Source organism: Hirundo rustica, chromosome 6, assembly GCF_015227805.2.
Source record: "Hirundo rustica isolate bHirRus1 chromosome 6, bHirRus1.pri.v3, whole genome shotgun sequence".
In the NCBI taxonomy this organism is placed as follows: domain Eukaryota; kingdom Metazoa; phylum Chordata; class Aves; order Passeriformes; family Hirundinidae; genus Hirundo; species Hirundo rustica.
This window is the reverse complement of record NC_053455.1, coordinates 32,507,059-32,568,006: the sequence shown is the minus strand read 5'-3', so window position 1 is coordinate 32,568,006 and position 60,948 is coordinate 32,507,059. Positions and strand designations below refer to the sequence as shown.

At 41.4% G+C, this 60,948-nt stretch overlaps 1 long non-coding RNA gene across 1 annotated transcript; it reads left to right on the top strand.

The window, feature by feature from the left end:
* The first annotated feature begins 19,309 nt into the window (after positions 1 to 19,309).
* On the top strand, positions 19,310 to 32,829 carry LOC120754806 (uncharacterized). Its single transcript, XR_005701574.2, has 2 exons — positions 19,310 to 19,483; positions 31,668 to 32,829. It is a non-coding gene; the product is annotated as an uncharacterized LOC120754806 (long non-coding RNA).
* The last annotated feature ends 28,119 nt before the right edge of the window (positions 32,830 to 60,948 follow it).

The following is a 60,948-nucleotide window of genomic DNA, read 5'->3' as shown; positions in this document are numbered from 1 at the left end:
AATTCCATGGAAAAAAACCAAGAAAATTTGCAATTGAACAAATAGCACAGTGGTTCAAGAGGACTGCTTTACTGAAAAATCCCAAATCCCAAATGGTCGGCTTTTCAAATGTCCATCTGTACCTTGGGTACAGAAGTCCCACCTGAGCATTGCCTCAGATTTTAAAATCTTGCCCAGAACTTTTGATTTGAAGCAAACTTACGGGGAAAATAAGTGAGGAACAAAAAAGGGAAGTTGAAAGGCAATCAGGCAACCATGCACAAGCTCGGGGCAATTAAAGCTCTCCTGAGCATTTCACATGGAGAGCAGGCTCACTGCTGGCTTCAGAGGAGCGGCAGGAGGAGAGGGTGAAGGGGCAGAAGGCAGGGTGGGCAGAGGCAGGCAGTCGCTTGGATCCCACCTTTCAGTGGCTGCAAGGCAAGGGGCAGGGGGAAGCTTGTGAGCAGATGGGCAGGCAGCGCCCTGCCTCTCTGTATTTGTGCCTCAGGGCTGGTTTGTTCACTCCCTGGGGAAGTACCCTGCCTTCCCCTCTGGTGCGGCACAGCCCCTCTTCTGACCTAAGTCTTCGCTCCCTTTCTAGGGGAACTAGCCAGAAGGACTATTTGCGGTTAAAACGGCTGGCATATTCTTTTTCCCCTTTCTTTTGTTAAAGTTTTCTGATACTTTTTCACCTCTCTGCTTAGTTACTAATGTTGCCTCCCCTCTTGTCTTTTCTTCCTCTCATCTGCTCTGCTGCTCTACCGATCTCTTTGCTTTCCACCACCACCTGGTCTCATTTCTCGGTTGTCTTTCTCTTGCTCTCTCCTGCCAAGGAAGGGGACCGGGGACCAGTGACCGGCCCCCAGCACCGCCACAGAGTGTTACTAGCTGTAGTTTCTAGCTGTGGTGCTTTTTGTTGTCAAAATGAGTTACAAATAGCATTGTTACGGTAACTGAGAGGCAGGCAAGCCAGTGCCTGACCTACTTTATTGACAGCAGAGCCGAGATAGCTGCCTCATCTGCCTGCCTAATGATTTGTGCTATCAGTCCGAGATGCCAGCTGGCTTTCCAAAATCATGGGGCAGGTTTGACGGTTGTGTTATTTCTCTGTGTGTTTTCACTGAATGCCTGTTCTTTCAGCATCTCCCACGGCTGATGTGTCTGTGCCCCCCCACAGCTGGGCGCGGCACTGACAGGAGCCTCCTTCAGCCAGGGCTGACGGCAAAGCCAGGTCCAAAAGCAGGCAGCGCTGGAATCTTCTTCCCTCATTCCGTCACAAGCGACAACACCTTTACACAGAGCCGGCTTGGTGGCCTGCGGGTCCGAGCTGCTGAGTCACGCTATTGTGTTCGGGGCTTTTTGTACAGCGCTGGCCTGTTTTGGAAGGGCAGTCACAATGGAGGGATATGGCAGCTCCAGCCCAGGGCCCCCCGGGACCGCCGGGTCCCCGCAGAGCCGCGCTCGCCTTTGTGTGGCGCGGGGCTCGAGGAAGCCCACACGGCCCCGCGCCTGAAGAATGCAGCCTGCTTCAATTATTTCCTTTCAATTCACTGCGGCCACTTCGGGAAGGGGTGGGTTACTATGTAGGAGAAAGGTTACATCTCCTGCCTTTTTGTGTATCGCCGTGCTGCGCTAGCAATTTTGTACGGGCTTTCTGCTATAGCTGTGTGCCAGGTGATTCTCTCAGAGCTCCCTTTCCCCATCTCCAAACTTCTACTGAAATCAGCAGATTTCTGTCGGCAAGCTTCAGTCCTTAGTAATTTATTGTGGTTTACAGCAGATAACACTTTGGAAGTTCTTCTGAAGAGCTAACTACAAGTTAATTCAATTCTTAAGTGAAAGCGAAGTTAGATCTGGTGCGAGCGGAAGGCAGAACAAAGGAATGAAAGATGGCCTAAAATGAATCTATAGGCAGTCTTAGACAAATCACGTTGCCTGGCTCAGGATTCAAACTTTCTATTGCTAAAATAAAGATTCAGTTTTACCTGAATAACCTTACCCTGAATAACGTTACCCTTATTACTCTTCAGGAACCAAAGAGAAAGCATGCTAAAGATATGAAAATGGTTATTGTGTGTTATAGGGACGGTAATTTTCTTAATTTAAAGTCAAGCTCCAGATTACATGTGTGTTTATCCAAATTTTATGCTCATGTAATGCTATTAAGTTTAGGAAATCTAATATTAAGCTATGTTTACTGAAGAACAGAGGAAATATATTTAGGTTTTGTCAGTAAATCCCACAGCATAATAATGTCTTTGGTGTAATTTTATCTATTTCACAAAATACTGACTCTCCTCAACCTGTAAAGTCTTAATACAACCAGAAGTGTTACCTAAATTCCAGCAGCATGTGAGTTCCTAAAGTTAAATAATCTAACAGTGTCTTGTTGCACACCACCTCTACAATCTAATTTTCTCTTCCAGTCTAGTGTATTTCCAGGGTGTTCCACAATAAGGAGTATCCTACAAATGTTTCTGCATGTATTTAATGCATTAAAATGCAAAAAAAAATTAGCACGATCCAGGCATTTTGATCCACTTGCATAGTGAATTTGTATTAGTATGAAAGCTTACAAGAGCTAAAATTAAAGCCCTGTATTTGCCTATTCATGAAAAGCACATAACTGGAAATTAGATAACTACGAGATAGGACAGATAACTGTTCTTTTTAGAGTACTTACTGAAGAAGTCTAAGTGGCCTACTAGAATTAAAATATGATTTTTGACATCAAGCACACCTACCTGTATCTCTAACAGAATTGTCTTCAGCATGGAAAAGAGGGAATTTGACCCAAAAGATTCCACTGAAAAAAATTAACTAAAATTCACTTGTAACTATTGTCAGATGACACTGTATACAAAGGGCAAAGGGCTAATTTTCTTTGCATCAATTTGTTATGAATGCATCTTTACTGTTTTGCTCTTGGAGGACTGAGGGAAGGCTGTCACCAGCCAAGCATGTCTGATGAGCAAGTGCCCTTCAGCAATTGAATCAGGGGGCTGGAAAGACCCCTGTGGGAAGCTAAAGAAGCAGACACCCCAGTTTGTGGGTTGAAGGTGGATTGGCATGTGCCTGGTAGAAGTCTCCTAACTATGAGGAAGTGCTTACACGAGGGATAAACAAGATTTGTAAAAACAAACACAACTACAGGCACTCACATGAAGCCAAATTCATTCCTCGTAAGCCTTGCCCAGCTTACACTGCAGGGGTGAGTTTGGCTCAGTGTGTGACCTTATCTAAGGCTGGAGCCGTGACATCTAATATGTACAGATATTAACACTGTATGCACTTGGAACCTTTCATTTCTGAATGGATTGACAGATCAATTCAGTCTGGCACGGAGAAGCCGGGGTACCCTGGATTTGTGCACGCGTGTACGTGCCATGTGGCACAACTTATGCTCTCCGTGAGTGCCTAAATATAGAAAGTCAATCTATGCGGCGGGGCCGTGGGGGCAGGGGAGGCTTTGGCCCTGATCCATTACACCTGGCCTTTCTCGCACACCATGAAAATTTCATGTTGTTTTCCTCCAGTGTCTCCCGCGGTCTTTGTTCCTCTCAGGCCAGCGCTGACCAGCGTCCTCACAGCCAGGCTGGCGGTGAGCTCCGGCTGCTGCAGGCTCCCTTTTGTTGCTCTTGCAACTTCTAATGAGCCGTCAATCAGCAACCTTGTTTCTTCGAAGCTTATCTCGTGACTGCTGAGAGGGGCCAGAAGTAGGGATCATGTGCGAGCTGGAAGAAAATACACCAAGAACATATTTAAAGTGCTTTTTTTAGGTTTACAACCAAGATTTTTCTCCAAATTATTGTCACATTCAAGCTCTCACTGTAAAAAGTTGCCCGGGATTAGAGCATATAAACAACTTGGTGCTTTAGGATGAAGGAAGAGCAGTAATCTCTATGCCTTATCGAAGGCATCAGATAAACAGGACAAATTACCTTGCGTCAGACTGGCTGGCAGGTCACCTTTTTTGGCGGAAAGAAAGGAGGCTCATTTCTAGAGATGAGTCAAATGTGGAACCGTGTTGTTAACCCACTAACGTTTTAGAGAGTTGATTACAAAACACGGTCTTGTTCTCCTTTAGGTTCATCTTTATTGTGTTTGTAACTCAGCTTGGTTACAGATCCACGGGGAGAAGTGAAAGACGCTGACAGGAGGTAAGGTGAGCTCCGAGGCAGCCAGACCCGGAGTGCTGGTGTGAGGCACAGGGTCCCTGGCTCTGTCCAGACAGAGCTGCTTCCTGAGCTGGGGCTTGTGAGGCAGAGTCTCCCTGGCAGAGCCTGGCCTCTCTTTTCTGCAACGAGACCAGACAGATTGTTTGAAGCCATCACTAACACATCTCACCTGAATTAAGGCAGCACTGCATACCTGTGGAGCTATTTCCCTTGAAGTGAAAAAGACCTGAAGGGAAGGCTGATGAAAAAGACAATTGAGATTTTATAAGGTGTTTTAGCAGTATAACGTTGTAGCGCTTTTTTTTTTTTTTTTTTTTTTTTTTTTTTTTTTTTTTTTTTTTTTTTTTTCCCTGTGGGGTGTGGGGAGAGAGGGAGGAAGGGAAGTATTTTATTTAGTACCTTGGTTTCTTGGAACAGTTTTAAACGTGATAAACAATTGCCATTTCTGAACAGAGGCTAACCAATACTTTGTAGGCTCTCTATTGCTTTGACGCTGTAGAATAAATCCTAGAAACCCAACTGCCTCATCACATCTCCCTCGTAACATGTATCTCCCCAGCACCTCTGTGCAGTGAGCAGATGCTCTACCTTTTGCAGTGATAAGGAACTGAAGCCCAAGGAAGCCATGTGACTTGCCCAACGGCACAGAGGAAGCCCACGGCAGGCAAGGGACCATGCAGGCAGCTGGCACCACTCATCCCTCACTGCACTTTACAGCTTCACAAAGTCAGCTACCATTCCAGTCTGACAGCATTTTCTACCCACTTCAGGTATTTTCATGCACTGGGATTGATTGCCAGATTATTTTACAAGCAGCTGAACAACACTGTCAATTCAAACAATCCATTGTGAACGTCTAGATACCTAGTGGTTTCTGGCACACCCAGAGCATGGACCAAAATATTATTTCTAACCATGGTGATAGAAGAGTCTGGAAGGAAGTCTCAATACTGAAATGCAAGAAGTCAGGTAGAATGAATCCTACTACACAGTTATTACTTCTTACAAATGTAGTTTTAAAGCAAACTCTTGCTTTTTTTGTGGCTGGGTTCTTGGCTGTCGGGTATTTGGCATTGCTAGTGCTGATGCTCCCTCACACAACCACTGTGAAAAGATACTGTTATCAAAGCTGGTGCTGTGATTCAACTAGAACAGCCAGAGATGGCCAGAGCGGAGGTGCAAGGAGGTTGTGTGGTTGTGTGGTCAGGGCAGGTGCGCAGTACAAAGAGTTACAAAGAGTACAGAGTGTTACGAATGAGTCTGTGCTATTCATGTATAACCTAAACAAGACTGACTCTACACACAGACTTTGAAGAGATGGAAATTTAGGAAAAGTTGTTCCAAGAGTTTCATTTTTCTTATGTGTTCCTTTGTTCACAGTGTGACTGACTTACAAGTGTCCTGGAAGGGACATGAATCACACAGCCTGCTAGGCATGATGGCTTTCACACACACTGATTCACTGCCAGGCCCTTGCTACACCATGCTTGATGGAACAGAATTTGCAGGAGCTGTGAAGATGTGCAGGACCAGGATTCAAGGATGCCTCTTTGTTTCTTGACATTTCCCTGGTGTGGTAGCTATCCACCAGCAATGACACACGAGGCATGTGGCTCTCTCATCTACCAGCCTTGCTTTTGACTGGAAGTGGTTACAGCTGCTCTATCTTGTGCTTTGCCCTAATGATTAGATTGGTTACAATGTCAAGTACGTGCCTGATGAGCCAGTTACTCGTGTCCAAAGGGATGACTACTCTTAGGAAATAACTCGGTGGCCATAAATACCCATTGTAAGCAGCAGGTACCTACCTCAAGGCCGCTCAAATACTGAAGTTCTAGGGAACAATGAGGCTCCACACTCACCCCAGCCTTCCTGCTTTCCTCTGGTATTCCCCTACTCAGCACCCTGGCTGCTGTAAATCTCATTCCAGCTACCAGCTGCTCTGGGGCGTTGGCCATCTCATTGGGGCTCAGGAACTCAAAAGGGGGTGCCTATAAAGCAGCTGTGAAGATGTTTGGCAAAACCAGGACTTACCGTATCTGAGCTTGGTGTATTAAAATGCACCTTTTTTCCCCCAGCTTATGTATAGTAGCTGCTCTTAGACAGTGCAAACAATCCCTTACTACACAGAAAAAAGCCACCCAGTGCTATCAGCACTGATACAGCTGATGCTTGTCTGCCCTTCTATCTCCTATGAAGCTCTGTAGGATTTGAACACAGTTAAAAGCTGTGTGATCTACTGTCTGGCTGACCCTGTCTGACCCAGCAGTCTAGTGTAAAACAAACCGTTTGCTCCCCCACACATGCTAGCCATGGGTGGGACAACAGAGCCTTTCCAGGTGATCCTGGCTAAATCCCTCTTCAGCCCTCTCCCCACAACCTGTCTTGCTGGTCATATGGTTACACGAGTGGCAGGCCCTGACTCTTCATAATTGATTATGTACAGGCACCATAGGGGTCATTCAGCTGCTGGGCCATAAGTGCAGTTCTAGCAGATGTTCCCCATTTCCACTAAAGCAAAGGAATTTTCTGTGGGCAAAGTGTGGCCCTTGAGCTGCCAGTCAGAACACCCCTTTTATAGGTGAAATCTGAGACTTTCTAAATGTCATCTCTAATTAGTCTATCACATAATTTTTAGTAGTCCAGGAAGACTCTCTGTCTGACCATTTGGACATTTAGTAACCCCAGCTGTGCTGCACAGAGCTGGCTGCTGCTTGCGCGATTCCTGTGCAGTGATGCCAATCATTGATCTTCTCTGAGATGTGTGAGCAAGAGAGCAAAGTGCTTCTGAGAGATCACAAGGAACCAGCAGTACTCCAAAGACCAGACTTGGAACAGTTTGGTTTGGATTCTCAGGGTCAAGGACAGAAAATCCGACAGCACAAGAGGACTGGGCCCTTGTGTTCTTAAAATAGAAAACACTGTATAGTAAACATACAAAACATAAATGCCTCAAAGCTCAAGTGCAAGCCCCGAGGTCCCCCAAGTCTGAGGGACAGAGACCTCTAGATTTGCTTTTGTTTAATTGACAAATCAATTCAAATGGTGAAAGTCTCTCCTAGTGTGCTCCACTAAAACTGTCTTTGGGGTTGCAGCTGATACAGATTTCCTTTCAAAAGGGTAGGATTGAGAACCCCACTTAGAGTAAATACATGTCAGCTCCTGAGACCTTTCTCTGTGGTTAGAGGACAGCATGTCTTATTTAAAAGAAAAGTGAGAGAGAGAGGCTGTCTCAGTAGCAAGTAGCACAGAGCAGTGCCGTGTGAATTATTGAAGTGGAATCTGGAATGCACACCGCCACATCAGGAACTTCTGGAGACCAGGTCTCATTGGAAGAACTGACTCTTACTGGAGAGGTAGTGGAGAAGTTTCTGGCCAAAACCTCCATAATCTCAGCCTGAGGTGGAACAGAGACTCCAGGGTAAAAAGGGACATATCCCTTGTAGCACAAAGTATATGGGATTTGAAAACCAGGCACTGGTCCGCGGGGCCTGGACACAAGTTCACAAAGGGATCATTCGGTAATGCTAAGGACAGCCAGAAGCTTCCTCCAGAGGAAAGGATCCTAGGATTTCTGAAGCAGTGACACCACAGAAGATGAGAGACTCTAGAAATCTCCTCTTGCTCAGTTCAGTGTTGAGCGTCCCTGAAAAGAGCTGGATGACACGATATTAGAGATATTTTTATTCTTTGGTGCTGCAGCTCTGAATGGTACAGACAGCAATACAGCCTCAGAAGTGTCACAGTCTAGAGACATACGGCTACCCTGACTGGCAATTTCTTCAAATAACTAATGGCATTGGTACTGCACTTGCTCAGAATGTTGCTGCTGGCATGGCCTCTGTTGTGTGCTAGCTGCAAATCAGAGAGACTTCAGTCAAGAAGGAACTCCAAGAGAAGTTTGTGGCGCACGAGGTGTCCTTCCTCAAGAAAGTAGCAGAAGCCTTTGTAATCAACCTCTTCTGCAAAGAGGGTCAACCAACACACCTAGGCAGCTTTCCAGGCACCCTTCCCCCAGCCTGTAGCACTGCCGGGGTCACTGTGACCCAAGTGCAGGACACAGCACTTGGCTTTGGTGAACCTCATACCACTGGTCTCAGCTCATTGATCCAGCCTCTCCAGACCCCTCTGCAGAGCCTTCCTACACTTCAGCAGATCCACACTCCTGCCCAACATGGTGTCACCTGCAAAATGACTGAGGGGACACTCAGTCTCCTCCTTCAGGTGGTTGATAAAGATATTAAACAGGACTGGTCCCTATACTGAGCCCTGGGCATCACCACTGTTTACCAGACACCACCTGGATGCGGCACCATTAACCATCACTCTGAGCCCGGCCATCCAGCCAGCTCCTAACCCAACGAGCAGTGCGCCTCTCCAAGCCAGGGACGGGCAGTGTATCCAGGAGGATGTCATGAGAGACCGCATCAAAGGATTACTGGGGGAAAAGGGGAATACAAGGGGAACAGGAAAGAGAAGGAGGATGACCTGGGATGTCTCTGAATGAAATTGTTCAAAATGCTTCTCTAATATTTTGTATTCTTGCAGGAAGACTAGATTCTCCATATTTTCCTCTCCTCTTTCCCAAAAATGCTTCCAAGCATTTCAGAAAAAAGAGTCATTCCAGTGACAGCATTCATGAAGGTCTTCCTGGAAGTAAGTAAAGGTTTTCTAACCGTTGATCAAATTTAGATGGCTAGTATTACTGCTGAAATAAAGATTTAAATCTCAACAGAGCAGTATTCTTCTGAACTTATTGTTAACAGGCTACTGACAACTTGTGTTCAGTGGAATCCATTCATTTGAACAAAATATGAATCCAAGACTTTCCAAGGTATAGGATTAGTTCACAAAACATTGTCAAGTTCAAACCATTAGCAGAAGCACTTTGCAAGTCTTTTAGCTCTCCAATCAAATATTTGGAATTAGAATAATCATCCTTGTTATTTTTTTAAAAGGGTAGCATTTTTGCTAGTGAATTTTTTAAAGTTTCATAACTACAAATTTGCTTTTTTTGCTACATACTTCTTTTTAAATCCAGTTTTCCAACAGTCACTGCAAGAAATAAATTATAAAAAAAAAGAGCCAGACATATTATACTTAGAGACCCAGACTGCTGCATCTCAGGAACAGGAAAGAGTTGAGCAGTTCTAGGAGGAGAAAATTGTTTATTTAGTTGATTCCCAATGACCTATCTTTCTCAGGTGTTCCAATGATGCCCATCATATTCACTCCATCTCAACTGTCTGGAAGGCAGTAACAGAAAACTGCTATTTGATCTCATTCCTTCATCTAATCTCATCTATCAAGAGTGTGCACAGCAACTCGGTATCTGAGCACCTCAGAGAAATTACATGAAGTCAACAACCTTCTTTGGCATCTCCTTTTTGTACTAGAAAAAAGCAGTGCTTATGAACAAGGAAATCCAGATCAGCACTCAGTGATTCAGCTACACATACCCACAGGGAAAGTGCAGAGGATGAATAGGGGGAGCAGAGTTGTGGATAAAAGAAGTTCCACTTTCTGTGGAAGTCTTCCAACATCATATCCACTCATTAATTATAACCCAGCTGATACAGAACCCAACGTGTTTGACATTCAGCACAATTGTCTTAAGATGTTTAACAGATGGTGAAAAGTGAACTACAGGTAAATTGTTGGTCCCAGACTACTCAAATAGCAGCAGAGCCAGAGCTGCACTCCTTGGGCCTGGATCCAGGACAATAAATTCTCTGTGCTGGACTTGAGGTAGCCTGGCAAGGGAGATTTTATGCCTCAGTGGTCTCCCCCACCACACAGATCTACCATGGAGGACAACTGCTTGTCACCTTCCCACATCCTATCATCCAGGTATAGGTTAGTGAAATATCTGTTGACTATGTTTTACACAGGCGCAGCATATCCTACAATATCCCACTGTACACACTCCCTGCTCACACACCAGAGGTTGGGAAGGTGGATCAAGTGTGCCTGGAAACACCCAGCTTGACACTTGAGCAACCTTTGAAGCTATTTCTAGGCAGAAAAGAAGCAAGGATCGTAGGGCTTCGGACCGCTGGAACCCGGTCTGACAAGGATGGCTTTCAGCAGCACTGCTGCTCAAGTCACTCCAAGACAAGCCCTCTCACCCTCTCTCCTTCCCACCATGTGCCACCCCCTCCTTCCTCATTGTAGCGGTTTGTGGGGTTGGATGGTGACCCAGACTGACCAAGGCACATCTGGAATAAGAACCATTGGTTTGGGCTGTTAAAGCCAGCACTCCTACCAGAAGGAACATCTGTCAACTTCTGCCATTGTTCAGTGCTTAAACATAAGCCTGCATACTGACGAGGCTGCTTGTCTCAGCTGCTGTTGCTGAAGGTTCTGCTACGTTGCCTGTTGACAGTAAGTCATTTGCTATGTAAATTCTCAATTTCTATGCTTCAAATTAATTTTAAAGTCTGCTGTGATAAATGTTGGCCTCTTGAGGAATAACAGAACCCTTGATTTATGCTCTTACAATTACCTCTGCTAAGTAGTCACAGCACTTAAAAAAGAGATCTTAGAGTGGCCAAAGGCTATTTTGTGCACCTCCAGGTCCGCAGTTCAAATGCCACATAAAGTTTAATTGCTTTCCTGGTCTGATCAGTCCCGCTCTCTGCAGCATGGTCCTTGCTGCCTTCCTTGCTTGCTGTCAAGTGCCAGCTGAGAGGGGCTGTGGCACTGTATCTACAGTCAGGGCGGGCAAGTGGTGCCTGCAATTTATAAGGGATCATGTGCTCGACTTCCATAAATAAATGAAAGGGACAGAGTCGTCCCTAGGAGCCTCGTCACCTTTTAGGCACTCATGCATACCGTAAGTGCACTGGGCCAGCACAACAGCTCAGGAACAAAATGAGCAATTAATTAAACAAATGTACGGTAACAGAGGTAATGGAGTAGCTATCTCACAGTGGGAAAGCTTCCCAGAGCCATCTCACCTGACCAAAGCCTGGATTAAGCCAGCAAGGTGGAAAGGAAATGAGCAAAGAAGAGCTAAGCAAGTTTTAAAAAGATCAGAGGTTGTGACTGAAAACCAGGAATACCTAGTCCTTTCCTCAGGGTACAGACACATTAAAACATCAAAGCCTGTGAAACTTCCAGTGCAGAGACATACTCCTGCCCACAGCCAGCATGGAGTAACCTGAGACAGTTTGGTCCTGGGAGGAGGAGGAGGAAAGGCAGCCACCTCACATTTGTGTTGGGCTCTGCTGGATGACTGCTCCACAGGTAAGCCCTGCAGCTGGTGCTGGCACCCTTCTGTTCGTAGCCCAGCAGTTTTTACTGTAAATTGATGTGTCCCTATCCTCCTTTACACCAACAAGCTGTTTGGAATATTACTGTGGGGTTTACACTGCAGTTGTGGTTAGTTTTTTTGCTGGAAGGAGGGTATTTACGTTGATAAGTTTTATGTTCATGTACCTCAGGTGCAGCATCTTCCATCAAACAAGGCCTACAGCAAACCACAGCTCTGAGCAAAGCTATGGTAGGTGATGGAAGTGCCCTAGAGAAGTATTAAGAGGTCCCACTGTAAATAATTTTTTTTCTGTCTTCAAAGGAAATGCATCCAGGTATCATTTGCTGAGATTCAATGCTAGAAGCTTCAGGAAAGCGCTACAGGTCTCAGGGAAATGCTAATCAGAGTAACTGGGAACAGATAAAACTGCCAGAATAAGGCTAAAAGTTTTAGTCTGCACTCATGCAAGTGTAATTCCACAGTGATGCTCTTGACTTAGTTGGAAGATCATGGTTCTTTGTGCTGTGGCCTGGTGGACTGTCAGACCCTAGATGTGATATTAATAAAGGAAGTTTTTCTTTGATGCCCATCTTTGTTCCAGAGCTACAGAAACTGAGGGAGAAACCAGGGAGAACTGTATCTCTCTCAGTGGGATGTAACTTGTGAGGCAAGTGATTCACAACTCCCTCTCCACTACAGGAGACAAACCAAATTAGAACACACAAACAGACACAGACACAGACACACACACACACACAACAAAGGTGCCATTTCAAAATAAAAATATCATATATTCAGATTTACATGACTATTACAGTTTACTTGAAAAAAATCACAATGTAATCCCCCTCTCCTATTTTTTCATTAACAAACTAAACTCTGATTTTGACTAGCTCTTTTTGTTATGGGGGTAACCAAGAATTTTAATTTATTTGTATGTTCTCCACACCTGCAGCTAGTGCCTTCACTAGGTACAACTTGTTTGGTTGGCTGAGTATGGCATATCTAATTGTGCCAGCTTGTTGGAGGCCAATGGGCCCACTGCCTAGGAAGTCCAGGACATGATGCACCACCCTCAGCTGCCTCTTACATCGATAGAAGAAACTGAGCTTGCCCCAAAAAAAAACATGCAAAACAGAGGAAGCATGCTGATACTGTGGTCTTCTCCACAGTTAACAGCATTCTGCCTAATCCCAGTGAATTCACAGCAAACAGTATTGCTGCTGTCCTTTATCTCGGGCTTATGGAGGGAACATGTGGCTCTGATTTACCTTTTCCTCACACAAATTGCTTTGGGGGAGAGTAGCAAGGGAAATAGGAGGCTAGACATAAAAATTACCAAGCAGTCTTTGCTATGTCTAAAGAATCCCTCTAAGGGAAAAATTATAAGAATGGCAGAAAAATTGAGAGAGAAGGTTGCAATGGTATGTTAGGTACATGCAAAAGCATGAAAATGTTAGGGCAGATCCCTGGCTGCTGTAAGCGGTTGTAGCTTCATTAAATAAATGGGACCAGGTTGATTTACACTATGGGGGATCTGTTAGGGTGCTCGGTGCCATTATAATTTCTAATGAGCAGTTTTCACTGCTATTAATTCATCTGGTATTAATAATTTAGCTTTCGGACTGGCCAAAATAAGCTATTTTAACCACCAAGAATAAGATTCCAAACTGCCATTTGAAGTTGTCTGTTGAGCCTCTGAAAGGTGCTTTTGAGGATTGCCCTGACAAAATGCCTGAAGGCAGATCTGAGTGTCTGCTTGAAAGGCCTGTCTAGACTAGGAAAATGAGCAGCCCTTACAACGTGCTAATGGGGACAGATCGGTTGGCACATTTTAAAACACCTGAGAAAAGGAAGAAGATGCTCACTCAGGTTATAGTGCCGTGTACACTCAGCTAGGCTCAAGTCTTGCCTCTGATGAGGAAAAATAATGCTCCATCCTCCCATCATCTTCATTATGCTGTGCCCAAGCAGCTGTGGTTTGTGCTTTAAAAATTGTACTCCGGAACCCTTGCTATGCACCTATTCAGTAAGCCAGCAGAAAAGCGATCACAAAAAAAGAAATGGATGCGTTTGTGATAGTTTAGTGAATGAGATCCATTGAGGAAAGGTGTGAACATGTGCCAGAGTCCAGGAAGTGTCCAGAAAGTGCAGCTGGGAGGGTAGGAAGGAACAGAAAATCTCCGCCTTTCTTCAGCAGTTCAATTGGATCGCTCTAGGCAGTAAAATTGCATTCTCTATCCCTGACATGTGTGTTGAGCCTAGCAAGGAGGAGTCTCAGTGGCTGTGTGGGTGGATGACCGCCTCTGTTTCACACCAGCCATGGAGACTATTTTACAGACATCAGTTGGCTGCCGTGGAAACGCTAAGTTTCTAAGTGGAGCTTCAGTATCAGTCTTAATCTCCTCTTGACGGAGCACTTTTCCGATACTTTGTTAAAAGACAGTCTTCACCCTTAAAACACAAGCCTCTTCACAGTTGTGTTCGGTCATTCCACAATTTGTTGACATCACTGTGTGTGTGGGATGCATTCACCTTTAGCCCCACTCAACCCTTGTCATCCCACTGCAGGTCACCTAATGCACCTCAGCCCACATCCAGCTGCCTGAAACCCCCTCCCTCCCACCCCTCTCCCTTCTACGGTCTGTTTTATTTCTTCCTTTTTTTTTTTTTTTTTTCTTTTTTTTTTTTTTTTTTTTTTTTTCTCCCCTTCCCACTAATTAAACTCTGTGTCTCCTGCTTTTGCACTCTGTACTGAGGTCAGTGTTTCTCTCTTCTGCCTCCTGGGTTCTGAGCTCTCCCTCCACGTCCGAAGGTGCTCTGTTTGGGCCTTATTCACCTATTTCAGAGCCCTGCTCCCCTTCAGGAGCTCAGATTCACTCAGCCCCTGGCTCACAGGCTGTTGACACAGCTGTCCGTACGAGTATCTTTCCTTCAGATGAATAAAAACTGATCAAGATTTGGCCCTTGGTGAATTTTTGTAAGGCATGTGGCCTATTTTTCATTATGGTAAGAGTGTTTGTCCTGCTCCTTCTGGGTACAACAGGAGCTTGCTTACTTGGACGGACAGTGCTGCGTATTGGGAGCGTGTCCCTGTTCCTTTTGGCCACCCTATCTGCGTCCAGCCCTTCTTCGCAACACGCACAACGGGAGGGGTAAAACACCCAGCCTGGGGCATGAGCTGTTAGTTCAATATAAAGAGATTTAAGTAGGAGCAATGGGAGAAGGAAACAGGCTGAATATCAGGAAAAGCTCCTGCCAGTGAGACGTGTTTGGCTGTGAAATCTTCTCCCGGGGGAAAGAGGTCAAAGCCTCATTGTTTGGAAGTAGAGCCGGTCAAAACAGTTTTCGGAGCAGCAGCAGCAGCAGCAGCAGCAGCAGCGGGAGTGGTGGAGGTGGGGAGAAGAGCAGCAGCTGTGCATGGCAGAGCTGCAGATAGACGAGGGGAAGTGGCTGGATGCGCGGCGAGAAGGAGCAGGAAGAGCAGAGGAGGCTGGCGGAGGAGCGGGGCTCGCACCGACGTGAGGGACGCGACAAAAGGATTAACAGGGGCACAGCGGGGAGCGGCGGACAAAAGCAGGAGAGAGGGCAGGGAAAGCAGAGGGGGAAAGAGGCAGGAGCAGCAGAGATGCGGGACTCGAAAGAATGGTGGGAAATTCCCAGAGAAGCGCTGCAAGGAGCAAATGTGAGGCTGAATGACAATAGCAAGGTCTCCTTTTGTTTTGTGAACGCTGTGGCCTTGGCTAAGCAAAGCTGGTAGATATTAAAGGACAGAGACAAAGACATCGGGTTTCTCGATGACGTGATCTGAACTAATCTCACAGCCTGGGACGCTTTATGCAGTTTTCTAATTCTGCATCAGGTGAAATCAAGGTATTCCAATGGCAAATCCAGGGAAAGGCAGATTTGGGGAGCCACCAGCCCATTGTTTGGGGGCACATCTTAGATCATGAAGGATGGGTACAGGCCACACCCTGACATTTCCCATCTCCTTGATGATACTTGCCTGTTGACGTGAGATGAAGGGAACAGTGTTGATATTGCACCATAGTGCATTGGTTACTATTTTTTTGTTTAGAAATCCCCCATGTTCAGTAACATTTCATTCCTCTCGCTGGAATGAGCTCCTCACCAAGCAAATCCTATTATGATATAAATTAGCTGAAGTTCTTTAGCCATCCCTATCGCAACTCACTGTTACATGGTGAAGCTCTGCACTATTGCAAAGAAGGAAATTCTCAGCTCAATTTCTTTCAGCCTAATATTATTATTGACGTTTCCTTCAGCTCGTTTAATTGTGAAGAGGTTTGCTATGTCGTTTCTACATGGATCTGCAAAACAGAAAGCAAAGTTTGGGCTGGTCTGCAAAAAAACTGCGTGTGCTCAATTTTTCCCTGAGAGATCAGGCAAACAGGGAAAAGATACAGGATCTCCCCAGGACTAAGTGATATATTACATGGCTAGAGCTGCACTGAAGTCCTGATGGAATATACCCAAGGTCACAATCCAAAACCATATTGCTGCTGCTTTGCTCTAACGACTTACTTTTAATTCTTATAAATCCTTTCTAATGCCAATCCTCAACGAATATTGCACACTGAATACAAGACTTGCCAACTTAATTTGAAGAAATTGCTGATAATGACAACAGCAATTGCCTTCTCATTCTGCTCTTTGTCTTCATTGTTAATCCTTTCTCAGAAATGAAACCCTTCTTGGATTACTAATGACAGTCTCTTTATTCCCCTTATTTTTTTTTGTTTTCCTTAATTGCCTTCAGAGAGCCATTTTAAACGAATATTCATGCCAGAAGTACAAACTGGCAAAAATGCCATTAAATGGAAAAGCCTTCTGTAATCTTGTTTCTGGTGCAGTGACCAGGACCTTCACAGTTTTGTGGTAGTTCAGCACAAATGGAACTAATCTAGCAAAAATCTGTTGAAGCTACTGATGTTTTTTCACTCTACAATCACAGCAACCAAGATCAGGATCTGATTCCTGAAATTGTCTGCAGCATTCATGGAAGGAGCTTGAAATTATATGGATAAATCAGGTGTTTTTTAAATTCGAGGTTTGGTGCCTCTGAAAAACAAATGCGTAAGAGCCTGGAAATGAGATATTGCTTTTTACCTCTACCTTTATTCAGATCTGTTGAATCATACCTGAACGCAAAATGGCTTGGTCTCTGTTCATCCCCAGTGGATAACTCTTGGAGGCAATTTCACAGCTGTTAGTAAGAGGTAATCTCAGCAAAAAGCCCAAGTACTAGGCTTTACTTCTCCAATTCTGACATATTCCTGGAAATCAGGGTAGTGCAGCCTTGATGGAGTGGAGCCGCCTGTTCGAGCAGGGCCAGGGATGGGGACGGAGATCCTTTACACACCGAGCCGTCATTTTCCAGGGCTGGTGCTTTAACCAAAAGCAACAGTGCCCCTCGGTGATGTGATCGTGGTGTAGCACAGGGCTGACACCGCACTCGGTTTCCTAGGTCTGGTGTGCCCCTGGTTCGGAGCGAGACCTCTAGATTAGGAAAAGAGAGCAGCCTTTGTGTCGGGAATGTGTCCTATAATTCATTTGTTGCTGAAGGACCCAAACAGGCCAGGCTACGGGTGTCAAGAAAAGCTAGAAGGGACTACCCAGGACCACTGAGGGCTTCTCTGGAGAAACAGATTCCACCCCATCTGTTCAGCATCGCAGAGGGACAAACACTCCTTTTCCTTCTAGCTCCCAAATCTGGGATGCATCCTGCAAAGGTACTGAGCCCTTGCAGTAACCAAAACCAGCTTGGGCTTTGAACACGGGCGCGTTCTCTAGCACTCTAGAGCACTGAAGTTTGTAGAACTGATTTCTTATACTGGATATGAGATTAAATAGTTGCACTGAGAGATGCTGGGTTTACCCTCTGTGGCTCAGCTTCTTATCCAGAAGATCAGAATACGATCATCTGGCCTTCTAGGTGCTGTCCAGAAAAGTGGAAAGTTTATTAACCACAGGCAGGAAATGAAGATACTGCGAACACAGAAGATGGTATGAAGAGATACACAAAATTCTATGTTAAAAGCAGAGCATGTATGGTTTATACAGTAAATAATGCAGAATATATGTGCTGAAGTGAAGAAAAATAAACAACATCTTATGTGCACCAACAGTGGTCTCCGTTCTTTAGAAAAAGTCTGATTATTAATTTAATGAATGTCATCATGTGTGCACATGTGGACCAAATCAAGATAACTACAGAACTCGATTCTGGAAATTCCTGATTTTTTTTTTTTTTTTTTTTTTTTTTTTTTTTTTTTTTTTTTTTTTTTTTTAAAGTTTTCCCCTGGTATTTTTCTAGCTTAAGGCCTTCTCTTTGTTTTGTTAATGTAAAAAAGCCCGCTCCTGCCTGGCGGCCGGGAGCATCCAGAGCTGTGGGGCTGTGTGAGCATCTAGTGGCCAGAAGGAAAACTTCACCGCCACGTCAACCTCGGCTGGGGTTTCTCTCGAAGGGAAATTAAAGTTCCTAACTGTGGAAGCAAATGAGCAAACTTAAGTCAGGCATTCGCTCTGAGAATAAAGGAATTATTACTTTATAAGAACGATGACTATGAAATGTTAAAATCAGATTGTATCTGTGCCTGTTCTCTGTCCCACCCCATATACTTTCCGTGCACGTGCTGAAACTCTCACTTTGGGTTTCTGCATTAGACAGAAAAGCTTAGAGGTTGCCAGGGGAATACTGCCTTATTGAAATGTTCCCCGTATGTCACTTCTCACATGATAAAACTTTATTTTCGTCTTTTCTGAGTCATTCATTAGTACTTTCTCAGAAGTTGCAGCGGCCAGTAGAAAACAGAAAGAACAGCCTACACTATGCTTTATCATACTGAGGCTATGCAATATTTTCTTAAGGGAGACTAATTTGTGGATGGTGATGCATTAATTTAGTTTACAAACATCACTTCCAGTCCAGATTTGTAGGAACTTGGCAATGTAACGGGAGTTGCATTTCCAGAGAAGAGAGTAATGCAGAAGCAGAGATACAGTATACATACAAATAATTTCTCACTCTGAACAGTCACACTGTCAGTGAGATTTTCAAACACACTCAGCACAAACTTCCCATGTTTCCCTGGAAGTCAAAGTTCTCATTCACATGAATAGAACCAACACTAACTACCATGGGTAATATTAAAAATAATTTGACACCGTCTCTTGCCCATAAAAATAGCTACTCCCTTCTCCTTGTTTGCCTTGCAAAGGCTGTGAGTCTAAACAGGGAGTTTAGTCAATTCACCTAGACATGTGAAGAACTTGAACGTCAGCATATTAGGCTCAGAATTCAGTAGAGACTAAAATTAGTGCTCCCATCAGAAATGGCCTTAGTTCTTCACTTTATATATCAGCTTGCTTTCTTTTTCACAAGCCACCCAGCCGGAGCATTCAGAGAGTTTTATTCATCACCTTTGATGCATTAGCTCCTTCACCTTACCATACTAACCTAAATAAGGAGCCATGCCTTTGTGAGGCAGCATCGAGGTGACAGGCAGCCAAGATGACAGCGTTTGTGCAAGGTGCCAGGAGCCCCACAGCACAGGAAACTTCTAACGTCAGCTGATTCTACCAGCGGCAGCAAGGCATCTTTTATACTTTTCTTATATTGCCTAACCTTGCGATTCAGCAAATTCGGGGGGGGGTGTGGAGGTGTGTGTGGGTGTGTGGGTTTTGTTTTCAAATATTTCACAAGTAGGTGTTGTGGGGAGACAGATTATGGGGAAACAGATAATGCTAAAGTCAATCCTGCCCATGATAGATTACAGCTGTGTTAATTATCCAAGAGTGGGAACAGCCTTGCCCTCACAGCTATGGGTGTGATAAAGAGTGAGTTAGCTGGGAGGGAGTCAGCTGGAGACTGCTGGAGCTGCTGTGAGGAGGAAGGGACAGGAGGTTGAGGAAGGGACAGAAAGGGTGAGATGTCGTACGAGGGACAGACAGGGTTAGGTGCAGGAAGGAGTGAGCTGGTAATGCAGAAGGAACAGAGAAGACTTCAGAGAAAGAGGCAGAGCTGTCCTTAGGCGACTAAAGTAAAAAGGTATGGGAGACTTTTAGATATCAAGGTGCTGATGCTTGAAGCCTTCTGAAATTTTACTAAAACACTCTGAGTGTTGTGGCTGTCTTGACAACCACAGTGGGTTTTTTTTACTTTCTTTATTTATCTATATATAAAATAGTAATTTATTTTCTTTTGAAAAAGCATTGGTCTATTTATGGATTAGCCATCAAGTTCACTGCAGCATGTGGTACAGCATGGCAATATCTTAGGCAGGGCCACTGTTCCTATTGAAGTTACGCATGGGCAACTTAGACAAATGTCAAATATTAATTTTTAGTAAGAGAATTTTAAAATTAAATCAAACAGATGTACTGTGATGTGAAACTAAATATAAATTTTAATTATTTCTTTGTCATAGGCAAGCTACGTCCCACAAATGTTGCATGTAATTTATAATTATGATGATATTTTATGAAATATGTAGCATATACCTTCATGTTTAAATTGCATTTTTGAGGGGGAAAGAAGTTTTAAAAATTTAGCCTTATTTTGTGTATGTTTCTGTTGCAAAGTCCTTACATAATCTACTTTTGCCAGACTCGTGCTAACGTGATAAACATCCTCAGCACATCTCATTAAATAACATCCTATGACTGGCAAAGCAGTAGAAGATGTCGTTGAACACACACCAGCTGTGTTTATATCAAGGCTCTGATCCACAAGTTGATAAAGCACCAAAATATTCATTAACTTCAATGAGTACTTCCCATCTTTAGAAGTGCATAATCAGAGATATATGAATTATGACCCAGATTTTCTGGAACAGTTTTACGCACTTATCTTCCAGTCTTAGTTTAAATCCATCTATTTAAATCTTTTTGGTTCGTTTGTAAGTCTAAAATGTTTTACTCTATGGGAAAAAGTATCCATAGTAATAAAACTATAGAAAGACATTTTTCTTTAGAAGTGTTCAGTAATTGCAGTCATCTAGCCACTGACAGCAAGCTGCTCTACTGATGCTTTTATGAAAAATGGAAGCTTGGTTTAGTAGACAATTTGTATTGTGATGATTTTTCTTACTTCAGACTTGAAGTAAGGAATTTTTGCTTTGCTCTCTTGTACTGTAAAGACATAAGAATCTTCACAGCTGCTGAAAGTAGCCATAGGGTTGCTTTGGGGGCAGTTTCCAGAGGCACTAACATGGAAAGAGATGCATTAGACCCTTCCTTCTCTCCTGCCCTTCAGGCTGCTGGCAGGGAAGGCAATTGGGCAGCAGTAGATACAGACAGGGCTCCCTAAGCTGCAGTGAGTGGCACCAGGATGCTGCTGCACACATGGGCAGCAGGTGTACAGCGGTGAGCTGGAAGGAGAACACTTCTTAAAGAGAGAAAAAAAAAAAAGGGCTCTACTGAGACTCTGACTCAAGGAGTCACCTACTTCACTGAGGCAGTGAGGTCATGGTCTCCAGCAACAGGGGCCTGGAGTTCCTCAGACTGCAATAATTTTGAAGAATTTAATACACATTTATGTGGAGACGGTACCTGGGTTGATGTAATGACCCAGCTTAGACCTTGATGGAAAAAACACCCTGGATGGCAGAATCAGAAATCAGAGTTATTTTGAAGATGAGCTTGGGGGGGTGGGTGGGGGAGGGGGGAAGGAGAGAAATCTGACAGACAAACATTAGCTAAAATATTCAAGCAAGAAGAATAAATGTTATAACTGGGGTAATAATAGGCAGAAAATGGCATTGTGCTGTTGTGGATTTTACACTGAGTGGAAGTCTTCCTGCTATATTGCCCTAATATTAAGAGGGAGACTGCAGTAGGGCTACTATTCTTGTGCCCCGACTGGGACACTGCTTACAAGAAATACTTGGTTCTCTTGGAAGAAATTCCCATGGGATGGACAAAAATGAAGTTACAGAGTTTCTGACTTTGTGCTTTGTGAATATCTATGTATTTGTCCTTTAATAACCTTTAGCACACTTTCTAGTGTAAAGGCCATTACGTTCCAACTGCTGCAACTTCCTTTGTGTGACTGCACAGGTGACAAAGGCCAAGTTCCTGAAAAATGGGCACAAAAGGTGCCCTGTGAAATTATGTACATCAGCGATTGCTTTTGGAGATACTGCATTGCAAATAAAACTGTCTTCTCTTGTGTGTGAGCACAGAGAATGAAAATGCTATTATGATATTTTTAGGGGATCAAAATACATTTTAATTATCAGCGTAATAGCAGATGTAGTGCTGCTTTCTGCATCATTCAGCACGCTTGTGGCAAGAGCAACCAGGGACTGCGATTCTGGCAGAAATTGCAGTGACTGAGGGTTGTGATGCCTAGCTCAAGCTAAATGGAGGTAGCTATTTCCTCTTGTAAGAATAATTTTGGATTCAGTCTCTAAAATTAATGCACGATCTAGTCAAATGCAAAGAGTAACATAATTGCATGTTCCTAATTAAATCAGAGTATTTTATCCAAGAATACCTTGTTAATTTCAATCAGAATCCATTGTGGAACTAATCAACAATATTTACTTGCAGACTAAATTTGTATTTCAGCTCTATATTCAATAGTTGATCAGAAATGACATACGACACTTAGAAAGAAATTGATCTTGTGGTTATGTCTTAGGCCTTCTGAGTCTGCTTGTTGTGCTTTATGGTTCAGTACATAACATCGGGCACCAAACAATCTGAAAAAAGGTCTTTGTATTTGTCAGTAGGAAAAGCTGATCTGTATTCCCAGAACACTGCCACAAGTGTACTCCAAAACTGTGCAGACAGTTCAACACTCAACTTCACTTTTCCCGAACTGTTTCTCTGCTTGTAGCATGGTGCTGTCCGGCCAGCTCACACTTCAGGGCTCTGACGTGTTTTAAAACCACTCTTAACAGGCTAAAATGCTGGAGCACTAGCTGAACAGCAGCCTGCTCGTTATTAAAACACGGCATCGCTCCTGTGGCAGTGTAGCCGCGAGAGGGCACGTCACCAGCTGAGATGATAACATCTCACAAGTGCTGCACGGCTCCAAACAGGACTTCTGTTTTCGCTTTCCCTGCCTTTTTCGATCACACGAGGAATTTAGTAACCTTATTTGTTAATTAAATGACATCATGCTCCAGGCAGGTACTTATTCATCTCATAAGTGCTATCTGAAAGCAGAAAAAAATAAAAGCAGAGGTGATCATCAAGCTAAGAAGTAGTGCATCTGTTTCCATTTAGAAAAGGAAGCAAGGGAAGAAAGGCAGATAAATAATATTTGTGGAAAAAATAAGATAGAAGCATGGGGGGGAAAAGCAGAACAATTATAATAAGTAAAAGCCAAATCTGAAAATGTATAAAGTGTGTTATTGCAAAAATAAAAATTTCTAAGGTTTTAAAAAGTACTCAAAAAACAGCCAGAGATTGAGAATGATAAATGAGAAAACTGAATTAATGGAGGGTTGTTTTTTCCTAAGTGTCATACTTAGTAGATTTTAGTTTACCAGTGGCTGTGACAACAGAGTTGAAGAAATGCGTTGAGGTGTCAGCTTGATCTGGCAATTCTTAAACTTTTCTCCAGCCTCCCCTCCCAGTTCCCTCAGAGCACAGGTTAGAAGCTGTGTTTTCTATGCAGACGTACAGACCTGACTGATTAAATTGTGGAATGTTTTACTTACTCCTGAAGTGTTTGTTCCCTAGACTTATTAGTTTCCTATTGTTTTAAATATTATCATAATATCCTGCAGAATTCTCTTGCAACAGTGGTAGCAAAAATGGCTTCTCTTGCTTTAGAAATAAACTAAATACTGCTATTGATGACACGAATAGGAGTGAAAATTTGGTAAGGAAAGAAGAGCACACAGTATTATATGCAGAAGAAAAATGAGGTTAGCTAGTCAGCATGTTTATAATCTCGTTTAAAATGAGATTTATGCTTTGCCAAAGGATTCTTCTCTTCCTGTCTTCTTTCCCATGAGATAGTAGGTCCTTATAATTTTTAGGATGTTACTGAAACTCATTAGAGGTACTTAGTTAATCAGTTCTTTTTAGGGAGCTCTTCTGAATTCTTTGCTCTCAGAGCAACAATTTAAACCAAAGAGTCCTTTGAACCTTAAAATGGTTCTTTTACCTGATGTTAGTTAGGGATGATGCATTTGTAGTAGCAAACTGCTATGTTCTCTTACTGCACTCAAAATCAAGGAGAAGCCAGATTAGTCCTACTTTATAGACACTGGTAACATTTTTAAACAGTATTACTACTTAAGCATGATGTTACTACATGGAGGTAGATGTGTATAGGTGGATACACCTAAAATTCAATTATCTAAATAGGGGATAAGAGATTCACAGCTTTCAGTCCCTATTTAATCTAGTTTGCAGCTTTAGGAAGGGGACTCTGTGCCACTTGGCAGTGAGTGTATATCCAAAAGATTATCTTTTGAGTAACTGAAAGGTTTCCTTTTAAATAAAATTCTGAGTATGCTTGAGTACACAATATCCAGCCTATGAGACAATCAAGCAGTTGACACCTTTAGTTCAGGCTACTACTTGGAGAGCACCTGCATGTCTAAAAGGAGAGTTTTACTTCTCTTGTCTGAGGTTCCTTTGAGCTACCACTATGAAAAAAAATTAATAACAAACAGGAACTTACTGTCTGTGCAAGCATGTCCTACATCCTTCCTTGTATCTTACTTTTTCTAGAAGTAAAAGGAATCCTTACTGGCCTACTAAATTGGCAAAAGAGCATTTGCTCTTTTTGTCAGGATTCTGACACCTGTATCTAACTCCCGTTCAAAGCTGGAGACAAGAAGCTGCCATTCCAGCTGACGTTTTCTCTGCTGACACAGAGACAGTGCAGTTTGCCAGACAGCACTGTGAGAGGGCAATTAGCAGCCTGCCCTCACCTCCCAAGCCATCACCTGCTCAGATGGAGAGGAGCTGTCAAAAGCCAATTCACTTAGCAATCAACAACACCTGAAATCAGGTCAGAGGCTTTGCAGCATAAGATATTTCTTGCTATGCCCAAGAAACTGAAGTTTGCCTTACCTGCCCATCTCTCTTGACAGTCTTAATAAGACTTAGTGCAACCCAATTTCTTGCAATCTAATTACCTCCTTTGCAAGCAAAATGCTGCAGGAGAGAGGCTCATATGCTCCTGCTTTCTCCAAAGATGGAGCCATAGCCATTTATGCTCTCAAACTTCAAAAGGTTTCTGATAGGCTAGAGATGATGTATCAGTCCTTACATGAAGCTTTCCAACATCCTTTATGATGTTTTGTAGTTAATGTTATGCCCTGGATTGATTGTTAGACAGAATGCCTTTCAAGCACAAGGTGGCTCAAGTCCTCAAATCTAGCATTTGGCTGGGTAAAATAAGCAAGCCAGTGAGAGCATGAAATTTCATATCGACTTTTACAGGATTTATAGATAGTTTCAAAAAGCCATTTTGATTGCCACTGCCCAAGGTAGAACTGCCAGGGTAGTGTAATGTGTCATTCCTCTTCGGAGACTTAGTAATACAGTGACTTTACCAGATTTAGTATAACTAAAGTGAATGAGCTGCTAGAATCTATAAAACTCACCAACCACCAGATTCCTGACTTTCTTACTCAGCACACAGGTCTTATAAAAGGATGATTTAGTAGATTGCCCAAATAACATGGAATGAGCTCTGTAGTGTAAAATTGTTTGGTCAGGATAAAATGAGCAATTTCTAATTCTTTTCCTAGGGACGGAAGGGATGATTTATATAGGTAAAAAGAGGTAGAAATTCTTGTATACAGAATGTTTCCTGTAGCATTCTCACTGCAAGGTGCCAACCACTACTCTGAATAAGATTCCAAATATAATTTTTGTACATAGAGATCTATATATCTCTTGGTATAGAGCTCTTCAGCTCTCTACCTAAATATAAAATGGATGTTGATAGAGATTATCAGAATTATATCTATACATTGTCATATGTCTTTGATCTATACAGTTATTATCCATATACATTATCAGATATATGAATAAGTATGGATTATACACGATTATATAGCTATATGGATTCCTATTTCATTATAATTTATCTATTGTCTGTCATTGTTAGCATAATTATTGGTTATTCAGTTTAGAGGCTGTACCTTTTTTGTTGCAGATATTATGTAATGCACTACAGCAAATTCTATGCAGCACTACTAACCAGGATCTGTCTCTAAGGCAGAAAATGAGGGTCAGCTCGTCTTCACAATGCTATCCAAAGAAGTGAGCAAAGATTAGCTTCAAGCTACAGCGAATCCCCTTGAGGTTGCTGAGGCAGATGGGCTATGTTTCAAGTCAACTTGTCAATGCAGCAGTATTTCAGCCCAGAAAAACACTCTCCATAAGGACTCAACCAGAAAAGTCAACACAGTGCCTTACACAGAACCGTAATTCCTTTTCCAAGTTAAGGCTAAACTGGTAAAACTGCTCATAGATAAATCTCTGATTTTTTTTCAACCCACATCAAGCATTTTATCATCAAACAGTCATGCACTGGACCCTGCACAAACATCAACACATGCTCCCATAGAGCTGGATGGCTTCTCAAAAGTCTGGAGAATCTTATCCAGGCAGCTGGAAAGTTGCCTTTGACAAAGCAAGGCCAGCTGCCTACCTTTGGATGACTGGGGTTTTTTTTGGTTTTTTTTTCCCCTGTGCTTAGCACTTTTTGAGTCTGTGGCAATTATAACCTTGACCAGGGAGACAGGTACATGATCACAATCAGTAGAAGAAAAGTGATATCTAAGTATATTCAGCTTTCAAATGTGGCATTAAATTCTTGTTTTTCCTTGCTTGTGAGGTTCAGCACATCAGTAACCTCCAAAAGCATATCTAGATAGGGACACCTCAGAGATGTTTTTTTTATACATAAGCTGCACCAAAGTGTAAACTTTAGTTAAATGCGTTTAACTCCCTTCAGGCCCAATTAGGATTTTTTTTTTTCTTCCCACGGGAACTGGAGGGGACTGTGACTTGGACAGGGTCCTGAGCAGGTCAGCAGGCACTGATTACTCTGGTTGGCCTCACATGGGCCCCCACCCATCCACCAGCCACCCTTTGGCCCCAGAGCTGTATCTAAACCTCAGGGGATAGGGGTTTAGACCTTGCTGCAGCTGGAGTGTCTGTGTGTGTGTCTGTGTGCTGTCCTGGGGTTTAAGTGACCCTCATACTGATGGCCATGGGTACGCTGGCCCTTCTTGCTCAGGTACAGCATGGCTATACCCTTTTTGGGGGCTTGGGGAAGAGTTTATTATTGCCCTATTGCCATCCCAGCCTGCTGCCCTTCCCTGACAAAGGATTTGAGCCCCCTATCAAAATAAACGTGGGTTGCTGCTATGGAAATGAAATACCTATTTTGTATTAAGTCTTCAATCCCTTGTTGAAAAAGGACCTGCTAATTCCTGTGGTAACTGTAAATGGAGAGAAACACTGGGTGCAGAGTGAAAATGCATAAGCCCAGATAGTAGCCAGAAAAGGGAAGGAAGCTGCAGTTGGAAAGAGCACAGTGACTCACTCTTTACTACCTACAGGCTACAATAAGTAAAATAACTTTTTTCTCTGTGGGTGCTTAAGCAAATGCATTGCAACATCAAAATTGTCTTGTGTGCATTGCCTCAGTGGCCTATGCTAGGCACTAAACTGCAGTGAAGACAGGTCTTGTTTTGTTTGTCTGTGTTGGGTAGTGTAAATGGTAGTTCAATTAATATACTTGCTTCTGTTTCAGAAACAAGTGCCTGGTTTATCTGATATGTGTGCATCACATAGAGCAAGTCCCCAGGGCTGTGACATTTGGAGGTATTCTGTGGCTCTGCAATTAAATCTTCACCTTGCTTAAAAAGACTTCAAATCAAAATCTACCCAATGAAACTCTTTAGATGGGTGACTTGTGATAATCTTGTCATACTCTATGTATGATACTCTGATAATTCTTATTAAACAATTCTTCTGGATAGCCTACAGCTTCTACCAGAACCTGGTATACTTCCACAAAGATCTTATCCTGATTTAAAGAATTCACATGGAGAGGAACCTGATGTGAGTTATTTTTTGTCTTTGTTGCAGCTTTATCTGGTAGATTGAAGAGACATCTTACCCTACTTGATAAGTGTCTTAATATTTTTATATTCTTCTGCCTGTTTTGTGGTAGTAGCAACACCGTAGTTGTGTTGGGTGGTACATGGTTACTTTTGGCCACCTTTAAGTCATGCCATATGATCCTGAGTTCATTCGGAGTCAGTCCTCCAAAACAGCTCTTCTCATTTTAGTAGTATGTCCTGCCAGTTTGGGTAGAAGAACTCCTGCCTTCTGTATGACTTTATTGAATTCTGAGAACAAGGGAATGACATTTAGTGGGAGATCCAGAAAAACTGTACAATTTCCTTGTCTCTATAATATGCAATGTCAGATCTGTCTTCTGTAACCTTTTATAACAGTGGTTTTATTTTGTCCTGTAACCTCCATAGCTAAGATGCAAGTAATCTATCAATTGTAAAGAAATAAAAGTAGATGTAATTTAATAGTTGTTATATTAAGTCTCACTCTTCCTCTGTGCAACACAGCTTAAACCTTGAACACTCACTCAGCAATTCTTTTTGTTTTTCTTGGCAGTTCAGCAGCTCTTCTTCTAAATAACATATTAGGTTTTAGATAAACAAGTACTGCACTTCTGTATCTATTTTTCCTATCCTTACTTTCCTTTGGTTTCCACCCATAATACTGCTTCCCCCACCAACTTCAGTCAAAATGACCTGGGCTAGCATAAAAGTGTTTAACATTGAATTGCCCCAGCTGGGTCAGGCTAGGAAGAAAATGTGTGGCTTTGCCATATCAGAAGGGATATTGGGCTCTTGCAACTCAGGAAGCAAAGCTGAAAGTGGTTAAAGGCAGGCAGAAGCAGCTTCAGCTGCAAAGAGGGTGAGCTATGACTGCAGTTTCAGTTCACTGAAGATAAGCCTCTCCAAATCATCATTCTGGCTTAATTTGACTTATTCCAGCCAATGTGTGCCAGATCAGGTGATGTAGTGCTCTAAAAATATCAAAACAATCAAGCAGTATAGAGCTGGCACAAGCATAGCTTGAGCTATATGCATCAAATTTGTATTGCCAGATAGGGTCAGCAGCTGAGAACAGGCCAAGCATTAACAAAAAACTCCAGCCTTTATAGTGCTAAAGAGATACAAATTCTACCCTTCTGTAGTCAAAGGGAAAAAGAGATGCCAAAACCCTTTGTCACAGGGCACTTTGAACTTGAGCAGCCTATACTCTACTTGCACTTCTATGTATTCCTTACCTGACTCCAGAAGAGCTCTCTGCTCAACCATGGAAGCTAAGCTTTACAGGTCTAGGATAATTCTGTAGGATTCGTCTGTGTTACTGACTGCAGACTTTACAGCAAAAGAGAAACACTCAAGATATATGGCATTTAATATCCTAATGGAGGAATATTGGGGGAGTTTTCTGCTTGTATGTAGGGTTTGTACACATATAAGTATGTGTGTCTGGGCTTGAATGTGCTTAAGCTGTGTTCAGAAATGTGAGAAATTCAAAGCAAATTCCGTGTTTACTAGGAGTTCTTGTTCTGGATTTTGTTCAACATTTCTGAATAGTGAAAGATTCTAAAAATACCAGTGTAACTTGGGTTTCATCTGTAATTAAGTGTCTTACTTTGTGAAAATTGAATACTCCCTTGGGGAAAGAGGATTTAAAATCACCCTTGGCTTGGCTAACACTCAGAGTAAGAAAGCAAGTTGTAGTGTCACAAGCTATGTCCAAATGCAGGGTGATAGTGTCCATCATAGGATTTGGATTTCTGAGGCCTCCAATCTGCCTCATGGACTTCAAAGTTCTTTGTTTCCTGCTCCGAGCTTTCAGGTATTACCTTTCATCCCTTTCTTTCCTGTAGAAGTACAACTTTCTCTTTTGTCTCTGATTCTCCAAAGTATGCCTCTACTGAAAGCTCAGCTGAAAGAAGGCACCTTTGTAATTTATTACTTTCAAACTCCACGTCTTCAAAACTGTTTTGTTGCAATAAACCTTCAAAAGTATACATTCACTGCAGCATTCAGCACAGGGCAGAGCAAGTAGTGGGAGAATTATTCAGGGAGAGCAGAACTGCAATTTGGTGTGAGGGTCAAAACAAAGTCTGGCATCAAAAGGCAAAGAGAACTTAAGTTGTAGGGCAAGCTCCTCTGCCCATAGGGAAGAAGGAGATTTTCAGTGCCTGTATTTCAAGAAAATAAATTCTAAAATGTCACGTGACAGCCTGGCCCATTAGCAGCTGCTGGCTGTTTGAGGGCCCCAGACAAGTGACTACCCCTTGAATTTAGAGCTCTGGGAGATGGGAAGGCTCAGCAGTAGGACTTCAGGGACTTTTTTTTTTTTTTTTTTTTTTTTTTTTTTTTTTTTTTTTTTTTTTTTTTTTTTGTCTTCTGCTTAGTAGCCCTTCCCTGCTAAGAAGGCATCTGGACTTAGAGACATCAGTCTAGAATGGGGGGAAAGGGATAGACTAGGAAGAAGCCATTAAAGATGCAATTCACATCAGGTAAACATTGTTTTGACAATGTATGTTGTTAAACTACACTTGGAAAATTATCCTTGCCCTTGAAATAAATAGTTGAGGTCACATAATTGAATGTAAGTAGTTACTAGTCTTTACAAACATCACTGCCGAATAACAGTGTTTCTCTAAAAGTGCTACTGTAATTTCCTTTAATGGTTTTTCTTTAGCTGTGTCTAATAACATTTAATTTTTTCTTCAACTAGAATTTTCCACTGTTGCTAACAGCAGTTTCACCTCAGAGCAGGGAGCATTACTGCAAACAGTGCTCCAGGCAGCAAGTAACATTTAAAGCAGTCCAACTTCCAAGCAGGGCTCTGTGACCTCCTCTACAAAACACCAGCAGCTGTCTGCACCCTGTTTACTCCAGCACACTCGCTGCTGCTTCTGGCTGAGCTACTGCTACAGTTCATCTGTACCTAAAATAATCAGGACAGCCATTAGGGAATAACTGCTTTGGTATAAGCCTAGAGCTATTACAAGCCTAGATTCACACCAAGAGCCATTTCAGAATGTCCAAGTGTAGTAAATTTCCACTCATAGACAAGCCCGTAGCATGGGGAAGAAACTTCAGCAAATGCTTCTTGATGTGGATGATCTCTGCAGCATTCTTGTTGCAGGGAGTCAACTACTCTGAAAGAGTTTGAGGGATGAACGCTGACAACCTCCCACTGAGGACAACAGAAGCTGAAATAGCTACAAGCTGCTAAATATTTATTGCCTGTGTACTCCTCTAACCTAACTGCAGTAATTTCAGACTAATTTCCAAGTAGGCAGGTCTTTAGCATGTGGCTCAGATCTCAGAGGAATGAACGAAGCAATAAAGGGATGAATCAATAGACTCACTCAGTATCTTAGATGGGTGGGACCCAGGAAGCTCTCATAAATTAGATACCCCAGAAACTGGTTATTAGAGGCAAGAAAGGTCTCAGCAAGCACCAAAGTCCAGAGCCCTGTGCCTGGGGATAGGTGGCAAGGAATTACTTTTATCAGCAGTTTTGTGCCTCTGTTAACTTTGTCTGTTAAAACCTGTAGTGCTCAAAGTAGAATAAAAACACCCTGAAGAACATATATAAGTCTATGGGACCCTGTGGATGAGATGCATTCTTCATGTGGTGCAGTGTCCTGAGGGAATACGCTAATGTCGCTGCTACACCACTGCCCATGACAGTGGAAAAGTCATGCCAGTGATGTGAAGTCCCAGGTGACAGGAAGTAGGGAACACTGCATCCATCTGAAAAAAGGGTAGAAAGGAGGACCCTGGGAACCAGTGACCTGTCAGCTTCACCTCTGTGCCCAGAAAGATCACATAAGAGATCCGCTTGGGAGCTGTGCTAAGGCAACAAAGCCATCCAGTAGTAAAAAGAAAAAGTAGGGGAGAAAAAAAAAAAAGTTGTTAGGTCTTTAAAATTCAGCCTTATTGAAAGTTTTCACTGACTGACTAAAATTGTCCTGTGTGTACCTAATTCTTCCTGAGACTGCCTGTGGTGATTGTCTTAAAAACTTCAATAAATGGAGAAAAATGTGTTGATTTCCTAGGACAGCTAATCCCTGAAATGGGAAAAGAAACATGAGTGGCATGTAAATAGGTGACCTGATCTTCTGGAACATGCAAGCAAATTAAAAATATCAATGGAGGTAATCGAATTTTTTTTTTTAGGATTCAACATAGCATTATTATAGCACCATAGAGTGACTATAACACTTAATTACCTGCTTCAAAATGCCAACACTTCTCAGCGCCAGGAAGGAATGTCTGTGCTTCCACACAATCAAATTCAAGTTCTGCTTTGTGTGAAAACCTTCACCTGATGCTTCAAGACTAGTATGTCAGCTAGAATTGGCACTCATTATTCCCATCACAATCCATGATCCTCCTCCAGAGAAAACTGCAGTTAGCAGCCTTGTCAGTCTCCAGGCATGCTTGGATTAGACCTGCCCATCTTTCCTGCTTTCTTGCAGCAAGCCTAGTGGACAAGGAAGGGGAGGTTGGGACGAAGTTTTCATCTCTGCTCCTTACCGAAGTTCTGGCACAGCCTAAGGCACCATGCCCTACTAAAGAATGTACTTTGAGACAAAAAAATCCTCCCATGTTTCTAATCTCTTTCTTGGGGTCTGGACAGAGTTTAGGTAGAGCCTCACCTTATATCCAGAATCTTCTGCATGTTTTAAAGCAATTACATTAAACTTGCAGAAAGGGTGATATGCCGTATTTTTCCCCCTGATTCCTATACTACCTGCTTAAGTTGTCCAAATCAATGTGAGGCTCTATAAAGTGGTTAATCAAACTTTAAAAAAGACCAAACTATTTGCATGTGTTACACTTGTAGATTGCATCAGATCCTTCCAGTAAAAATTTCTGTGAAACAGCACAGGTTGAGAGTCAGGGGCTACATTTACAAGGGAAATTTTGATATTCTTTTCCAATAAGTGATCAGGTATTGTGCTGTTTCTTCGGCCATGTGGCCCAATCTCCCTTGTTAGAAATGATGTCTTTGAGTAACTTGACCATAAATAGCCCTGCCCTGAGCAAGAGGTTAAATCTGATGACCTCTGGAAATCCATTCCAGCTGAATTTTTATATTGTATGACTCTATTCCCAAAAAGTTTAGATCAATGGCTGGCAGGTAGATAAGAGTGAAGAAAGGGCAGCCAAGGGGGAATCTCTAGACCAGGCAAGGATATAGAAAAAAGGGGAATATTACAGGAGAAACTAGGAAAGGAAAAGAGCAGAAGGAACCCACAGCTGTGATTAAATATTACTGTATCCTCCAAGGAGCCTTGGGACAGGACCAGGCTGAGGAATGGCTGAGCAGCTATGAGCTGTGGGCAGCAGAGCTCTTGGGGATCTTGGACTCCTACAGCTTCTGTCTTCTGTGCTGTCTGGCCAGAGCTTTTTCAGCACCACATTCCCCCCAGTCTTTTCTTCCCTCTGTGTCTCTGTCCCCTGCTACAGCCTCAGTGGATCTCTAGCAGCACTGCACCAGGCCACCTTCTCAATTTTTCTTCTTTATGGGCATGTTGATTACAGGAGACAAATTTGAAGTATTTAAAATGCATTTGTATATCCTTGCATGAGTTTTATTATATTTTGTTCAAGGCAGAAGTGAATTTATCCCCTGGTTGTGTAGTAATCATTTGTCTTCTAGAAATCCCCATCAGTTGTATATTTCTGGCAGAGAAATTGTAGCCATGACCACCACCAGATTTTTCTTAAATAACTTCCTAGTTATTTAAGCTAGATAAACATTAGCCATCACTTCGGCATGCTGAGTACTTTTACTCAGAAATAACGTCTGCTCAGTCACCCAAATTGTTTCCCAACCTGATCACTCTTTCTTACGTGCCCTCATTGCTTCTTTTCCAGAAATCCTAGGAATGCTGATGCAAGGAAATTATGGAAAATATGAGTACTTTGTAATGGATGAGCGTATCAATTTGACTACATGGTTCAGCCACACCCTGCTGTCTCAGATTTGACAGATAACACCTTCAAAAAGCACAAATTAGGTCTTCATCAGATTTCCAGCTTTGACCATAATCACGCCTAGAAAGCACATGGATTCAAATTCTAAGTTGTTTCCATCTCAGTGAGCATGTGTTCATTCTGCAGCCTTTAGCCCATGAACTTTGAGAAAATTCAGATGGGGATCAGGCCAACAGTCCAGCCATGGGATTTTTAACTCTGTATTTGGTGGGAAGCCATTTGCCCCTTCAAAAGGTTCAGCTGTCCCCCAGGTGCACAGTTTTCTGTAATAATGTTTACAATTCTTGTAGCATTCCAGATGGCCTGTATCAGGCTCATCTGTGTTTCTTGGCTTGGAAATGTACACTGTAAATAACTTAAGGGATTTTTCTTTCTTATTCCTGAAGCAGGTTTATCCTTTGGCTGTAAATTCAGTTCCTGGGCTAACTCATCAGCCAAAATACAATTTTTGCATACAGTCTTTGCACCAAGCAATATGAATTCTTAATAGTCATTTAAAAACAACCCCCAACCAGTCTACCAAAATAGCAATTTCCCTTCCATCAGCAGTTTTCAAAGTATCTGTGGCAAAACACTGTCATTCGCACAAAGAGGCAACTCTAATTTGAGCACAAGGAGGCACTTTTTTAAAATCTGAAAATGTCAGAAAGTTATTCTCTGAATAATATCCCAATTCTGCTTTATTTCTTGACTCTGAGTGCAGTGTGTTTTAGGGCTGCATCCAGATATCCTATGCTGAATAGCAGTCAGGATAATATACATATATAACTGTGAACCACCACATTTACACCAGTCTGCAAAATTTGACTGCTCAGGTTTTTGAAAAGCCTGTCTCAGATCTAGCTGTGTTTAATCACATTTGCCCATACTGGCAGGTGTTTTCACAGGAATATCTTCAGATCTTTCAGTGCTGCTGGGCAAACTTGCCAGCTTTTTTCATTCTCTCAGAGTTAAGAGAAACTCTTTGTTCAGAGGCAGTGGAGGGTATTTTGGTTTCCTCTTATGACTCTTTTTTGATGCATCTGGCATTTCTTATTACTCCTGGCACACAGGTCTTCTCATTTTCACAATATAATAACTGTTGCAGAATAACCACCCAATAATCTAAGTAAGCTCCCAGTCTGCTTTATCCATTCTTGTTGGATGAAAAGGGTTTTACCGGGACGACTTTTCACCTCAGGCAGCTGTTGCATTTCTTTATCACAGCACAGTTTTACTTTGTATGAGGTCCTGGGTTTTGTGGCTGTGGAAAGATGGCTGGGGGTAAAATTAGAGAAAACCTAGAAGCTCTATTCATATCCTACCAGAAGTGGTAATGGTATGGAAATTATAGGCTAAAATACAGTTGATGCTCCCTGTATGGAATGTGGTTGGCATGCTTGAAACCTAATCCATGATGATTCCTCATACACACAATCTGCAACCATAGCACCTGCCAAGGGGGATGGAATGGAGGGTGGGGCAGAGTGGAGACACTGGCCAGGCTCTATAGAAAGCCTTGCAGGGAGGGGAACTGGATGGTACTTTTTAGCTCATGGACTGCATAGCATCTGTCAGCCAGGGGAGAGAGGACAAGATGTCTTGCTGCTGAGCCAACAGCTGTGAAGAAATCACTCTCCTCAGATGAACTCAGTTCATTAGAACCCAATTGTAATACTAATGCACACCCCCATCCCAAAGTTACTCACGCTTCACTCAGCTCTGTATTTAGACTTTTTAGCAGTGAAGCAACAGAATTTTACACCAATCAGTAACAAATATATGGATGCCTAGAGTCACTCAAGCTCCACTTAAACATAAAGAAATGGTATAACACTAAGCTGAGAATGGGAAAAATTCAGGAAAGACTCCACTGTAACTACTGGGAGCAGCTGACAGACTGAACCTGTCTTCTTACCCATAGGGGTGCCTATTGGATAAAAACCAAGATCTATGCATGCTGAATATTTCTAGTATCAGAGCTTGTCTGTGTTGCTTTGAATATGTTTTTTAGGTCAGATAAACCACTGACTATCCTCAAGTCTTTACCTGGCACAATTTTCTATTAATAAAGATAGTTATTCTGTAAACTTTTATTGTGAATCCTTCACGGGTGCTGGCAGCTGGATTAGCCTACACCAGCCCTGAATGTCTAGAAGGAGTACTGTCATCAGTGTTGGCTGTAATACTACTTTTGCTGTGCATAGTTATCTGGAAACCTAAATTTTGAGGATAGAAAATCAATAGACTTATTATTCTATTCATAATATGATAATGCAATTCTTCTTGGTTCATAATCAAGGTACCAAATGGCCACGGTCCCAAGCTGATGTTAAATGTACTGCAAGAGTTGGGATTCCATACAACAGGCCAATCTGAACCTTGCTGTTATGGTTGTACATGAAGATTAATTATAACTCATGAGTGAGTGGGTTGGAAAAGAAACTCATGACAACCATGATATTTCTGAAATATCAGCTCTCTAAGAAATGCCTGGGAAAGAAATAAAAATAGTGTGCAGAGCAATCAATGGGACTACTCATGAAAAAACCACTGAAATGAAAATATACTGCACTAATTTTACTAAACCAAGTAACAATAATAAATCGCGTTACAATTTTGCTTTTACACGGCATATGCTTGCATTTTGTTTATGGGGAAAACAGGGTGTAGAACTGTCATTTAATTTCCTGATTGTAGAGCACAAACTGTGAAATTTATGTACAATGGGGTGGCCATGGACAGAAGAATCTGTGCTTGTAGACATATCAATGCATGACCTAATTCATTTGCAATGGCACTGCAATATAACATCCTCTTTTATAGGCTAGAGTAGATCACAGGTAAGAGTGAAAATCAATGCATCCCAGCTCTAAAGGGAAAGAAAGGCAACATCACCTTGATAGGGTGCCTAGTTCAAAGTAACACTAAATGCTTGACAACAGTTGTTGTCACGTTGTTGTAACTTACGTTGAGGAAATACGTGTTGTAAACTATGCCAAAGGGAAAAACAACATACACACCTGCTCTTTTAAGCATAAGTGCTGGCATACTTTGAAAATATCCCATCCAATGCCTGTGATGTGTCTTTGGACAGACCCCAACTCTTGATTGAGCTTGGACCTTCAATTTGAAATTCTTATTGAAGAGCCATGTTTAACAACTCAGCCTCCTATTGATCCATCTCCTCACGTCTATAACATTTGTCCCTACTCAATCAAAAATACAAGTCAACAGCAACTGTTATTCAACCCAACATGGTCCCTTCAAGTAAGTTGAGCTGTTAGTGCAGAATAATGTTTCCACAGTCCAACCAGCTTGCTCCTGAAAACCTCCAATGGAGGATGGACAGCGTGGTTGCATAAACAAGCCTTCCCATCTTCCAGACAAACCAGAAGGGATGTGATTGGCATTCTGGGAATGGGACTGGGAGTTCTAAATGACACAGACTCTGAGGCATTAATGAGCAAACTTGTCACAATATCTAGTGACCTAAATAAATTGAAACACCCTCTACAATCTTCCCTTTTGGTTTTGGAAACTAATCAGTGGTTTCTAATTGACATATTAACTGAGTGGGAGGGAATTAATGAAAAAGATCCTCAATTTCTCAGATTCACTTAGCATAGTTCGAACCAATGTTTCTTTAGCTCTTAGTTGTATCCAAGCTCAACTGTGGATGCAGACAATGAGAGGTCCAGTCACAAGGGAAGGTGAAGAAGGTGCCTTACCTGTTGAAATTCAAGAGGTAATTTGAGATAACATTATTCCGTTTGAAAATAAATCTCAATCCTGGTGGTATCTAGACAGTTCTACCTATGATCCCATCTGCAGCACAGCCACAGTTTTTGTGTTACCAATCCACAATATTTCAGTATATAAGATATACTCAGTTGTTGCATTAGGATTAAAGCACATTGGAACTATACTCTGTCCCCTGGAGCATAGGCCGAAAAAGATGGAACTAAATGGCAGCCTATTGATGTCAATGTTTGCATAGGATGAGAGCAAAAAGGATGTGAAAGTAGCACCATTAAAGCTCGAATGATTTGTCTTAATACTTAGCAAAATGTTTGTTATTTTTAGATGCATCCTAATAAAAACTTGTTTGTAGGCATGTTGGTAAAGGATGTACTTGTAGGAGAACCACTAGTGGTTTTGTGTTTGTAGATCATATAATCACTCTAATATTTGTGCTTATAGATTTGTAGATATTACAAGATGCAATATTCATTGAGCTGTAAAAATGGATAGTATATCTACTCTACTCTAATTATACTCTGGTTCAAGGTTTACAGCCTACTCTCCTTGGTATGAACCTCACACCGGTAAAGAAACTGTCATAACATGAGGACCTGAGATGTTTGCTGAAACAAGCCGAAGAAAATGGATAAAAGATTTTTTGATTACTGTCCATCACAACATGGGAGAAATACACTGTGTGATGGAGCAGGTGAAGAAAGATGGAGAACACCAATGGTGGGACACTCCATTTGGGTGGTCACCAACAGCTACTGGATTTTTCAACCTAGTGCTTCACCCTGGTGCCATTTTGTTGATATTAACCCTTCTTCTTTTTGTTCTAATAACTTTAGTGCATTATTAAGTTTGAATGATTATGAAACAACAAGCCTACCAGCTACCCTCACCAATAGTACACAATCCAAGTGTCCATGTATAGTAAATTTTCACTCATCAAAATAACCTATATCTCAACTGGCTCTATATTTGCAGACTGACTATATAGGTAGTACATGAGTTTGCCTGTATTCAACTGTTGCAAGTGTGTGTTGGTGAGGTCTTCCATTGGGTTGTACTACTAATCCCAGGAAGACTTCCAGTGTTACTGTTTCTTCTTTGCTTAGTTTATCTTATTTTTTTTCTGCCTGTCTTTTCAGCTGTGTAGGTGGCTACAGTGCAGTTCTTATTCTCTCTCACTGACTTCTAGAATGGAAATATACCAGAAACAGAGTTCAAAATCCAATTCTCAGAATACCTAGGCTTCAGGTTTTTTTATTAATATCCCCTCTGCTCACTAGTTCAGCAGCAGAATGGCACATTGGTTTTGACAGCTCTTCCCTTCTCCTCCCCTTTGTCCTGTTGTTTATACAGTGGAATAAAGGAAAAAACAGAAGTGACAATGCTAAAGGAGGCCTAAGCAACAAAGTACCTCCATGGGAGGGGAATAAAAGGGATTTTGCTGCAAGGGAAACAGACTTATGGTAGTCCATGTGCTTCAATGATGATGGCTGGAGTTATTTTCAGCAGAGTTGTTTCTCGCATTACTTCTCCTTAGCTATTTAGCCATCTGGGAGTAGCAGCCTGTCAGAGTCAGTGCTCTCCTGGGTTGTTAAGAAAACAGCAAATGCCATCATTAGTTTTTTCTCTTTAGGTGAAAGAAGTGTTCAATAAATAGTGTCCCCACCTAAGGCAATTTTTTTTTTTTTTTAATATTATGTTGAGAGGTAACCATCACTCTCTTGTTTTCTTTCAACAGATCATGATATATTAAACAGCCAAACCAGTAGAAACTTACATAGCACCTTTCATTTGATGAATCCCAAGGCTTTACAGGGATGGTTTCCCCTCCTGTTGAAGCACAGCCTTAAAAAGCACCCAGTAATGTTATAAATAGTATAGGGCAAGAGGTGGAACACAAAAGTGCTGAGTCTAAACTAGGCTAGCAATTACTTATTTGTTTATTAATTAGATCTTAGCAGTGCACAGAATTTATGGCCTCAGACACAAATCTAAAAAATCCAAGAAATCCATCCCATCCAATTTTTAAATTGTCCTACAGAAATCCACACAACAATCCAAAGTTCAGACTTCAGTCCATGTTTTACTTAAACTTCTATTAAATGATTTCCTGTTTGTTGCATTTGTGTTGCCTCTGATTTAAGCTGGGAAATGGCATAAACCCTCGTAATGATGTTGAAATAGGCAACTATCCACTAAGGATCAGTCACGCCATCATGTTTACCGTGCAAAGACTTCGTGCTTAAAATGAAAATACACTAGGTAACACAAAGCAATGTATTTGTGAAAACAGTAACTCATTGCTAGTGGTAGCAGAGGTAGATGAAAAACCAAAGCTTACAGCCCAAGTCTTGAATAGAAATAAAATAATAAATGTAATTAGTTCCTAATCCTTGCCTTAAAGTTAGAGGAACTCCTGTGAAAAAAAGCTTAAATAGCTTTACTTGTACGATGTTGATTGCTCATTATATTTCTAGACTGTTTGTAGCATAAAATTTAGTGTTAGAAACTGCAGAAATGGTGAAGAGGCAAATGTAGGAAATAAAACCCACAGATGAATTATTATTCATCTCTAATTATGAGAGATCTACTGTCATAATTACATAAAACTATTTATTTTATTGAATTATTTCTAGTAAGATGGAAGGACAAAAATGAGAGACACATCAGAGGAAAGAAGAGGCTATGCAATCATAAAAGCTGAAGATGTCAACAGAGCTGGAAAAAGGACAGGAAGGTACTTCATATTCTAAATAAGTAGGGATATTTTGTCAGAGATGCAGAGTTTAAACCCTCATTCCTTCTGTTTTGTACTGCTCTGCAGGGCCTTCATTATCTGCAACTGAATGAAAACTAATATTGTTGTAGTCCCATCCAACTGAAGCAGTCTTTTCTTCTCTAACAGCAACAGACAGCCATGAAAGCTGCCCGTGGCAACTTAGGAGGATGAAGTGGCTGTTGCCAAGATGTACCTCACAGGCTGCTGACACTTGGAAAGCTTGTATATATGGATAACTACCAGTAACTTCAGGTCATTTGAAATGTTTTTCACATCATGCCTTATAGGTAATTCACACAGGAGTTATTGTTTCTTCAGAACCACTGCAGAAATTTGTGTTATTTTTACTTGCTGGCACCTTTCATCTTATTGGCTGCCAGGGTGAGCACATGGACCAGGATGTTGGGTCTCTGCCTGACAGATTCCTGTGGCTGAGACTATGTTGTCCGGGTGAGGTCTCTGCAAATCACTGGAAAGTAGGAATGTTGGGAAAGACTTTTTCTCAGGCTTAAATGTTCAGCAGAACTTTCAGGCTTGGACTGGGAAACAGCAGCTATGGAGTTGAGGTAATAGTATTTTATAGAGATTGAGGGCTTTTGAGCAGCTGCTTGTCAGATTTGCAGGGAGAATACAGTTCCTTACTTGTCCTTCTTTCTCAACAACTCAGCAGACACGAGAGTAGTTGCCTGGTTTGAACCTTGCTAAAAAGGCTATCCCAGTATGAACTGCTGGTCTTCCCTTTGCTTGTGCTGGCAGTAGATAAGGATATGACTCTACTCAAACCCCCATCCGCTGGATGCTTTGACTGAAAACTTTATGCTAATGTCTTATTAACAAAAATTTTAATGCCAATGTTTTAATGTTAACAATCTAGGGGGGTGTGACGGGGAGTTATTTACATCTAAATTCAAACCCTTCAGGATCCATGCAGAGCACAGAAAGTTCCAGGTGGCTGAATTATAGCACTTCAAACCTTTTTTGTATGCTATGAACATAGAGGTATCTTGGTCTGTTTGATCATCCTGTCTCATCCTGCAGTTCTTAGGGCTATCTGCCACTGAAAGGATTGCTTTTAGCAACATCTTGCTATAGCTGAATTTATTATTGAAGTATTGCTGTTATTATTGTGCTATGCTTCTCCAAACCAACAAAGTCAAATGCTGTTGGTAACTTGAAGAATATAAATTGGTTTTAAAATAACATCTGAAGTCCTTGAGATAAAGCAGGGTGAGAGCTGATTATGTTTGGAACCAAGAGGAATTCCAAACATCATTCTGCTACTTGGCAAATATTAAAATTTTCCTCTTCCAACTGAAAAAGTCATCAGTAACCTCCTGAGGAGTAGCAACACATCACTTCTAGGAGCCTGACAGTACCTTCACTATGGGAATCTGACTCAGCGTCTATCACATCCAGTGCTGTGGCACTGAAATTTGAAGTACTGCTGCCATCTGCAGGGGTATGACTTGATATAATTTCCATGCTTTATTGCTGAGCTTGTCAGGAACAGAATATTCTACAGAAACTTGCCCATCAGACATGTCAGACTCCATAATGATTGCTTGTTGCTGTGTGCTGTGCTTTCATAGGCTCCAAAGGCCAAACACCTCCAAACCAAAGTTTCAAAGCATATTTCAAAGGAATTATTTCAGTCTGGACTCATAATGAAATTGCACATGTTATTCTATTTCCTCCTTTATAAGGTGAATCTCTCCTGTAAACTTATTTCTAGTACTACAAATAGACTGTTACCAGGTCAATATGAAACCTTGTAAATCTGATCAAACCTTGAATATCCCAACTGTTTTTTCACAATGGAAGGTGTGATTGCTCATTAACATGTGAACGTACTGCTCTGCAGCTAATTCTATTCTTGTACGTCCCCGTGGACTTGTACCATCTATACATGTATTTTAAAGAAAGCATATTGCATCATGAAGAAGAATATGGGTTGAAGGAGGGGGGAAAATTGACTTACAAATACTGTAAGACAGTATTTGTTGGATACTTGGTGGCTAGGTGAGCTAATTTAAGCCCAGTTTAATAGAAAGCTTGCTACTGGTAGTGCATATAAGCAAGATACAGCTCATACTACCTATGACAAAAGCAATTGGAAACACTGGCATGAGAACTGCAACTGTGATCATGTTAAGGCAGAGGGAACTTGATAACTGGAGGGGAAAAGGAGGTATTGAGTATTTGATGTTGAAACAGCACATAAATCAGTTATGGAGTTAAGTGTGAACCTGTAGGATACTAGAATGTGATGAACAACTGCATACTGGAAAGGCACAAACAAAGATCACTGGGCCTAAGGCAGACTCAGCAGCACAACTGAGGACTATAAGATGTAACAGAGAGTTAAAGATGCTATTCCTTCAAACCCTGAGATTAGAGAACTTGGCAAAACTTCCTTGTCAGAGTTTTTCTAGGCATTCATAGCAGAAATGAAAAGTAATGAGGTCAAACACTTGGATGAGTATGAGTTTCAAATATGACCCCATTATGTCTGAGTTGTGAAGATGTAATAAATGATGGAGAGCCCCCACTTGTGTGGAAATTAAGAACACTTCTAGCTTTGCATCTGTTTTTATACTGTGGAAGTGATGGTTGAAGAGATCCCATTTTTCATATCTTGAACAACAAGCACAGAAAACAAATGAACTACTGACTCCATGTAGACTTCTTGGCATCTAACAGATTGTTTTGCTTCTTATTTGAGGAGTTGTTTCAGGTCATTTTGTGTCTTCTGATATTTTCTGAAAGGATTCTCCATCTGTTGTACATTCGGCACAAACACACTTTGATATCGGAGATAATTGTTCAGGATAGGAGGAAAAAGATTTCTCTTTCCTTGAACTGAAGACAGAACTAGAAAGCAATTCTCACCTCCAAATTTTTCTTTCATTAACTGTGTTTTTCTCCTTGAAATGGCCTTATTTAATATTTATTTAAACTTATTTTTATGATTTTATGAACAACAGCAGCTTGTGACTGTGACAAACTTGAGCCATAAGAATATCTGAAATGAAAAAGGATTTAGAAGCTCATGTTAAGGAGTAATTTTCAGCTCTAAATCTGTATGATGTAATCACTAGGCACTGTGATCTTGAACTGCTGAACAAACTTCATAACAAACTTCATAATCCTTTCCTGTTTACTGGAAATTGTTTAACTTAATGGTGACTTGGATGAAAGGGGAGATGCCTCCTCAGCAAGTTCCCTGATGGCACAAAGCTGGGAGGAGTGGCTGATACCCCAGAGGGCTGTGCAGCCCTGCAGAAGGACCTCAGCAGGCTGGAGAGATGGGCAGAGAAGAACTGTGTGAAACCAACAACAGCAAGGGCAGGCTCCTGCACCTGGGCAGGAATCACCCCATGGAGCAGCACAGACTGAGGGCTGAGCTGCTGGGAAGCAGCTCTGTGGAGAGGGACCTGAGGGTGCTGGTGGACAGCAAACTGTCCTGAGCCAGCAGTGTGTGCTTGTGGCCAAGAAGGCCAGGGGGATCCTGAGCTGCACTAGGAGGAGCATTGGCAGCAGGTGGAGGGAGGGGATCCTGCCCCTCTCCTCACCCTGGTGATGCCTGACCTGGAGTGCTGAGTGCAGTTCTGGGCTCCTCAGGACAGGAGAGACAGGGAGCTACCGGAGCAGCTCCAGTGAAGGCAGCTGAGAGCATCTCTTACGAGGAAAAGCTGAGGGAGCTGGGCCTGGTCAGCCTCAAGAAGAGATGGCTGAGAGAGGACCTCATCAATGTCTGTCAGTATCTGAAGGGAGGTGTCAGAGGATGGATCCAGGCTCTTCTTGGTGGTGCCAAGCAATAGGACAAGAGGCAATGGGCAGAAACTGATGCGCAGGAAGTTCTACCTGAATATGAGGAAGAACTTCTTTCATGTATGTGTGACTGAGCACTGGAACAGGTTGTCCAGTGAGGTTGTGGAGTTTCCCTCCCTGGAGATATTCAAGAACCACCCGGATACAATCCTGTGCAATGTGCTTTAGGATGACCGGTGGCCAGATGACCCACTGTTGTCCCTTCAAACCTGACCACTCTGTGATTCTCTGAAATATTGTTAAAAGAATCCTGAAATTATTGAAATAAGCACAGCAATGTTACTGAGCCTTTGTCATAAAATGTTGCATGAGTCCAAAGCAAGGCTGGACCAGCTTGTCTCTAATAAAGGTAAGTAAAAAATTCCTGAAAAAAGTATATGCTTGACATTATGTGTGTTTAGATGCCTAGTTTGGTGAATTTGCAACCAAAGATGGATGTGTTGCAATTGCACTCAGAAGTGCTTGAGAAGAGATTGGATGTACAGAGTATTTATCTTGATCCTGCCATTATCCTGGGCTCTCACTGAAGTGCTGCATGAAGACAGATGGGGTTAATTCCACTTATAAAACCACTACTGAAGTGCAGCTGAAATACAGCTTCAATTTGTCAGCTGGAGTGCTGTTCTGGGTAACTGTACAAATTCAGTGCCAGCTTGGGACAAGTGACCATGAGCCATTCTCAATCAAATGAAATTCATGGCAAATGGAAAAACAAATCACAAACTACCTTCTCTCTTATGTAAAATTAAAGGGAATTATTACTCTGGAGGCCATATTAGTTTTGCCTGACACCCAGAAGATGAGTTGTGTCCCACTTCCCACTCTCTAGACCGACACTATACATTGATTTTTGTTATTATCTAAGAAGATAAATCATTCTTATCTGAACAACCAAAGCCATACTCTGGGGTTTCTTTAAAACCCAAGTACTTATCTATGCTAATGCTGCTACAGAGGGAGAGAAAATTCTTTCTTGCTCTTACAGGAAAAATGCGTTCTTTTTTCTTATCTCTGTTTCATATATGCAGAAAAAAATCTAACTAAAGCTCTGTATTGACCAGCTGAAAAAACAAAACAAGGGCTTTAGAGACTTCAGAACAGAAAGAGCTGTGGAAGTTGGAAACTAGCTCCCCTTGCTTGTTCTCTAACAACTACTTTAGCTTCTACAATTCCATAACACCACTGGGCACGTCTTTACATTCAGAATATAAGACAAAGATGTAACAAACAGGACAGAGAAGTCAGAGGAAAAATAGGTACCAAGAAGAAAAAATGGGGTTTGTAGTTGAGCTATGTATGTATTGTTTTGAGTAGCTGCTTTCACTCTCTAGGTGGTAGTATAATCTCCAAAGACCTTGTTACCCTTTTCAGAGCAACCATGCAATTTGGTTTTATTTGCCAGCCTACAATTCTTCACAAGATTTCTTGCTCTAAGCTAAATTAATGCCTTCTGCTGCACAAAGCAAGAACAAGGACTTTTTACACGGTGTTGGGACTTTGGGACTGAACATTCGAATTCCTAAAAATAACTGAGAGTACATAAAAACAGCAACTGGAGGAGAAGGCTTGGGATTTCCATGAATGTTGGAAAGTTATTAGAATTAGAGATGTTAATAGGGATTCATTAATTGAAGGGTTGCTCTTTGATTATAAGTAGTTGCATAGCATTCATAGCCTTTCCAGGTTGTTTCTCTGGAGCAGTACATCTCAATAAGAACACTAAAAAAGCTCCACTTTCCTGAGGCTAGCTGTAAGAAACATCAGCAAGGCATATTGCTCATAAATTCAGAAAGGCTTTTCTGTGTAGTAATAGCACAGTACTTCAGGGAAAAAAACCCACAAAAAACAAACCAAACCCACTAACAACAACAAAAACCCCAAAACAGGAAAAGAAACCGCTTGCAAAATTTTTGTCATTGTGCTGAAGTCCATTCAATGATCTCAGTCATCCTGGATGAGAGGTGATAACCATGCCAGCAGCATCATTAGACTGGCCAGTGGACTCCACAGACATCAGTATGCTTCTGCAAAGTCACACAGGTGAAGAGGTAGTGAAGCCTGGAATTCCTGGGGTTCAGAGAGCTCAGGGAAGCCACCCAGGGGGCTGATGACGTCCTGATGAGTCTGCTGGTGTTTTGAATGCTTTCCAACCTCCCACGGATGGGAAATTCAGAGCTGCTCCGTGTTTCTATCAGGTCACAACAGTCACAGGAATCTGTGAAGTGGGAGAGAACCGCTCCCTGTGTTCACTTCTGAGACAGCAGCACAACAGCCCGTCACTTTGTGCTTGCCACTGCGGGCACTGATGTATCAGTGCAAGAGACTTGTTTGAGCTAGATCCACCTGGATGTGTACACACACATGAAAATGTGTGTAAAAGATAATTGGTTTCTGTAACTCTCTTTCTCCTGACAGGATTCACAAATTGGAGCTACCATGAGCATGGCTCCAGCACTCGTATTCAGAGCAGGCACCATTCCTGCCAATCTGCTGCTTAAATTGATGCTGCTACTGCGGGCTGTCGCTGGCTTCCCCCGGGCTTGGCAAGCACTGTCACTTGGAAAGCAGCAGGCAAATGTCACCACTATCTCATGACAGGATTCCTTTAATCCTTGGCATCCCCTCACATGGTTGCTTGCTATTTAATGAGTTGCTCCTAAGCACACAGTTAAATGGAGTTGTAAGAAAGCGAAGGCTCTCATTGCTTCAGCTGTTGCTTTGGCAGGATTTTTTCAGCAGTTTGCTGCCTTTGACAGTGTCTGGGACACATGCTGTTCTCCAGATACGACTGAGGCCAGCCTTAAACTGCAAACGTCATAAATGCAGAACACGAATGCACGCTTCAGCCAGTCGCTTCAGCTTTTTCCAGGAGCTGGGCCACAGGCAATTGGATTAAATCCCTTATAAAGTTCACTTCATCTATACATAAAACATGCAAATATGCATCTACAAAATAAATGGCGTAAAATTAATTTATGCATAGTTTTCCTCCACAGGCACTTTTGCTCTGGAGATGATGCAGTGTATAGCAGAGTAAACACTGTCTGGGGGGCAGTGTGGCTGCCTTGTTAGAGAAAGAAAGTAAAGTGTAGTGGAAATAAGCTGGAAACATAAGAGCCCCATATTGTGCAGGAGAAATGGGTTCAATCCGTGCCACACAGTTACTAAGTGATGCTCATCAAACCAGAGCGTGGGCCACAGCTGCGCTGTGCTTACGTGGTGCTCGTGGGAGCTAACCCACCCTGGGGACCCAGGCCAGCTCTGCTTGCAAACATCTGTGGCACCTCTGCACCTCCAGTTCAAACAGCAGTTCAGGTAGACTGTCCATGGATAGCTGACAACTTGGACTTCCAGTCTGAGGACAAGGAACAGTGTGAGTATCTATTGTCACTATTCCCATAGCTGCGTCCGTTATCTCAGACCTCTCCTGGCTTACAATCTCAGCTGCAATCCCCTCCCACCTTTAACTGATCTTTTTTACTTACTCATGCAAAATAACAAATTAAGAGCTGTTTGCTCAACTCTCATCCACTTCCCATACCTTTTCCAAGCTCAGGCTTAGGTATCTCTTAGTTGCTCTGTAGAGTTTGCCAAAGGCTTTTGTTGTGTTCTTTAAAATCTCAAAGCCACATAAAGCATCACCCCTTTTACAAGTCAGCAGACAAAAACCTCAAAATATTAAGAATTTTGTTTAAATAATAATAATGCTATTAAAGCATTTACCAGAATTAAGAAAAAATATATAATTCAGATGTATATTTTATATATATATATATTCAGGTCAGAGAATTCAAACACTTGGAGAGCTTGGTTCTATTTTTTTCAAACCTACAGACTATTTAGTAATAATTTTCTTCTAAAAATAAAGAAGTATTTTTTTGCCATCTATGTTGTTAGCACCAGCTGTTCAAGAAAAAATAAATCTCTTTCCACTCTTCAGAGCTATAAAGAATAATCTATTTCAGACAGAAATGGTTTGCTGCTTCATGCTGGGCATGCTTCCCAAATTTTCAGTTAAAATAATGTCACACATTTGCTCATAAAGAACATTGGAAGAGTGTTATTTACAACGTTGTTTTTGAATGCAAATGACACTGTCTGCAGCTGAAAGGTGGTTTTGGCTTTGAATTAATTTACCGCTTTGGGCCAACTAAAGCTCTTGTTCTTCCAGTAAACCCAAATGTTTATGCAAGTCCTAGGTCTGGTTTAATGAGGTAGAGAAGGTCCTCAGTACATGGCTGCTAACACTAAAATACCTGCTAATGACACGACTCATAAGCAAGACGATTCCATCTGTCTGCAACCACTGCCACGGGAAGAGCAAAATTATTATCTTTCTGTTAACCTATGTTGACTGTTTATCCAGGAGCATCCAGGGCCATGGACCTCATGTATGCTGGCCCCTTCTACCATGTGCCAGAGTTTCCCAGAGAGTGTCCATTGCTTTTGGTATGTGGGCCAATTGCTGTGTATGTCCTCAACAAATCTCTCCTTCCCAGACCTAGGAAAAGAGGTGAGAGAGGAGGTTTTGTGATTCTCTGTCCTTTGTGGGCAAGTATTTGCCACTCTCTGATCTAGGAGGCAGAGGACAAGCTGTGCCCATGTATTACTCTGCTCGTGCACAGTGATTCCAGCGTGCTGAGGAAAGCAGCTGGGCATCCTGGCAAAATAAGAGCTGAGAACAGTTGGCCACTGCCAGCCACAATTGCCTGCTCTCTTGCTGCTTTCCTAGGAACAGCAAAGAGGGAAAAAAGGGATCAAGAGCCCAGGGAATACCTGCTGTTTACAGCCATGGGATCTAGACTGAGTTTCCTCAGGTTGGCACGACAGCTGTTGTGGTGTAAAACATTTAAGTACAACAGCACAGATCTTATTTTTCTTATTATTTTTGTGGATCACCATGAAAATTAATTATTTAAGTTTTTAATTTCTGAGTTTCTGTTAGAATCAAAGATTTGAAGACAAAATAGATCTGCTGGGGCAGCAGATGTTTGCAGAAGGAGTGGCTCTGCTTTTATGTCTTATGGCTGTCATTAAGGAGGTGAATGTTGCTTACCAGTATCACTTTCACCTCTCAGCAGCTGAGGTAGTGTAAGCTGGGAAGTTATTTCAGTGTTGCTAAATCAAAGAGAACAAAGGTCCTAAGTCATATTGCAAAGGAACTGCACACATACCATCAAATCAGAAGACTGAACAAGCACAGTCAAGAAGATGCGTAGTGCTCTTCTGATTTGTCTTGGGTAGGTTTTTATTCCATGCAGAGACCTGCATAGGATACTTCAGGGAGATGTGTGCATGAGAGAGAGTGAAACAGTGTTCCCTACTCCCACAGACATATTTAGGAACCCACTCATTCACATCAGTGTTTCCTTACCAGTTATGGTCATAATCCTGCTTCAGATCTGTCAGCTTCCCCAGCTTTCCCCTGGCTCCAGGAGACTGTGCTCCCCAGTGAGACGTGCACCTCCTGTTCCTCACACCCTGGCTGCAGAAGCTGCCATGTCCCACACACCTGGCCTTGCTTCCTCTTTGCCTCGCATGTGTCAAGGCAAGCTCCTCCTCTTCTGCACCTGCCAAACCCAGGCACAACTACATGGCGAGCACTACTGGCCCTCTGCATTGACCAGCTGACCATAAAGAAAAGCCAGCATCATGACCACCTGCCTTGGGGAAAAATCTTGCTTTCCCCAAAACCAACCTTCTCACATAAATCTGTTCTTAGCTGTTGGTTACTCTCATCTGCCCTGGATGTAAATACTTCCAGAAGACTCTAGTCGCTTCTCCTACATCTCTCTGACAACAGTTTCCAAATTTCAGAAGCCAAAGACGTCTAACCTTGCACATCTGACACTATTCAAATGCCTTCAGACATTCCTAATAGCTCTGCAACATTTCTCAGTCATTTCTTTTTTCTCGTGTTTTTGAAGAACTTGCCAGGTTAAATGTGAAATCACTCTGTGAAACAGCAGACTATGCACATTTCCTCACTTTCTGCAACACAAAAGGCACAACAAAAAGCTATTACTTAGGAAACCCAGTTAGCATCCCTTTTGCTGTGCCTGCTGCTCTCCTGGCAAAGCCTTTGCTGACTCACCAGCTGATTCACACAGGCAGCAGCAGCTTTATTTGGCTTCTGAGAAGCACCACTGTGCCTGTGTGTGGTCCCCTGCAGCCCCAGGCCACACCTATATATAGCTGCTGTCTCTATCTCCAGTGCGGTCAGCTGGGCACAGCCTCCAGAGGCTCAAGTGTGCCGCTTTTTCACTAACAACCTGAGAAAGATTCCTTGTTTCTTTCCTGATTCCTTTTCATTGCCAATAGCTGCCTATTGGTCTTCTCTCCCCTTCAGTGAACATGCACATCTCCCAAGAAACCAGCTCAGGCCAAGCATCAATAACTGCACAGGCTCTTACATAAATAAAATCACTGGCCATAAAAACATTCTAAAATAATTTACACATATTCTGGTAAAAGCAACCAGAGTTGAAGCTATGAGGGCACATGCTGTCTTAGTTCAACTTCGTAAAATATTGATGTTGGCTTAGAATTTTTTTCATACTACATCAGCCACAAAAAGAGAAAATACACCTCTCTGCCAGATAGACTGCAATTCTTCAAACAAAAATAAAGGAATAAGGGAAAGCTATTCAGTACAGAAGCAGAAAATGAGTGGTCTGTGTGTCTTGTTTCTATTTTATTTTCTTCTTAGTTTTTCTGTTCTGCTTTTCCCAGTTCGTAATGTTTCCACTACTTGCAGCTCTTAAACTGTTTAAATATTCGCCTCGACTACTTTTCTTAGCTTCATACACTACGCAGATGTTCAATTAGTGGAAACATTGAAAAACAATGCTTGGTCCAAAATAGACTGAACTAAAATTGAGGAATAGTAGGTTTAAGAGTTTAATTGTGCCCCTTACTTTTTACCTGTTTTATTTTTATAGACTTAGTTTACCAAGGGGCTTCCATTTGTGTGCACAAGCTGACACTAATAGGCTCCAATAGGGTAAGTTGATGAGACGCACCAACTTGGCTGCCAACTTTTTTTCTTCTGATCTGAATTTGTCTCTCACCCAGAGGCAGATGGGAATGTCTCATGTCTCCTCATCCACTCAAGAAATTTTAAGGTAGTCCTCTCAAATTACAACTCCAAAGTGCCCAGCAATATCAAGTGCTTGGATGAAATTGCCCCAGGACAAAATGTTCTGGGAGTCTGCTGCAGTTCTGAGTTTCTGTGTGTGGAGAAACAAAAAGGCTGGGAAGAACTGGTATTTGTAATAAGGGAATTAAACTGCATGGAGAAAAACAAAATGGAAAGAGAGGTGTGTATAAGGAAAAGTCATCAAACACTGACAACTATACATCTTTGCATTTGTTCTCAAAGGGAGTATATTGTCTGAGGCTGGCAACCATAACTGGATTTGAGGCAGCACTGAAAGTGGTGGAGTGGGAGTGATATTGAGTAAAGTATCCATAAGAAGAGGTATACAAATGCTATATAAGTGAGCTATAGATGTATTAATGTTCAATACCTGAAGAGTCAACTTCTGGATGTTAATTCCTCGCAGGAATGTCCTATGAAAATCCCCCAACATCGGACACATTCAGACTCAAGGGCATGAAGAAATATCTGGGGAGAATCTGAGAGTAAAAGACTGCAGGGTCACAGAAAGATGCCCAGTGAAAGTCTTAATATGCAAAAACCTCAGTAAAAATTTCCACCATATAATTCTTTATCTACTAAATAACATGTCACCTGAATAGCTTCTATAAGGGCCATGGATGTCCTCACATAGAAAAAAATCTGCCAAGAGAACATAAGTTGCTCTGGTACCTTCTTCAGTCCCTCTTCTGACTCTTAAAGACTATTAAAGCAAAGCAGCAGCAATATCCAGGAGGAGAATACCCAATGGTTATAGATAAAAAGTAAGTCAGAGGGAAAAATTGCTGCTGCAGTTGTGTAATAAATAGTAAAACAACCAAAACTAGTGAAATCACGTTTGGTTGTGTGTGAAAATAATCTTGTTGAGATGTTCTGATGTCCTGCAGATATATGAGATGCAGGTTTATTCATAAATTATCTTTTCATAAAAATAGCATAATCTTTCTATATGACAATAAAAGGCAGTGAATATATCAACTGAGAACATCAGAAGAAGAGACTTCATTCATAAATACAAAATATTTAGTGACTTTACAAGACAATTTATATATTTATTCTCTGATGCTCTTGCTGACAAAATTTCAGATGCAAAGTAATCAAGAACTCCAGATTTCATTTTGTATGCAGAAAATTTGTTCTCAGGGTGTCTGAGCACCCTTCGGTATCCTGAGATACTTCAGACTTCAAAAGCCAAGCTGCCTTTGTCTGTCTCAGTTATTTTTTTCTGGAAGTCTTCCAGTGAAAATGCAACATCAGAGTCTTCCCCTTCAGTACTCTGCTCCCTCCCCTTTCCTGACAAATTCCTTACGCTGCCCCCCCCTATTGGTTCCTCCAACATCTAGAAAGCAACTCCAAGGCATTGCTGATTTCACATCCCTGTCCCAAGAGAAAGGTTTCTTAACTGCACAGAGATAAACCAGCAGTGCTGTCTGGCAGTAAGGACTTTGGCCACCTTGGAAACAAGGAGGATCATCACTACAGAGTCTGTTATTCTACCATGTCTTGGGGAAATCCTTCACAGCTATCAGGATACCACCACTGGATATCCTGTCTACAGTCCCTAAATACAAACTTTTTTTCAGATACTAACAATTAAATTAAAATTCAAAGTAGATTCAATTAAAATTTATTTGAGATATTGTCCATGAAATATTATTATTATAGCATAGCCTCTGTCCTTGACCAATATTTAGAGAAATCACATTAAAAATGCCTTGCACTCCTGCAGTTGCCTTTCATTTGACTATATGAAAGTATTTTCTAAACAAGTACATAACCCTCACAACACCTTGTAATGAAAGAATTGTAGCGTTTACAGTTAGGAAAACAGAGAAGCGCTGACAAGATAGAGCCAAAATGATCAAGCATGAATGATTAAATACAAAAATTTGAAGCCCTATTTATTTTAGTAACCGTTAAGTATATGTCTGTCACTGACTTTACAGAAACCAGAAGATGGCACAAAGAAAGACAAGTAAAGCTCTTCTCTTTAACTGTATAAATCCATGTGTAAATTCCTGGTTTCAAGTAATAACTTCTTAGGCTTAATAGTGGTTGACTGTATTCTTTAGTTACAAAGCATGTGAAAGTAACCTTACACCTCAGGGCCCTAAATGGAAAGATCCCACAGGATTTAATAAATGTGTTTTGCTGCAAGGAAGCCATTTCTGGAGAGGACTGTGACAACTCCTTTACAGCCCATAGGGACTTTACCCAGCAGTGTAAAAGATCAAGTGAAGAAGGTTGTACTGACCTGAGTCTGCAGGGAGAATCTGGGTCAGAAGACTGCAATTACTTGAGCTGCCTGAGCAGTAAAAAAAGTGCCACTGATGTTTATCTGAGCTCTGAAATAATCAAGGTTTACTTTCATTTGCCATAGAGAATTTAAGCTTAAGTAGTGGCAAGATGTATGTTGAGTTTGATTTTTCACAATACTTTGAATGTGAAATGTCTTCGTAAGATGCAAAGTAACTCAGTAGAGAAACTGCCAAATGACTAACCAACACTGAATTAATGTAGATGTTAGATAATAAATATTCACAACAAACTGTTCACAAGATATTCATGTAGTGAAAATATTTTCCAAATAAGTTCACAAATACCTACGGTAAATTATTGTGAACATTTTGAGAGCAGGAGAAAGAATATGGTGATTAACTCGTCTATCAGAAATGGCTTTTTATGTTGTGATCTAATTCTTGCAGAAAATGTCATGGGATTAAGTACAAAAATCAGCATATCATGTAACTGAAACGTTAGGTGGTCTAAAACCCATTATAAAAGATAAGCTTTATTTAGCTGACTAGCATGCTTTAATACCCAAGGTTGTTAATGTCCTAAATACCATTCTAGTGAGAAAAGAGCTGCATAGCCAGCGAGGAAGAGGCTGTTTCCTTCTGTTTTGAAAAGAGCTTAATCCCTATTGTTACATCTGAAATAGCATTCACAAAATAGGTGAAACAAGATCCTTTACTTGGTGAAATCTAATAGCTGGCCAGTCTAAAAGAGACGAGTAGCAAACAAGGCAAGCACAGACTTCACACATAAGCAAACTACAGAAGTCTTTTGGTTTTGGGAAGTGACTTACTTGGTCATTGTCTTACTATATTCAGAGCATAAAATAGAAGATTGTTGAGCAGTACTGGTGAGTTTAAACAAACTCTATTTCTCCACATTGCTTATAACACACATTATGAATACATCCACAACAAAAACCCACAGAGTGATAAATAACCCAAGGGTGTGTAGAGTATCTTTTATTCACAGAAAACTGATACCAACAAACATGAGAAAATAATGTTATGAGTAGTTGTTCATCAGTTGACATCTATAAATTTCTTAGGGTGAAAAAACCTCCAGGTGTGTGATAAAAATTATATGTTTTAAGATAATAATGAAAAACCTTTTCCATATGTTTTCATCTAAATGACACCAAAGAGTATATGGTACTATTTCAAATGTAGCTAACGTCACATCTGTCAAAATATCTTGCATGTTGTTTTATTTTTAATACAGGTAAATTTAATGTCTACTTATTTTGTCTTTAAAATAAAAAATATGGATGATTTTACTTTGTGGATACTGGAGCAGATGTAAACTATGTATGAAGTATTCCCTCTGTAAGGGAAAGGAGCCATCCAAGCACTCCAACAGACAGATATTTTTGTCTAGAGAATATTGCACAGTTCTGCCATAGACCTTTGACCAAACTTTCCAAACAGGGACAGTGAAAGGTAAAGTTAGGATTTCTAGTTCTATTTTTAAGTAGCTTTATATAAAAAAATAAACTAAACTAACATTTAAAAAAAAAAAAAAAAAAAAAGTAAGATCATGCAAGGTTCGGTATGCCATTGTTGCTACTAGACAGGAGCTTCAACAACCAGTTTAGCAATTTTGAGACTGAAATCGCCTCCTCTTCCATCAAAAAGGATGAATTAAAAATCTTAAATTTAAAATTTTAAATGTAAGATATAGCAGCCGGTGCTTCTCATTTGCAGCCATTACAAAATTGTATTTTCTAATAATGTCTCTTAAACAAAACTCACAGCAATCCCTGGTCTTCTGGTCAGCGGTCCAGAGGCTCTTTCTCTACCCACATCTGCTGCAGTTCTTCAGTTCTCATCTGTTGTCTCCTGCTTATCAAGTTCTGGTATCTCCAGACTTGCTTACCAATGCTCTTCAGTTTCATCTATCCTTATTCCCTGTGGCATAGCTACTCCAGTCGTTGCCCATATTCCAATATAAAACCTAAATCCTAACTTGCAGTATTTGCTATTATCTAATACTTGCCATCTCATAAAGCTTTAGCTGCTAATTTAGGTTGCCTCTCTCCTTTTTCAACTGTTATGTATTTGCAATCCTGAATCTGTGGATCTGTGGTCAAAACGGTATTGAATTTGGCTTTCTAGAAGTGAAGTCCACAGGTGCACCCAACATAATGATTTTACTTTGTGAGACTTTATCTCTTTTTCCCTGGAGAAGTAATTTGCAACTAAATCAATGAGAGCATTTAGGTAGTAATACTCATGCATTTTAGAGCTGGCTCCAAAAACTATGTAGGATTTATGCAGGCCAATGGAGAACCAATTTTGTAAAACTAAGAAGTTGAGGCTGACCTGACAAGTCTTCAGATATTTTTGGCATAATATTCTACTCTAGAAAATTAGTTCTGAATTTCCATAGAAATATTTTAATGCATCTTCCTAAAATGTGCAACATTTAAAAGGCCTATTGGCTATACCCAGTGCATAAGTTTCTTCAGCCCTGCTGTATACAAAAAAGAAGAGTTAAGTAGGTTGCAAATGGGGGCTTCAAAGTCAACAGAAAAATCAACATGAGCTGCCCTGTGTGCATCTCCTGTCATGGATTCCAATTTAAATAAATTATGCATAAGACAATATGACTCCATGAACTCATAAAGCCCCTTAATCCAGCAGTATAATATTCAAGTTGCAATGGAATGCAGGTCATTTGGAATGGTTATACATTAAAGATGGCAGAAGAGGCAAAGCTCTAGAGATCAGCTATGTAATAGAAGCAGACAAGCTACATGCAAAAGAATATGAAGATAGGGACTAGAAAGAAAATAAAAGCTTTTGCCATCAACTACCTCTACACAGGAGAGTAAAAAGAAATATGGCTGATAGGACTATAAAAAGTTAACACAAGAAGAAGGCAGTAAAAGCATGGCAGTGGATTCCCCATTACCAGCCATCGCACGAATGGGAGATGGACTTGAAAATCACCGTACCTAAAGGAGCGACCCAGCACAGCAAGGACTTTGAGGAAGGGCACAAAAAGACAGACAGACAGCCCAGCTGATACAAAGTGTTGCGGTGCAAAGCATGGGTTGCAATTAAGAAAGGCTTTGGAGTGGGGGCTGCAAAGTCAGGTGCATTTTCATCATCCTTGCAAATAATTTCTAGCATTAAGAACCCATTCACTTGGCTTTATGACAAGTGAATTTTGCAGGAGTAACCCCTGAGTTACTCTGCCTCTCTAGGCCCATTAGGGCTTCAGCAAAGTCTGAAGGTGCGAGTTGTTATACTTAAGTCTTCCACGAGTAAAAAAATAATCTATTAATGTCTTTGCAATACAGGACTATATCTGCCAGTAAGCTGCAAAAGTTTTAAGAGACATCTTTCTAGTTAATTACTACAAAACTGAACAACAACTGCAGTGTAATATTTTTTTCTTTCCTGTCAGGCACTTCTACATTTGTTAGCACTCAGATACCAATTTCTTTGTACCCAAGACCATGTAGACTGACAACTCAGTATAGGCAAAATGCTGGATATTTAAGAGCACAAGCTGAATTTGTAGCTTGGAGGTCTTTGAGTTATATTTTCTTTCAGAAAAGTAATTGTTGAGCCTGTCTCTTACCACATATCTAAATAAAATATATGGGGAAAGAGGGAAAAATGCTATGCACTTGATCAGTAGACATCTCTGCTTCTATACAGAAGGCAAATTACCTACCAGGTTCCTTACATGCACTTATATTACACATGTATGCAATATATTTGTTGAACGGGACATTTCAAAACAGTTTCACAGGTTTAGTTCCAGAAAAAACTTTATGCTAGTGTATGTTTTGGTATGATCATTTTTGTCCCAGGTTTCCTTGAAGCAGGGTTTCAAAGACAAAATTGAGACTTCTCTCCAAAACAGACCACATGGCATGCTATCATTCAAAAAATGCCAACCTAACAGCCTTCATGCAAAAAAGGGTTGTCTTGCAGAAAACATGTATAATAATGGTTGGATGCTGTTATCATACTGGCACATTAGAAACTATGCAGCCTTTCATCATTAAGTGACAAAAAAACCACAAAAAAGTAGCACAATGAAACATTACTGTTTCAATGTATGCATAAGTAGTGCATGATGTCATGCACGAAAAACAAATTGAAGTACTGAAAGGAAATATGTCCCAAAAATGCCATGTAGAAGAATTCTGTGTCTTAGCTATACATTTTTACACATTTACTCATATTTTTATTGACTATATATATTTTTAATTAAATAAAAATTTCTGATTTTCAGCAGCACTGTAAATTTAATTTAAACAGTCCTTTTCCCTTCAAGTAACATTATAAATCTACTAAAAGGCAAAAAGCAGAAGTACAGTGGAGTTTTTCTTTTGATGTACCTGACAGAAGAGACATAAGTTTATCTGCAAACAAAACACACAGAAACAAAAGGAATGAAAAAAACAAACAGCAGAAAACAAAAAATATGCAAGACTCATTCAAAAGTGTCAGCTATATGTAAACATTTTCCAAATATATAAGCAGATTCAGGGATTCTGCCTGTGCTGAAAGAGTCAGATTCAAGGGCTGTTTTCAAACTGCCCTGTGTCTGTCGAATGCAGCTTGTCCTATCTTCTTAAATCCTTTTCTAACTCTTTCCTGTGTGAGGGATTCTGTTGTGTGCACGTGTGAGCTAGCCTGTGCAGTCTTCAGCAAAGGTTTCTGTTCAAACTTTAGTAAAATATAAAGAGAAACCTTTCAGCTCTTGACCAATTTCTGAAATATCAAGAAATATAAACCAGATGATCTCTCTGTGTTCTTATTCAGTGCACATTCCTTCCTCCTTCCCTGCTCAAGAGTCATTGGCATTTCAGCTATCCACATGGCTCAGCATTTAATCACTGATTCAGTACACAGCCCATGAGATACGCCACAACACTTCAACAAGCAACTTGTATCTGTCCATGGGGACAAAGGATCTGAGTTTGTGTCAGTCTGTTCTTGTCAGTTATAATTAACCATACACCCATCTACGTGCATAAATATTTATACTCAAAGAGAAAACTTCCTAGTGCTTTATTGGATCTCACTTTATCACTATGGATTCTGATGGCAGCAAAACACAATTTTGTTTTATTAAAAACTCTGAGAGAATTTTGAATCTCATAAATACAGAAATCAGATATTGAGATGTTAAGTACCTGAGGTTTCTGGGGACACCTGGAAATTGTAGATGTATGCTATCCTTTTAATTTTAAACATCTGGCCACTGCCTTTAATGGAGACACCGGAAAATGAGTGACACTGTACAGATTTTTTTATGAGACTTTCAAGTTTTTTCAGGCTTTTAAAAAAAATCCAAGAGGGATGAGCCTGTCAGGTAATGAGAATGTCAAGGAAAAAAAAAAAAATATAATGGATCTTCAGAATGTCCCAGAGTTATTGCCTGTGTTATACTGGGGTGGGACCAGCTCAAGACAAACCATCCATTGTATGCTTCATAATTTAGTGGCTAAGCCAGATAATACCTGCAGTGCAAAGAATTCAAATATTAGAACAACCTTATGCTAACGACTAGCTGGTGTATGAACTTGAAAAAAAGAAGTACAGAATATATACTGAGCCGTGTTTAGCAGAGGGAAAGTATTTTTTAAGAAAGTAACAAAATAATTTCTAACTGGTAAGTTTCGAAGTCTCAATGACTTGTTAACTGTGGTGGTCCCTAGAGCATTCCTACAGAGAGTGTGTAGCCTTTAGATTAGTTCAAGGTGTAGTGATTGCACCCTGGGAAGTCTCCCTGGGAGACTTGGCTCATGGTGATCCAAGTGTGTCAAAACCGTGAGCCTTTGCAATGTTATGTTAATTTGTTACTTCTTATTGGTCAGTCTCCCAGTTCCTAGTTTTTACCCCTCCTGATTGGTTCTTTTTGGATCTTCTCCCTGATTGGTCCTTTTGACAATTCCTTTCCCTATTGGCCGAGTTGTAAAACCCCACCCCCTGGCTACACTACATGGCCCCTGCCCCCTTGAACCATTTGGTTTTTCCCCTTTGGATGTCCCGGAATAAGGAAGACCTTTGAAGAAGAGAAGACCCTGTCTCACTGCTTTATTCCGGTGTCACCCGAGGTGGCAAGTGTGGATCTGCTGCTCAGGCAGCCTCACCAAAGAGCTAGTCACTCAGTGCCTGAGAGTGCCTGTGCCCCCATCACACAGGGTGTCTTTTTAAAGACGCTTCTGACGAGGAAGGTCATGGCACCTTTACCACCGGACCAGACCACAACAGTTAACATCTAGCTAGATACGGGAAAAATAGTGACCATGTAAAAAAAAAGACCAAAATAATACCAAAGTAATAGCATTTATGGTCTGCTTTTTATGGCAGTCTCAGTGGAAGCATTTAAGGACCAAACAGACTAATTTGTGACTTACACTCTCCTTGCACTGGACTCCACATGCATGACTGCACAGGCTTTATAACCTGACAGAAGTTGACATTTGCTAAAAAGAAACAATTTCTTCTGTCAGTTCCTCTCATCACCTGGATGCAGTGCTCATGCAGCTTCATGCTCAGCCAAATCAGAAAAGAGATCTAGACAAAACCCAGCAATTTTTGACAGCAAGTTGCCCACCTCCTCCTTCTACCAAACAATTTACACCAGGACAATCACTTTGCTTAAATATTTCTATTCACAAGAAAACCATTGAGGTGTTGGAGTGTGTCTGGAGAAAGGCAACAAAGCTGGTAGAGGCTCTGGAGTACAAGTTCTGTGAGGGGCAGCTGAAGAAGCTGGGGGTGTTTAGCCTGGAGAAAAGAAAGCTCAGGGGAGACCTCTCTTTTCAGAAGTTAGATTGTGATGATCACCACAAAATTATAACAAAAAAAAAAAAATTCAGTTTTGTTTTGCTATCCAAAAGCCATGTCTGATGATGAGTTCAGGCTGCCGATCTCACCTTGTGTCTCTCATGGTAGTGAATCCCAGTGAAGTGCTATGCACAGGGACCTTTGAGAGTCATACCACCACACCCTTGAGGGCACATTCTTAGAAGTGACAGAATAGGTGCCTCAGGTAATAAAATATTTACTGTAAGGGAGAATGGGGGAAAGGAGTCCTTTTTACTGACAGTAGTTAGGGAGAGAGCAATCAAGCAAACCATCTTTTAACAATTAGGTTGTCTATGTTGCCAATGCTTGGTGTGTGATCTTTGTTGGAGATCATTTATTTAGCAGAATATGTTTTTTAAATGTCTTACATGATACTAAGCACTCAGAAACAGATCTTCAAGAAGGGCAATACATTAATACATAAGGTAAATACATAAATTATAGAAACACTCTGATAAGGGATAATTTAAAAATAAAAGGGAAAGCAAATGTAATCGCCCTTAAGGTCACAGCTAATGGCAAAATAAGATCTGTCTGTCCCTGCTGTGTCCATAATAGACAGCCACCAGATGCCAGGGAGATGACAAGAGTTTGATTGGAAGTGGAAAAAAATATTTCATTAGAGGAGAATTATAAAGAGGCACACGAGCAATAACCCAAGGAAGGGAAAGAATGTAATAACATTGATTCAATTTGAAATGTAAAATATTTCTGGCAGTTGAAGGGTATCAGTACTTTCTGTCATACCTCTTCCATACAAATTTTTGTCCAGATAAAATGTATGGCCAGAACATTTAAAAAAAAAAAGGAAAA